At 36.6% G+C, this 71,402-nt stretch overlaps 6 protein-coding genes across 8 annotated transcripts; 3 read left to right on the plus strand and 3 right to left on the minus strand.

Moving 5' to 3' along the window:
* Window positions 1–20,681: 20,681 nt before the first annotated feature.
* On the minus strand, window positions 20,682–22,898 carry LOC107812790 (pentatricopeptide repeat-containing protein At1g20300, mitochondrial). The gene has a single exon (XM_016637960.2). The coding sequence runs from the start codon at window positions 22,760–22,762 to the stop codon at window positions 21,110–21,112; it is 1,653 nt and encodes a 550-aa protein (XP_016493446.2). The 5' UTR covers window positions 22,763–22,898; the 3' UTR covers window positions 20,682–21,109.
* Window positions 22,899–25,531: 2,633 nt separating this feature from the next.
* LOC107786637 (uncharacterized) lies at window positions 25,532–29,033 on the plus strand. 2 transcript variants are annotated; one of them, XR_001648180.2, is made up of 4 exons: window positions 25,532–25,672; window positions 26,946–27,446; window positions 28,217–28,356; window positions 28,874–29,033. XR_001648180.2 is itself a non-coding variant. In XM_016608153.2 (3 exons), the coding sequence occupies exon 2, from the start codon at window positions 26,966–26,968 to the stop codon at window positions 27,437–27,439; it is 474 nt and encodes a 157-aa protein (XP_016463639.1). In that variant the 5' UTR covers window positions 25,532–25,672; window positions 26,946–26,965; the 3' UTR covers window positions 27,440–27,446; window positions 28,874–29,033. The 2 variants fall into 2 exon arrangements, 1 of the variants encoding a protein (XP_016463639.1); XM_016608153.2 differs by lacking the exon at window positions 28,217–28,356.
* Window positions 29,034–29,782: 749 nt separating this feature from the next.
* Window positions 29,783–40,614, plus strand: LOC107786638 (putative prolyl 4-hydroxylase 3). Of its 2 annotated transcripts, none has more exons than XM_075226046.1 (8): window positions 29,783–30,159; window positions 30,742–30,832; window positions 32,225–32,322; window positions 32,611–32,708; window positions 33,499–33,628; window positions 33,756–33,943; window positions 34,547–34,635; window positions 40,274–40,614. In XM_075226046.1, the coding sequence occupies exons 1-7, from the start codon at window positions 29,963–29,965 to the stop codon at window positions 34,618–34,620; spliced, it is 876 nt and encodes a 291-aa protein (XP_075082147.1). In that variant the 5' UTR covers window positions 29,783–29,962; the 3' UTR covers window positions 34,621–34,635; window positions 40,274–40,614. The 2 variants fall into 2 exon arrangements, with proteins under 2 accessions (XP_075082147.1, XP_016463641.1); XM_016608155.2 differs by lacking the exon at window positions 40,274–40,614 and adding an exon at window positions 35,483–35,593.
* Window positions 40,615–40,757: 143 nt separating this feature from the next.
* Window positions 40,758–46,926, minus strand: LOC107811616 (RNA pseudouridine synthase 2, chloroplastic). The gene is made up of 8 exons (XM_016636585.2): window positions 46,411–46,926; window positions 46,175–46,318; window positions 45,095–45,355; window positions 44,767–44,969; window positions 42,056–42,134; window positions 41,337–41,512; window positions 41,147–41,249; window positions 40,758–41,061 (listed from the first exon to the last, which is right to left on the minus strand). The coding sequence occupies exons 1-8, from the start codon at window positions 46,729–46,731 to the stop codon at window positions 41,053–41,055; spliced, it is 1,296 nt and encodes a 431-aa protein (XP_016492071.1). The 5' UTR covers window positions 46,732–46,926; the 3' UTR covers window positions 40,758–41,052.
* A 681-nt stretch (window positions 46,927–47,607) lies between these two features.
* On the plus strand, window positions 47,608–55,822 carry LOC107811614 (calcium-dependent protein kinase 29). The gene is made up of 8 exons (XM_016636583.2): window positions 47,608–48,525; window positions 50,964–51,107; window positions 51,820–51,972; window positions 52,066–52,181; window positions 52,262–52,429; window positions 53,130–53,257; window positions 55,395–55,494; window positions 55,596–55,822. The coding sequence occupies exons 1-8, from the start codon at window positions 47,760–47,762 to the stop codon at window positions 55,680–55,682; spliced, it is 1,662 nt and encodes a 553-aa protein (XP_016492069.1). The 5' UTR covers window positions 47,608–47,759; the 3' UTR covers window positions 55,683–55,822.
* Window positions 55,823–62,041: 6,219 nt separating this feature from the next.
* On the minus strand, window positions 62,042–69,010 carry LOC107812784 (putative nucleoredoxin 2). The gene is made up of 4 exons (XM_075226047.1): window positions 68,266–69,010; window positions 63,445–63,942; window positions 62,621–62,951; window positions 62,042–62,529 (listed from the first exon to the last, which is right to left on the minus strand). The coding sequence occupies exons 1-4, from the start codon at window positions 68,473–68,475 to the stop codon at window positions 62,240–62,242; spliced, it is 1,329 nt and encodes a 442-aa protein (XP_075082148.1). The 5' UTR covers window positions 68,476–69,010; the 3' UTR covers window positions 62,042–62,239.
* Window positions 69,011–71,402: the final 2,392 nt, after the last annotated feature.

Genomic DNA, 71,402 nt, shown 5'->3' on the forward strand with positions numbered 1-71,402 from the left:
TGCCCGCGGATGAAGTTGTGAGTACTTCCTCCATCGACTAGAATCTGTACTTGGGAACCATTCAACTGACCAGTGAAGCGGAGAGTGGAAGGTGAGTCTCCTCCCATTAAGGCATGATAGGAGATGGCAGAGTGCTCTTATACCTCCAAGCATTGCATCTCCTCGGCCAAAATATCATCAGAAACAAAAGATTCTGGTAGGAGCGAGTCATTCTTAGGCTCGTTGGTGAGAAGTAAAAGCTGAGGGGGAGTCTTACATTTGTCCGGCGGTGTACTTCTCTTCACAATAATAACATAGGCCACGCTCTTGCTAGTTCTGAATCTCAGCATGGGTCAAGCGTTTGAGAGGTGGACGATTTGATTGTATAGTGGCGATGGGGCTATGAGAGGTAGAGGGATAATGATTTGGAGTTGTGGTAGAGCTGGGTAATAGGGGTGTACCTTTGTTAGCAAAAGCAGGCTGGACTGGTCCTTTCTCATCTTGGATCCGGCGTTCGTGTATGTGGGCCGGTGTAAGGGCCTCTTCAAAATTTTAGGCTCATGGCTTAGCACTGAAATTTTAATATCTTCTCTAAACCTGGAGATAAAACGCTTCACCATAAGCCTTTCAGAAACATCCTCTATTTTGTTAGCGATGGCCTCAAACCTGCCCTGTAGTTCCGACACAGTAGTAATCTGCTGGAGTTTCGCTAACCTTCCCTCTACCGACTCGAGTCCATTCTGTTTAAAGCGAATTTGCACCTTATCTGCAAAATGCGGCCAGTCGACTAATTGTTTATTTCTAAACAACCATCGATACCACTTAAGTGCTTCACCGTCGAGATAGAATGACGTCATGGTCAATCTTTGATCGTCCTCATTTCGATAAAAATCAAAACATCGCTCCGCCTGAAATATCCACGACTCTGGGTTTTCACCACGGAATCGCCCAAACTCTACCGAGGCTGGCTTGTGCCGGAGAATGGTTGCTGGTGCATTTTCTTGTCGAGCGATCTCCATTGGGGGATCTCGCCTGTTATTGCTTGTTAGTGCTTTGATTGACAATACCTCCATCAGTATGCCACGCATCTCATCCATTTCTTTAGAAAAGGATTCCATCACTTCTTGAATTGAATCACAAATAGACTCCTCGATGAAATCCTTAAGTACTTTTTGGTCCTCCATGAGAGACCTCTCAATGAAAGCACCAATACAATATAATCAATTCTCAACTCAAAGTTAATGAAACGGTAACCAAAAGATTCAGCTATATTAATAAGATGGATATGTGATTACAACTCAAATAGGAAAAGATCATAACTAGTTAACATAAGACATTAGGAATTGCAGAAAAATAAGAGCTAAAGATAGATAGAAGAAGGAGGTGAGGTGCTAGAAGAAAGAGGTGAGAAACCAGACGAAAGGAGATGGGAATTAGAATTCACTCATAACAGAATTGTCTGCCCTTAATGCCATATTGTTAGTGCTTATATAGTTCACTTCCCCTAACAAACTCTATCGTTTTATTCACGTGATCCCCCACCTTTTCAAAGGTAATCCTCAAGTCTAGCTGGTGCAATTATTTTTCTAGAACACCTACGTGGCAGACCCATGAGTTCTTCTCTCATGACATCCTTGTTGTCATCTCTATCAGCATTTACTGGATTTGTATTCTCAACAATACTCCCTCCCTAAAAAGTGACCTTGTTCTCAAGGTTTGGATCAGGTGTCGGGCTAAACTCTGCACCATCAGCTAGTTGCAAAGGCGCAACCTGTTGTTCTGGTTCCCCCACGCAATGCTTTAGTATAGAGACTTGGAAAACGGGGTGAATTTTAACAACCTCAGGTAGCTCAAGCTTGTAAGCTACTACACCAATTGATTTTAACACTTGAAATGGACCAAAATATCATCATCCTAGCTTCTGATCCTTTTGTAAACGAAGCGACACCTGCCTAAAAGGGTTTAATTTTATATAAACCCAGTCTCCAATTTCAAAGACCACTTCAGTTCTGGACTTGTCCGCAAAGGCTTTCATGCGAGCTTGTGCCTTTGCCTAGTTGGTTTTTAGCAATTGCAGTACTTTATCTCTTTACAGCATATAGGATTCAACCAGTTCACTAGTCGTGCCACCCAACTAACGAGCAATCGTTGGAGGTTCGCGCCCATACAAAGCTTGAAACGGAGTCATCCCTGCTAAAGTTTGAAAGGATGTGTTGTACCAATATTCGGCCCAAGGTAGCATAGCCACCCAGTGAGAAGGCACATCAACCACATAGCAGTGAAGATACTGCTCAACACATTTGTTAAGGGCCTTAGACTATCCATCGGATTGTGGGTGGTAGGCAGTGCTCATTGCCAAGGTTGACCCTTGTAAACGATTAATCTCTTGCAAAAAAGAGTGTAGAAACCTAGGGTCCCGGCCTATCACAATAGTACTTAGTAGTCCGTGAAGCCTAATTACTCCAAGTACAAAAGCTTCAGCCACTGAATGAGTAGAAAAAGTGGAGAGCAGAGGAATAAATTCCCGTACTTAGTCAAGTGATCAATTACTATCATAATGGTCATTTTTCTGCGAGAGCCTGGAAGGCAAGTGACAAAATCCATAGTTATGTCTTCAAACACCTGATCGGGGATCGGGAGAGGCTGTAATAGACCTGCTGGGTGCAGATGAGTATCTTTCATTTGCTGGCAAGTTTGACAAGTAGCTACAAAGGACTGGACATCTCTACGCATTTGTCTCCAAAAGAAATTGGAAGCTAGTCGGTGATAGGTGCGAGCTACCCCTTCATGTCCCTCAATTGTTGTGGAATGGAACTCAAACATAAGTTTATGGCGCAAGTGTGAATCTGAAGGAATAACCAGCCTTCCTATAAATAAAAGTAGCCCATCCTTGAACTAATAGTGCATGAAGCCATCCTCGTTAAGCTGCAACTGTTGTCATATGTCGACTAACTCTGGATGGTTCTGATTCAAATCCCTCAGCTCTTGTTCAATTGCAAGGGTCTTAACAGACAAAACCATGAATGACGCATTTGGTGTGCGGGAAAGAGCATTAGCTATTGTGTTTTGTTTTCCAAGCCTATACACTATGCGAAAGTCATAACCAACCAGCTTGGTGAGCCATTTTTGCTGCTCGAGCATTAGTATAGTTTAGTTGGTTATATATTTCAAGGATAGTTGATTAGTATAAATAGTGAATCTCCATCTCAAAAGATATTGTCTCTACTTGCTCACCGCTTGGGTAATGGAGAACATTTCTCTATAATAGGTCGACACCTTCTGCATGGGAGAGCTCAACTTCTGGCTAAAATAAGCTATGGGGTGCCCCTTTTGCGATAAAATGGCCCCAATCCCTTGGCCAGATGCATCTATTTCAACTTGAAATTCTTGACTAAAATATTATAAGGACAAGACAGGCGTGGATCTTAATTTGAGCTTCAATGTTTCAAAAGCATGGTGTGCAGCCTCACTCTATTTAAAAGTGTCCCTTTTCAATAGGTCTGATAATGGTACGGCTATTACAGCATAGTGGTGGATGAAACACCAATAATAGCCGGCTAGTCCTAACAAGCTACTTACCTCCTTTACTGTACGAGGGGAAGGCCACTACTGGATAGAAACAATCTCATAGGATCTACAGACAATCCCTTAGCAGAAATTATGTGTCCTAAATAATCCACCGATGACTGACCAAATAGACATTTTGATCGTTTGGCAACTAACTGATGTTGCCTAAGCCGAACAAATACAAGCTCCAGGTGCTCCAAATGAGCTTTCCAAGATGAGATATAGACCAATATATCATCGAAAAAAAAACAAGACGAAGCACCACAAATATGGCCTGAAAATGTCATTTATAGTTACTTGGAAAGTTGAAGGGGCGTTGGTAAGCCCGAACGGCATTATGACGAATTTGTAATGTCCATCATTAGTGAGAAATGTCGTCTTCGCGGCATCTTTAGGTCGGACTCGTATCTGATGGTAACCAGAGAGCAAGTCATATTTTGAAAAGAATTATGCCCCGTTCAGCTCATCAAAAAGTTCATCTATGGTAGGGATTGGGAAGAGGTCGCGTATAGTTAATGCATTCAGAGCCCGATAATCGACACAAAATCGCCATGTACCATCTTTCTTGCGTACCAAAAGCACAGGAGAAGAAAAAGGACTAGTGCTGGTTCTGATGACTCTCTCTCTGAGCATGTCAGCTACAAGCTGTTCCATAACTTGCTTCTGAAAATAGGGATACCGATATGGTTTGACATTTACCGGTTGTGCTCTTGGATTAATATGTATGGCATGATCATGTACATGCAAAGGGGTAGCCCTGCTGGCTTCTAAAACACATCCTTAAAGGAATCTAAAAGGGATGACAAATCAGCCATAGGTTCCTCCAGCAGCACCTTCTCCTCATTTACCATTTCCAGGCAGAAGAAGGAAGCAATAGCATCGGTGGCCGCCATCCTTCTCAAACTATGTAATTGTACGGTTGCACATATGTTGGTGAATTTCCTTGCCAAGATACCTTAGACCCATTCAAAGAGAACTCAAATATTCTTATAGCATAATCAGTCAGCACAGGTCCCAATTAAGCAAGATGTGCTACTCCAAATACAACATCTGAACCATGAAACGACAATACATAAAGGTATTCCACCAATGTACTTCCTTGGATCATAAGAGTCATTTGCCGAGTAACTCCATTACACTAAAAAAGCTGTCCACTGCCTACCATGACAGATATTGTTGGAATGGTCTCAATTGGAAGTTGTAAAAACTTTGCTGCCCGCAGCTGGATGAAGTTGTGAGTACTTTCTCCATCGACTAGAATCTGTACTTGGGAACCATTCAACTGACCAGTAAAGCGGAGAGTGGAAGGTGAGTGTACTCCCATTAAGGCATGATAAAAGATGGCAGAATGCTCTTATACCTCCAAGCATTGCATCTCCTCGGTTAAAATATCATCAGAAACAAAAGATTCTGGTAAGAGTGGGTCATTCTCAGGCTCGTTAGTGAGAAGTAAAAGCTGATAGGGAGTCTTACATTTGTGTCCAACGGTATACTTCTCTTCACAATAATAACATAGGCCATGCTCTCGCATGTTCTGAATCTCAGCATGGGTCAAGCGTTTGAGAGGTGGACGATCTGATGGTATAGTGGCGATGGGGCTGTGAGAGGTAGATGGTTAATGATTTGGAGTTGTGGTAGGGCTGAGTAACAGGGGCATACCGTTGTTAGCCAAAGCAGGCCGAACTGGTCCTTTCTCAGCTTGGATCCGGCGCTGAATTTTTAATATCTTCTCTAAGCCCGGAGATAAAATGCTTCACCATAAGCCTTTCAGAAACATCCTCTGTTTCGTTAGCGATGGCCTCAAACCTGCCCGATACAGTAGTGACCTGCCGGAGTTTCGCTAACCTTCTCTCTGCCGACTCGAGTCCCTTCTGTTTAAAGCAAATTCGCACCTTATCTGCAAAATACGGCCAGTCGACTAATTGTTTATTTCTAAACAGCCATCGATACCACTCAAGTGCTTCACTATCGAGATAGAACGACGCCATGGTCAACCTTTGATCATCCTCAATTCGATAAAAATCAAAATACCGCTCCGCCTGAAATATTCACGCCTCTAGGTTTTCACCACGAAACCGCCCAAACTCCATCGAGGTTGGCTTGTGCCGGAGAATGGTTGCCGGTGCATTTTCCTGTCGAGCGATCTCCATTGGGGGATCTTGTCGGTTATTAACTGTCAATGCTTTGATTGATGATACCTCCATCAGTATTCCACGCATCTCAGCCATTTCTTTAGAAAAAGATTCCTTCACTTCTTGAATTGAATCATGAATAGACTTTTCGATGAAAGCCTTTAGTACTTTTTGGTCCTTCATGAGATACCTCTCAATGAAAGCACCAATGCAATATTATCAATTCTCAACTCAAAGTTAATGAAACAATAACCAAATGATTCAACTATATTAATAAGATGGATATGTGATTGCAACTCAAATAGGAAAAGATCATAACTAGTTAACATAAGACCTTAGGAATTGCAGAAAAATAAGAGCTAAAGATAGATAGAAGAAGGAGGTGAAGTGCTAGAAGAAAGAGGTGAGAAACCAGAAGAAAGGAGATGGGAATTAGAATTCACTCATAATAGAATTGTCTGCCCTTAATGCCATACTGCTGGTGCTTATATAATTCACTTCCCATAACAAAATCTATCTTTTTATTCACGTGATCCCCACCTTTCCAAACGTAATCCTCAAGGCTAGCTGGTGCAATTATTTTTCTAGAACTCATACATGGCAGACCCATGGGTTCTTCTCTCATGGCATCCTTGTTGTCATCTATGTCAGCATTTACTGGATTTGTATTCATAACAATAATCCCTTCCTTAAAATCAACCTTGTCCTCAAGGTTTGGATCAAGTGTCGGGCTAAGCTCTACACCATCATCTAGTTGCAAAGGTGTAACCTGTTGTTCTGGTTACCCCACGCAATGCTTTAGTATAGAGACATGGAAAACAGGGTGAATTTTAGCAACCTTGGGAAACTCAAGCTTGTAAGCTACTGCACCAATTCGTTTTAACACTTGAAATGGACCAAAGTATCGTTTCCCAGCTTGTGATCCTTTTGTAAACGAAGCGACACCTGCCTATAAGGGTTTAATTTGACATAAACCCAGTCTCCAATTTCAAAGATCACTTCAGTTCTGGACTTGTCCGCAAAGGCTTTCATGCGAGCTTGTGCATTTACCAAGTTGGTTTTTAGAAACTGTAGTACTTCATCTCTTTGCAGCATATAGGATTCAACCAGTTCACTAGTCGTGCCGCACAATATGTAACGAGCAATCGTTGGAGGTTCGTGCCTATACAAAGCCTGAAATGGAGTCATCCCTGCTGAAGTTTGAAAGGATGTGTTGTACCAATATTCAGCCCAAGGTAGCATAACCACCCAGTGAGAAGGCACATCAGCCACTTAGCAGCGAAGATACTGCTCAACACATTTGTTAAGGGTCTCAGATTGTCCATCGGATTGTGGGTGGTAGGCAGTGCTCATTGCCAAGGTTGACCTTTGTAAACGATTAATCTCTTACCAAAAAGAGTGTAGAAACCTAGGGTCTCGGTCTGTCACAATAGTCCTTGGTGGTCCGTGAAGCCTAATTACTCCAAGTACAAAAGCTTTAGCCATTGAATGAGTAGAAAAAGTGGAGGGCAGGGGAATAAAATGCCCGTACTTAGTCAAGCGGTCTATTATTGTCATAATGGCGAGATCCTAGAAGGGAAGTGACAAATTCCATAGCTACATCTTCAAAAACCTGATCGGGGATCAGGAGAGGCTGTAATAGACCTGCTGGGTGCAGATGAGTATCTTTCATTTTCTGGCAAGTTTGACAAGTAGTTACAAAGGACTGGATATCTCTACGCACTTATCTCCAAAAGAAATTGGAAGCTAGTCGGTAATAGGTGCGAGCTACCCCTGCATGTCCCCCAATTGTTGTGGAATGGAACTATAACATAAGTTTATGAAGCAGGTGTGAATCTGAAGGAATAACCAGCCTTCCTTTAAAAAAAAGTAGCCCATCCTTGAACTGATAGTACATGAAGCCCTCCTCGTTAAGCTGCAACCGTTATTGTATGTCGACTAACTTTGGATGGTTCTGATTCAATTCCCTCAGCTCTTGTTCAATTGCAAGGGTCTTAACAGACAAAACCATGAATGACGCATCTGGTGTGCGGGAAAGAGCATCAGTTACTGTGTTTTGTTTTCCAGGCCTATACATTATGCGAAAGTCATAGCCAACTAGCTTGGTGAGCCATTTCTATTGCTCGGGTGTTTGTTTAGTTTGGTTGATCAGATTTTTCAAGGATTGTTGATCAGTATAAATAGTGAATCTGTGTCCCAAAAGATATTGCCTCCACTTGCTCACTGCTTGGGTAATGGAGAACATTTCTCTATAATAGGTCGACACCTTCTGTATGCGAGAGCTCAACTTCTGGCTAAAATAAGCTATGAGGTACCCCTTTTGCGATAAAATGGAGCCAATCACTTGGCCAGACGCATCTGTTTCAACTTGAAATTTTTGACTAAAATCTGGTAAGGACAAGACAGGCATGGATCCTAATTTGAGCTTCAATATTTCAAAAGCCTGTTGTGCAACCTCACTCCATTTAAAAGAGTCCCTTTTCAATAGGTCTGATAATGGTCCGGCTATTGCAGCATAGTGGTGGATGAAACGCTGATAATAGTCGGCTAGTCCTAAAAGCTACGTACCTCCTTTACTGTACGAGGGGAAGGCCATTGCTGGATAGCAACAATCTTCATAGGATCTACAGACAATCCCTTAGCAGAAATTATGTGTCCTAAATAATCCACCGATGACTGACCAAATAGACATTTTGATCATTTGGCAACTAACTGATGTTGCCTAAGCCGAACAAATACAAGCTCCAGGTGATCCAAATGAGCTTTCCAAGATGAGCTATAAACCAACATATCATCGAAAAAAACAAGACGAAGCGTCGCAAATATGTCCTGAAAATGTCATTCATAGTTGCTTGGAAAGTTGAAGGGGTGTTGGTAAGCCCGAACGACATTATGACGAATTCGTAATGTCCATCATGAGTGATAAATGCCATCTTCGCGACATCTTCAGGTCGGACTCGTATCTGATGGTAACTAGAGAGCAAGTCCAATTTTGAAAAGAATTGTGCCCCGTTCAGCTCATCAAAAAGTTCATCTATGGTAGGGATTGGGAAGCGGTCGCGTATAGTTAATGCATTTAGAGCCCAATAATTGACACAAAATCTCCATGTACCATCCTTCTTGCGTACCAAAAGCACATTAGAAGAAAAAGGACTAGTGTTGGTTCTGATGACTCCCTCTCTGAGCATGTCAGCTACAAGCTGTTCCATAACTTGCTTCTGAAAATAGGGATACCGATATGGTTTGACATTCACCGGTTGTGCTATTGGATTAAGATGTATGGCATGATCCTGTACACACGAAGGGGTAGCCATGCTGGCTTCTAAAACACATCCTTAAAGGAATCTAAAAGGGATGACAAATCAGCCATAGGTTCCTCCAGCAACGCCTTCTCCTAATATACCACTTCCAAGCAGAAGAAGGAAGCAATAGCATCAGTGGCTGTCATCCTTCTCAAACTATATAATTGTATCGGTTGCACATCTGTTGGTGAATTTCCTTGCCAAGATACCTTAGACCCATTCAAAGAAAACTCAAATATTCTTATAGCATAATCAGTCAGCACAGGTCCCAATTTAGCAAGCCATGCTACTCCAAATACAACATCTGAACCATGAAACGGCAATACATAAAGGTCTTCCACCAATGTACTTCCTTGGATCATAAGAGTCATTTGCCGAGTAACTCCATTACACTGCAAAAGCTGTCCACTACCTACCATGACAGATATTGTTGGAATGGTCTCAATTGGAAGTTGTAAAAACTTTGCTGCCCGCAGCTGGATGAAGTTGTGAGTACTTCCTCCATCGACTAGAATCTGTACTTGGGAACCATTCAACTGACCAGTAAAGCGGAGAGTGGAAGGTGAGTGTCCTCCCGTTAAGGCATGATAGGAGATGGCAGAGTGCTCTTGTACCTCCAAGCATTGCATCTCCTCGGCTAAAATATCATCAGAAACAAAAGATTCTGGTAAGATCGGGTCATTCTCAGGCTCGTTAGTGAGAAGTAAAAGCTGAGAGGTAGTCTTACATTTATGTCGGACGGTGTACTTCTCGTCACAATAATAACATAGGCCACGCTCTCGCCTGTTCTGAATCTCAGCATGGGTCAAGCGTTTGAGAGGTGGACGATCTGATGGTATAGTGGCGATGGGGCGGTGAGAGGTAGATGGTTAATGATTTGGAGTTGTGGTAGGTCTGGGTAACAGGGGCATACCTTTGTTAGCCAAAGTAGGCCGGACTGGTCCTTTCTCAACTTGGATCCGACGCTGAATTTTTAATATCTTCTCTAAGCCCGGAGATAAAATTCTTCACCATAAGCCTTTCAGAAACATCCTCTGTTTCATTAGTGATGGCCTCAAACCTTTCCGATACAGTAGTAACCTATCGGAGTTTCGCTAACCTTCTCTCTGCCAACTCGAGTCCCTTCTGTTTAAAGCGAATTCGCATCTTATCTACAAAATGCGGCCAGTCGACTAATTGTTTATTTCTAAACAGCCATCGATACCACTCAAGTGATTCACTATCGAGATAGAACGACGCCATGGTCAACCTTTGATCGTCCTCAATTCGATAAAAATCAAAATACCGCTCTGCCTGAAATATCCACGCCTCTGGGTTTTCAACACGAAATTGCCCAAACTCTACCGAGGCTGGCTTGTGCCGGAGAATGGTTGCCAGTGCATTTTCCTGTCGAGCGATCTCTATTGGGGGATCTTGCCGGTTATTACCCGTCGGTGCTTTGATTGACAATACTCCATCAGTATGCCATGCATCTCAGCCATTTCTTTAGAAAAGGATTCCTTCACTTCTTGAATTGAGTCACGAATAGACTTTTCGATGAAAGCCTTGAGTACTTTTTGGTCCTCCATGAGAGACCTCTCAATGAAAGCACCAATGTAATATTATCAATTCTCAACTCAAAGTTAATGAAACAGTAACCAAATGATTCAACTATATTAATAAGATGGATATGTGATTACAACTCAAATAGGAAAAGATCATAACTAGTTAACATAAGACATTAGGAATTGCAGAAAAATAAGAGCTAAAGATAGATAGAAGAAGGAGGTGAGGTGCTAGAAGAAAGAGGTGAGAAACCAGAAGAAAGGAGATGGGAATTAGAATTCACTCATAACAGAATTGCCTGCCCTTAATGCCATACTGCTAGTGCTTACATAATTCACTTCCCGTAACAAACTCTGCCCTTGTATTCACGTGATCCCCCACCTTTCCAAACGTAATCCTCAAGTCTAGCTGGTGCAGTTATTTTTCTAGAACTCCTACGTGGCAGACCCATGGGTTCTTCTCTCGTGGCATCCTTGTTGTCATCTCTGTCAGCATTTATTGGATTTGTATTCACAACATAGCTCTAGTTGCATCGACGTAATTGTCCAATTGATTTACTTATTGTAAAGTAGTTGTTAGAAAAAATGAGCAGATAATATATTTGGCAAGTAGTCGGAAGGAAATAATCAGAGAACGTATAAAATGGCCGTTAGTTTAACAACTTCAATTTTAAATAATCTTACCTTATTTTGGAAGTTGAAATTTGTCCTACGAGTATCAAAAAATATTTGAACTTCAATTCGAAATATTTCAAGTTATTTTAAACTTTAATTTCAAATAATTTTTCAATTTCAGTTGAAATTACTAGTACTGTGTCTCATATGACATATCATATTTGTACGAGGCATTCAATGTTTGTAGTTGTCGTCATCACTATTACACTAGAAACTGATTATTTAATTTAGAGCCCAAATAACAGTTCCATTTTATGTGGTGAAAATAGCACGGGGTAGCCATTTTTCGAACTAGTAATCAAAAAATAGCCAGCATTTGCAAAGTCATTGAAAAATATCCATTCTTTTATGCTGAAACACGAAAAATTCAAGCATAATATGCTGGATTATGGAGCTCATGCGTATAAACTTGCGGCATATTATGTTGGAATACCAGCGCACAGAAAGTTCCAACATAGTATACTGGATTATGGAGCTACTGCGTTTAAACTTTCAGCATATTATGTTGGAACTCCAGGATATTATTAAATTCCAGCACATTATGTTGGAATCTCATATGTAAAAAATTCAAACTCTAGCATATTACGCTGGAATATTTCCGGATTTTTAAGGGTGTTTTTGTTCAGATTTTATCTTTACGTGAAAAGGTAGCTAAATTCGATTACTTTTGAAATTGTAACTATTTTTCAATTATCCGTTGTAAATTTGGCTAGTTTTGACTTTTTCCCTTTTATCATGGTGTAATAGAATGATGGAAAAAAAATTAGTTCAGGGGATCCGTATTAAATTTACCTCAAAAGTTCTTTGTAAGGCTGTAATTAATTACTTTTACGTTCCATGATTTTAGTCCAGAATTTATTTCCTTTGGGTGTATCCAAGATTTATTACGATTTTCTCAATCTTCTTACTACCTTATTGGTTGTCAGTTACATATACATTTAATTTGGCTATTTATATGACATGAAACCTTAACATACAATCACACCAAAAAATGACAATGACAAGGGGAAACACAAAAAATAACGTTGTTATTCTAATTTGCTTCATTTCACTTGTTGTATTTTCATGCTTTGCTAATGTTGCTAATGCCAAATATATAAAATTTCCGCCACCTTTTAATGTTGGGACCGGACCAGCCATTCCGGCTAACCCTTATACCAGAGGTTGCAGTCCTTTAACTCGTTGCCGTGGTGGTGATTCGGGCTGCCGCCCGGGCAGTGGCCCTTAATTCTATGGTCTCAGGTTCTAGCCATGAGAATGAAGCGTTACAAGAATGGATTCTTAATGTTTTTTTATTTTTTGAGTTTATCATTTTCGTTTATCTGTGATAAATCACTTTATTGAAATGTAACAGTGATGTATCAACTATCAAGTATCGATTTATAGATAAGATTAAGACGAGATGTTGATTCTTGATTTAGCGTCTTTCGTTACAAGCTATCTTCCTTTCAAAATTATTTTTCCCTTTTTTTTTTTAATGTGAAAATTCACACGGATATGAATTCTTTAAAAATTAATTGTAATGAGATCAGCAAAAAAAACACACATATTTTTGTAGATCATTTCTTATTTAATTTGTAACTAGTATTAGTACCTGCGTGGATGCGCGGACACTAATCAATGCAAATATTTAAGTTATTTGAATTGTATGTATATAATCTTAAAGTTTACACTTTCTCAATAAATATAGATAATCATTGAATATTAACTACATGAAAAAAAATTAACCATTTCTTCTATTTATTTTTTTGATACCATTCTTGCCGGTGTTATTGAATCCTAAATATAGTCATGAAGCAAAATAATAACTTATATTTATGGCAAAACAATCAACTATTAAGACAATGAATGACTCTTTGGATAAGACTTAACTCTTTTACTACATTGAACTTTTATTTGGTGTGTTGATATCTTTTAAAAAATATTTCTTTCTTAAAATTTTAGTTTCTAAAACTTTATTTTTCAATAATAATTATTTTTATAATAATGTAATTGAAAATATTATTCTTATTCAAAACTCATTTTAGTTGGCTATCTAAAAATATAAAAAAAAATTTTAGCTAGTGAATTTTATTTTACTCCATTTTGATATTTGACATTAACAATGTTAAATATCTGAGTCATTTGAATTATATGTAAATAATCTTAACATTTAAACCTTATAAAAAATTATACATAATTTTCAGATATTAATTAAGAAATACTACATGAAAAAAGACAAACATTTTCTCAATTCTCGTAGTGATAATTATATTTTTGCACTATTCTCATAGGTGTCATTGGAACATAAAAATAGCCACAAGGTGAAATAATAACTCATATTTATGGCAAAACACAAAAGTTGACACGATATAAACGATTCTTTGATTACGACGTGACTCTTATACTACGACTTGAACTCTTATTTGATATGATATTATCTTTCAAAAAATATTTCTATTTTGAAATTTCAATTTCTAAAACTTTACGTATATTATAATAATGATTATCTTTATAATGATGCAAGTGAAGATATTATTCTTAATTTAAAATTCACTTTAATCGGCTATCTAATAATTTAAATGATTCTTTGGCCGGATTTATTTCAGTATGACCCCGTTTTAAGTTTATCGATATCTCTAGCCCCAGAATTTGAATTTTTAATATCATATATATACAAAAATTTTGTTCTTTGAATCATTAAATGTTAAATTAGTTGATTATTATTATATAACATTGCATATATTGTCTTAAAATTGTCAAGTACTTTATTTTTCAACACCATACTTGGCTTAACCTCAATGCAAACTACTCAAATTGCATTCCAATTCAAATTCAAATATCATATGAGTTTGTTGGTAATAGTGATTTTTTAAAAACGACACATAATGTAAATTAAAAAAATATTCTAAGATATCCTTATCTTATAATCTATGTATTTGAGTTGAAAAAAAATATATATAAAATCGATGAGATTAACTTTCAAATTTTTTATACTCAACAAAGATGAAACATAAGAAGAAATTTGTTGTCATCTTTTATTTCTAGTTTTTAGATCTTTCTAACATTTTTTTCAATATTATTTTTTTATCTTATTTTTATGTCATTATTTCTTTTGTTACAAAAAATTAATTTATTTCACTATAAAAAGATGATTTTTAATTAAAATTGTCTACATATGAACTTTAATTATATTTTTAGTCTTAGATTAAAATTATTTCATATTTTTCTTTTGGCTTTATCTAATCAACCTAAATAGGTTCTCACCCAACCACTTAAATTAAAAAATTGAATGACGTGTAATTTATATATAATTCATATATAATATGTGTATAATCGTGTGTTATTGGTATATCATCTATTTATATTAGCTATAAAAAGTAAATAATAAATATGGCCGGATATTATGTAAATATTCCATAAGATTTCGGTTTTTTGAGTTTATCCATGATATAATTTCTACTATAATAATTTTAAAACTCTCTACTAATATTCAAAAATATCGTATCTTTTTATTATCTTTGAAGTAAAAAAAGTAAAGAGTTTTTTCGAAATAATTTATTTACATTTTAAAGAAATACATTTCACGTCATACCAAAAAAAAATTATATACTCTTTGTTAAACTTAAAAAGTCGCTATAGAAACTATCAATTAGAAACCAATTTCTTTCGTGTTAAACAAAAAAAACCTTTCACATAATCTAATGATTCAAAACTAATATTCTTCAACGAATTGGCTTGACTACAGCTAAATGAAGGGGTTTCAACTTATACCCTTCAATTCCTTGAATGTGCTAAATTGAAATTAATGATAGCAATTGTATAGCCAAAGTTTTGTTATTTGTTTGATGTCCATTTATGAAAATTGACTCCTCAAATAAATATTCTTCAAGAAGAATTTTTTTTTTTTAATATTGACTGATTTTGTGATGTTTCTTTCTCCAACATGTATCTTTACTTTATTATATATGTAAGTAAACTTTTATTTGGTTTTGTAAACTCTTTTTTGTTATTTGGATAAATATAGTCGTGTACGCTATATATTACATTTATTTTAAAAGAAATTCATTTTATTCAAATCTAGTTATAGTGTTTCAAAGAACTATACTTATAGGGTTTTAAATGTCAAAGAGTTATAGTTATATGAAGTAGTTTTTTTTTTGCTAGAGGCGAAGTAGTATTTAAATAATTAGAAAAATAACAAAAGTTCCTAACATGATTGCATATATCATTAACCGAATTAAGTATGATAACATGATAAAAAAAGATAAATTTTATTTTTAATTTAAATTCTAATTTTAAAACTTTATCTATAAATTCACTCTCTCTCTCTCTCTCTCTCTCTCTCTCTCTCTCTCTCTCTCTCTCTCTCTCTCTATATATATATATATATATATATATATATATATATATATATATATATATATATATATATATATATATATATATATAAACTAAAAAAGTCAAAGAATAAAGTTACCATGTTAAAAAAAGAATTGTATTTAAGGTGAATGTCAATATTTAGAGAGATTCTAGGGATTATTACTTGGTGGCTAAGTCACTCTTTCCCTATAAATAGAGGGTTATATTCCATTATAATTATCTCAAAAGCAATAAGAATTCATTCTCCCTACTTTTCTCTGCAATATTATTCTTTTCCTTTTATTATTTCATAACACGTTATCAGCACGAGACTCTAATCAATTGAGTAGAAGTTTTGGGATTGAGAATAATGATTGTCAATTGTTCCATAAACTTCCTTCATGATTAAATTCTGGATTTAAGGTAAGTATTTTACTTTTCTCTTTCAAATTCTTGACATTCTATAATTTGATTTTAAATACAAGCAAAGACGATAAATTGTGATTGTAACTCTAATGGAGTTTGAAAGAAAGTATAACCACCCAAAGTAGTAAAATTTCTATGCCTTGCCATGATCAAATTCATGTATGATTGTGGGCAAAGAATTAAAAATCCGTCTCATCGAATTTGCTCCATTCTCATTCCCTTAAGAGAATGTGATAGCAGTATGTAATAAGTCTGAAAGAAAACAAAATTATTACTATGAATATATCAATGAATGTGGACGTGGCAATAGACGAAATTATAATCGTCATTATTGTGACAATGAGAACAATAAGGATTCTCAAAATAATCTTTCACTATGTGAAAGTAATATTTGTCATCGATTTGATATGAGATTTTGTAAAGCACATATAGATGATTATGGTCCATTCATGATGTGAATGTGACAATATGTGATTTATGAATACATATTCATTCTTGGAAGAATATGGGTGTGCTAGTGGTATATACCACACTCACCTCTAGAAGGAGGTTTGAGAGAAAATAAGAAAATAATATCATTATTATGGCATGAATGATCACTGGCCACATACCTGTTGTACGCCAAAAGATTTTTGCAATGTGATTATTAAAGGACAACAGTTATGCAAGAAACAAATCTTGCATATAATTTTGACAATTACCATAATGGTATAACTATCTCTTTAAAAGAGATATTCACCATATGGATGTTGATGAATATGTGGTACTACAAAATTAATTGGAAACTCTGCAAGAGCCAATTATACTATTTTGGAGAAACACAATTGATTACCAATAAGGTATTATGTTATAGTAAGTCTCAAAGAAACTTATTCAGTTTCCAAAGTATACACGAAAGCGGTTGATTATATTGAGACTATAAATAAAGGAAAGATTTAATATCTTCTATTACCTCAACTTGTAGCGGGGTAATATGTATGTGAAAAGTTTCCCGCTTTATTCTCCAGTTTGTACTACACAAATAAACGAATACCACAATAAAGTGGATGTTTATTGATATAAAAACACATATCATAATAAACTTGAGTTTCTTGATAATTGCACACGTCATGGTGTAAATCTGAAGTTTATCAATATTGATAATTTATTCAGTTGACATTTGGGTTAGCCATATCAATTTAAGTATGATGTGCAAAAATAATAGAGAATTCACATAGGTAAATATTAAAGAACTAGAAAGTTCTTTACAAATTCTCTTACATTGTCTGTTCTTATTAATTAATAGACCAACTAAAATTGGGATTGAATCCCATGAATGCTGGAAATATCAAAGGTGAATATAGGCTCATTCACCTGCCATGTATACCACATAAGATGCATCTATGAGAAGGTTACATGCGTAATTATTATTAACCCGCAACATGGTGTTTTGCGAGGTAACTTGCTCAATAATTTAATTTCGAGCATAATTTCCAGATTTTATATTCAAGAAGTTCATCTTGATAAGTTGGTTTACATCATAGTTGGTTTAGCAAAATAATTTATAGAATGCCTCCACTTAATAGCTAAATTATTGCTTATGACAACAAAGTTATCTATATCAGTCTGATATAGGTTATATACGAAAGTATATTACATTCTCCCATCACATGTGCTTCAGGGTCAGAAACCAAATAATTTCATCGTATTATTATTAATGTGTAGTGTGTATTTTTATTAGCACCATAACACACAAAGATAGATTTTCAAAGTTGAGGAAAACAAGTTAGTTTTTCCAACATGAGGGGGAGAGACGATAAACAGTTGAGAAAAAGTGATGTGGAATGAATTATTATTTGTACCTTTAGATCCTCGAATAAGATAATATGAACTTGAAGTTCATAAAAAGATAATTCATTTGCAATATATTACAAAGCATGCCAGACGCATTTGCTGACTCAAAGAAAGTAACTATATTCTCATTGAAAATGCTCATATTAAGTCCTAGAAGGACAAAGTCTATGGTACACTTAAACCATATAGACAAATCGGTTTCAAATAAACTTCTTGATAAAGAAGATTAGAAAATGATTAAAATGATCATAATAAAGGAGGCAAGTGACCTAGAAGATCACATGACATAACACTTCATGAAATCTCATGAGAGATTCAGGTACCTGAATGTATGAATGGATATATCTCTATGTTATACCTATATAAAAATAAGGAGGTTGGAACCGATATAAAATGCTCGTCGACGACATCTATCATAGCGCTAAGTATAGATGAGGATCTTAAGTCTGTCGAATACAGAGACAAAAATATTGGCTAAATGAAAGAGACACAATTCGAATATAATTGGTTTCATACGAAAGACATATAGTTTTGGACATGTAGTTCAAACACTTGAAATTATAAAGTCAATGGTATGTGCAATCAGTTTTCGATATCTTATATGTCTAGCATAACATGAAAACTTGATATGCATCTAAAGTCTGTTATATGGCTTATATGACTTAACTTATATGACAATCCATGAAGGATTTAAGTTGCTTGAAGCATATACAATTCTTGATCTTGAAGTACCACTTCCTTAGTGCAATTTGTGCACAAATGTATCTTGCTATAACTATAAGCATGATAATATGATAGTAAGAGTTTTCCACTCTATGTGAAGATATTGAACTGACGATTCCAACAAGATCATATGAAGACAATACATCTATTAGGGATGATGATTTCAAGGTGAAACAAATTCGTTCAAGTTAATATGGTTGATTTGTTTATCAAATCTCTACCAAAGATCTTTTGAAGATGGTGCACAAGATTGGAATGCAAATACTTAAAGATGTGAAATGATGCTCTCATCAGGGGGAGTTTAATACGCGTTGCACTCTTTTTTCCTTACAAGGTTTTGTCCCACTGGGTTTTTCCTTGCAAGGTTTTTAATGAGACAACCAAAAGGCGTATTGTTAGATATGTGTACTCTTTTTCCTTTTCTAGAATTTTTTCTCATTGAGTTTTATTTTAGTTAAGGTTTTAACGAGACACATTATCTGTTGAATAGACATTCAAGGGGGAGTGTTATAAAAAGAATTGTATTTAAGGTAAATGTCTATATTTAGAGAGATTCTAGGGATTATTACTTGGTGGCTAAGTCATTCTTTCCATATAAATAAAGGGTTATATTCCATTATAATTCATCTCAAAAGAAATAAGAATTCTCTCTCCCTACTTTTCTCTGCAATATTATTCTTCTCCTTTTATTATTTCATAACATACCATATATTATTGGCATTTATTAGCTTGCCACTTGGCATAACCATAATGTCAATTATATATGGCAACTTTCTTGCTTTAATATATATATACATATATATATATATTGGTCGTACAAGATCATTTCCTCCACCCAAAATTTTTATTTGGTGAATTTTCGAGCACTCATGACCTTAAAATTTTGGATCCATTAGTAATTTTGAGACCAGGAAACAAATAATCTCTAACCAAGATTTCTACGGATTTCCTCAAACTTCATGCTACCTTAGGCTATTTACATACTTTATATTTAATGGAATTGAAAGGTTAATATTCATTAGAGCTGTCTATATATTGTCCTAGTAACACAAATTAAAAATCACAAAGAAAATATGGCTAAGACAAGAGGAAACAAAAACAATGTTATTCTTGTTCTATTCTTCATTGCACTAGTTGCATTTTCAACCACAGCAGAGGTTTCAAACAACAAGAAATTTATAAAGTTTCCACCATCTATGGAACTTGGGACTGAAAAAACAAGAACTCCAGCTAACCCTTATCACAGAGGCTGTAGTCCTTTAACTCGTTGCCGTGGCAGTCGAGATCGATGACCAAGGCAAAAGCCCTTAAGAAGGTCGGATTTAAGTTATATACACTGAAAGTGTAAAGATTATTTACACTATCAGTATAATTAAATATGTTATAACATATTACTTACCATTTATTTTAATCAGCCAAGGGAAGGAAGTATGGTTTCTGAATGAGCCAAGAATCAATAGCAATTGTATATGAAATAAACATGAGTAACACATCATTTTATCTAGGTGTAATGATATGGCAGCAGTTGAATATGAAATAAACATGAGATATTGATTCTTGATTAATATATTGGCTTTTCTTTTACCATTATCTTAATTTATTTGCAAAATCCTAGTTAAGACATAACCTTATTCGTCATTCCAGATGCAACTATAAAAAAGGGTAGCCTGGTGTACTAAGCTCCCCATGCGCGGGAAGTGCCGGACCACAAGGGTCTATTGTACGCAACCTTACCCTGCATTTCTGCAAAAGGCTGTTTCCACAGCTCGAACTCGTGACCTCAGGGTTAAGGTACATAGCCCTGATGGTATATAACATGGTATACATGTTATATACATGGTATATATAGGTAAAATATTGGATTTTAATGGTATATAACATATATAACATATATTGATGGTATATAACATATATTGAACACCCTTTATCGAGGATTTTTTTTACTTATTTCAAGTTTGAACACCCTAAATGAAATTCCTAGCTTCACCCCTGCGTGACCCCCTGGTCACATGGTAGCAACCTTACCAGTTACGCCAAGGCTCCTTCACGATACAACTGTATTTGCAATAAATTGATTATGGATCTTCTTACCTTTTCTTTGGACAAAGCTCCTTATTCAAGCATGACAATATGACAAGACTTTCTATCGAGACATGGTAGCAAAACATCTTGTCACACTTGGACATGTTTATATAGAAAACAAATCAAAATTCTGTACAATGTACTCCAGATTGAAAGGAAAACTTTTCGATATGTGTTAATGCCTATACTACAAGATCAAATACTCTTTAATGCCTTTAGTCTGATTATCCGAGAGCAACAGCGGCATAACATTTCTCGTTAAATTATCATTCAGCAAAAGAAAAGGATCCTTACCTTTCACTTTCTTAAGGAAATGAATTTGCCAGTAAGCTCGAAATGTTCCATCACTAGTAAGTTTCAAATGCAAGATCAATATGGCTGCAACTCCAGCCTTTGTATGGCCAACAAGACCGAGTTTTTAACATCAGTGCTCGGAGCTCCTGAGATTCCACAGTCCAGCTGAAGACATAACTCCATAAGCTATCCAAACAAACTTGGCGACCCTTTACACAGAACGAGTAGCAAATCCCCTATCGATCATCTTTTCCACCAATTCTTCGTGCTTCCTTAGTTGCCCCGACTTCCTTAGTTGTTTTAGAACCATGTCATAAACCGACTCACTTGGTCTCAAGCACTTGTCCTCGATCATCTCTTTAAAATATTTGTAAGCATTATTCCAATGTCCCATCCCACAGTACATGGAAATCAAAATCTTGAAAGTGTTCACATTAGGCTCCACTTCATTCTCATCCATTTCTTTCCAAAGTTTGATTACCATGTCAGTAGATTTCGAATCCGCAAACATTTTCATCAATATATTGTACGTTACTGTATTAGGCTTACACTTCAACTCCTTCATCTTTGCATACAATCGATGAGCAGCATTCACATCACGAGCCTTAGCAATGCACCTAAAAATAGGGTTAAAGGTAGAAGCATTTGCTTCACATCCTTTCTTAACCATAATGTTAACCACCTTAAGAGCTTCATCGCGATTCTCATCCCTACAATGAGCATCAATCAAGAAATTATACGTGATAACATCAGGGGAACATGATAGCCTCTTCATCTGATTATAAACCTGGAGCACCTTCTCCGTCCTCCCTGCCTTCACATGGACGCGCATAAGGTTATTAAATGTAATCGCATTAGGTTGACAACCCGAATCAATCATCTCCGAGAAAACATCATACGCTCGAGTAATTTGCCCACCCCTACACAATGCATCAATCACAATACTATAAGTATACACATTAGGCTGCACCCCTGCCTCCTTCATTTCGTGAAAAACCCTCTCTGCCTCGGATATATTACCCGCCCGACACCAACCATGAACCAAGCTAGTGTACAATACCACATCAGCCTCAAATTTATCCTTCAAGCTATCAAAAAAAGATTGTGCTTCTAGTGCCCTTCTTTTCTTACACAGTATCCCTATAACTATAGAAAATGCATTCCTATCGGGCTTACAATCATAATCCTCCATTCTATTAAACGTATGAACAGCTTCAGAAGCAAGCCCGGCCCGAACATAACGACGAATCAAAATCGAAAAAGTTTCAATGGGAATTTTCACATTTTTCAGTTTCATTAAATCTATCAAATGCCAAGCAACATCAAATTGGCGCACTTTACCAGAAAGATCGATCATTTCGTTGTAAGGCTCAGGGTTTAGGAAATATCCACGCGCGTCACGCGCAGCAGCCCAGTTGAAGAAAGCTAAAGCCTGTGAAAATGGGATGCCGTGGCGAACTGACCCGCATTTTTCAATGACCCGGTTTACGACCCGCGGAGAAATGGGGCGGTTATCGAAGGTTGTAGAGAAGTCGAAGGAGAGAGTAGGGAAAGTGACGTTAGGGTTTAAGGTGGGGGTGGGTGCAGGGTTTTTGCGGTGATGGTCTTTGATTAAAGAATGAATCTTTTCAGCTATTTCAGCTTCTTCTGTTGATAATAGCTCAGTTGGGCAGGTGGGTTCGCCGTTTTCGACGGCGCCGTCGTCGACGTCGATGTCGACGGCGCCGTCGTCGATGTCAATGTCGGCGGCGGCGAGCTCTGAGGTGGAAGCAGAGGTGTAGGTTTTGAATTTGCTCTGAGAAGAGAATGGACTGAGAAAATTGCGAGAGATATTCAAACGTAACAGGGATTTCGTGACGGCCATAGCTTACACTTTGCTGATGGATTCAGCTGTTCTCAATAATTTGCTGCTTACTGTTATTAACCTTCTTTTATGTGTCGTTTTTTCTTTTTTTCTTTTTCTTTTTGGGATTTTGTTGCTTTTGTAGCCCTAATTTTATTTTAAATTTACCAAATGCAATATGTGTTCGATTTATTATACTATATATACTTTTTTTAAATAGCCTCATTTTATGTGACATTATCACTGGTAAGAAAGTCAAAGAGATATTTCTTCCATCACACTCTGTTCAAATAATTTTCTAATATTTTGATTATTAATTATTATAGCTTATATTTGGTATTCGTATTTTATAATTTTCAAAATATATAAAATTTATGTAAAAAAAAAAAACTTGGAGTATTTGTGTTCAAACTCAATATTAAGAAAGTAGATATTTGGATTTCATACATTGAAGTAATTTATTAGTGTTTATTTTTGTGTCTAGGTTTATTTGCATTGCAACTAAGTGCTTGTTTTTTTTAATTAATTTATTTAATCTCTTTTAACCAAAAAAAAAAAAGTTTCTTGAAAAGTGGATTGAGGTGCTTTTCCAAAAAAAAAACGAAAATTTTCACAAAGCCCTTTTAAGTTTTGTGAAAATTTTATTTAAAAAACTTCCCAATAATTGTCAAACTAGGAAATATTTTGACTGTACGTACAATGCCTTTCAAACTTTATCTTATCCCTACTAAAATAAAGTTAGAATACTTCAAGATCGTCCCAATCCATGTAGATGATTAAGTAGGCTTTGGGGGCATATCCAATAATGAGATCACTTAGGTTATAAAATAGTGTTATAAAATATGCATTTAAGTTGTAATCCACTTAAATTTACATTGCATCAATTGTTTGATAAAAGAATTTTGATTATCTTTTACGAAGAAGATGTCTAGCAATGAACCAGTGAAGCTAACATCATTGAAGGATTTGCAGCCACCTTTGTCAAGGTCTAAATTGTTAAAACAACGTTATGTGAAAATCAAAGAACCAAGGTTTAGTAATGGCGTTAGAGTATATTGGGAGTTGCAAAACCCTAAACATGAAGAAGAAGAAGACGACGATTCGAGGGAAAACGTTCCATGTGAAGGGTTCTTCGAGTTTGTTAACGAAAACATCGTTCAATGTCTAAAACGTTGGGTTGATGGTGTTTTTGGTCCCCTCCTTGGTTTGTCCAAACATGATGATTCTTATTGTTACGAATTTATTGATTGATCGTATTGAATTACATGTAAACATTTTAAAGCTCTAATGAAATTTCTCATGTAAATACTTAGTGAATAGATTGATTGGTCCGAATCGGCCTTACATCCAATGTCTTTAGCTTGATATATGCATCATATACTACAATATCGAACTAAATTTTATTATTAAGTGTGTCACAATTTAATTATCGAGCTAGGTTAAGAATTTTCTTATAAAATCTTTTATGTACGTAGCGAATTCAAGAAATTGGGAGAATGGTAAGTCAATGGAAATTAAACTAACATCTTACTATTCCAACCATACCTGAATGTACTTATGCGGTTGTGCCTTAAAAATTAAGGTGTTGTCATCTTTCAGAAAATACTTATTTACACCTTATGTTAAACTAAATTAAACAATTTAACTATATAATCACAAATTAGTGTAGTATTATCAAGGCGAAATACATAAACATCACCTTCAAGTTGTTCATAACGGTCAGTTGAACACCTCAACTGAGACCTTTTTCACTTAAATATATCAACTCAATAAACACCTGACCTCACCAGCCCCCGTCGCATGTATTACACCTCCGGTGTCTTTTATAAGAACGAATTAGAAGCTGACACGTGGACAAACAATAAGAAATAAAGAATTAAAAACATAAAACATAAAGGTAAATTTTCATCGTTTCTTCCATCTAATCTCTCTCTCTATCATTGAATAACCCATCTTCATCTCTTCGATTAAGCTTGGTTCAATCGACATTTTTGTTGCAAAATTAAACATTTCTTTCACTTACTAAGTATGATTAGTTGTTCTTTATTCGAATTGTAGCTTGGTTCAAGATTTATCACATGAAAGAAGGTCATCCTAGGGTTTTGACAAGGGATTTTTTGTGAAAAGGGGAGTCAGTTGTAAAGTGGCTTCGATTATTGCATAAAGGTATGTTTATATCATGCTTTTTTCTATTTTATCGCTATATGTCTGTTATGTGCTATTAGATTAGGGTTTTTTTTGTTCTGGAAAATTGAAAATGTCAGGAAATATTGACTGGTTTTGTTTTGTCATTTTCAGTACCGAGTCACATGGACGAATATATTGGTGTTGTTTTTCATCATGAAGGTCACTTTATTGATGGAAAGTATGTGGGGGAGGGTGAAAAAATAGGGCAAGTGTAACACAATCGACGGGGCCTGGTGAGGTCGAGTGTTTATTGAGTTGAGTTTTTAATCACGTGATATGTTTAAGTGAAAAAGGTCTCAGTTGAGGTGTTCAACTGATCTTGTGGACAACTTGGAGAGGCTGTTTATGCATTTCGCCTATTATCAACTATATTAATTAAATAATTAAAAGCTATATTGAACACACACACCCCTTTCAAATTTGATGGACACGTGGCTCCAATAAAAACCCACTCTTTTACCCGACCCATCAATGGCTTCCCCTTCTGATCTCGGATCTCTGTCTTACGAAATAAAAAACCCAATAAGCTCATTCTCAAAATCCCGAGCTACCACCTGTTTGACAAAAGGACTCCTCCATTTCAACCACTAGATTCACAAACACACCCATATCTATATACCTCAAACGGAGGTGATTGAGGATTGAAGAGCTTGAGATTTCCGTTCAATTTTTCCGTCGCCGTTCAGAGCTCCGGTGTCAATTAGAAACCCCCTTATTCAATACTGTAGCAGGTTCCTATTAAAGGTCGGTCTCAATTCTTACTTGTTCTTATTTCGATGTTGGGTTAAATTTTAATCCACGTGTCCAACACGAGGCATTCATTTGATCTGAACTAATTAGAATTAATCTCTAATGAATTACACCCTTAGTCAATAAGGGCAAGGGCAAATATTAAAAGTGCTAACTTTGAGTTGATTTTGCCTTGGAACCTAAATTGTTCATAATATGATTAAGTAGCCAGTAAGCTGTTGTTTTTGTTGCTCATTTTTCTCTTTTGGATATAACACGAAACTAGTATTGGCACACTATGAAATGTCGAGTTTTATATGTATAATTGTATACTTTGTTATGCTAATACATTGTTCAGTTCAACACAGATGTTGATTACATTTTTTCCTTATTCACTTATTTGTGCTCAGCTATACGCCAAACTGGCTTATACCAATTCAACTGTTTGAAAAGATGACAGGGTATAATAAATTGCTTTATTATGTGTTACTCTATTGTAATTTTCTTTTTCTTTTACAGTGTGACTAATTTTCTTTTTTGCCACCAATTTTCTTTGTTCTGTGGTGTTTGGTTATATATTTGCTTGGAAACCTATTGTTAGCTCTTTTGAATCTTGAACTTTGAACAAACTGAATGGAACAGGCAAAATGGATCTTATTTCACAGATTCTTCTGTAATTTTCCCATTCTCCCAGCTGGAGCTCTTTCCCTACATGGCCAAATGAAAAAAGAGAAATGATTTCTCTTGGTTTCGCTCTATCTTTAACCCTATTTCTCACGTTTCACTGGAAAATGCTAAGTTCTTTTTTATTCTATGGTTCTATGATTGGAGTTGATTTTGTAACATTCATGCCAGCATATCATTGTGGTTGCAGCTACTTAAGGTCATAGGTCTTGAGAGTCCATTGGAGCTTTTCCGTCATGTATTACCTCTCATAGCACGAGAGATGCACTACTTGTTTTACTTTATTTCTGTCCTTTTGGCTTTTGTTGTTTAGCAACGTAGCAAAAAAGAAAAAATGCTAATTATGCAGCTTTTCTCAGCAATACATCTGACCTATGTGGTTCTGTCTTTAATGGTCTTGTGGTTGTTGTGTTTCATCGCTTTCCTTAAGAAAAACAATATTGTTCCAACTGTATGGACGTCTGTAACGTTCTTAAGAAAAGTGAGATTCACTTGTTTGATTTCTTTCACTTCACTTTATTCTACTGGCTTTTATCTTGCGAAATGTATGACATTTTGATAAAATATGCTTGCTCTAAAACTCTTGTTTCTCTGACCCTACCAGCTAAGTCACCAAGGTGAAAGATGGCTGCTAATGTCCAAAAATTCCGAACACTAGCAATCTCTATGAATCACTGTCTCGAGTCAAGATTGCTCTTGCATCATTATCGCCTCTTGCACCATGGTCCAGACACTGTGGAGGAACTATTGGATAGACACGTGGTAAAAAAGGAGAAGAGCCTAGATGATGACGAGAATGAGCGCCTAACTAGACAGCGACTCACTAGTTCTCGTCGCGAGGCTCTAAGTCTCTACCGAGACATCCTCCGGGGCACCCGGTTCTTCATGTGGCCCAACTCTCAAGGCATCCTTTGGCGGGATGTTCTCAGAGAAAATGCCCGAAAGGAGTTTGAGGAGGCACGATTCGAAAGAGATCCAGAAGTCATCACCAGATTGCTTATTGGAGGTCATGATGCTGTGCAAGCTGCTTTGGATAAGGTTGTCGAGAAACAAAAGCAAGAAATTGAAAAGCAACGTCGTAATTCAAATACTCCTTGATATTCTGGTTAGTAAGATTTTTTTTTCTTTCTATAACACTCTCATAAAATAGCACATATTTTAACACATTATCTACATTACCACGTAGTGAATGACATTAGCTTCACTTCCTTTATGTGTGAGTATTGTTACATTGAATTTAAAGCAGCGTGGCAATTCATATACTCCTTGATATTGTTGTTAGTAAGATTTTGTTCTTTAACACCCTCATCACATAGCAATTTTTTCAACATATTATCTACATTACCACATAGTGGACGACATTAGCTTCTCTTTCCTTTTAGTGTTGAGTATTATTACATTGATTTTTTAGGTAAGTTTGTTATTAAAACTGATTGGGTGCTTGTGGGATCTGAGGGGGAGGGCAAGTTGTAGATTGGTTGACTCTTGTTCATGCTCACAATCTATAACACAAACCAAGATTGTTTATTAGGACTGCAATCACTAAAATAAAGCTGATATTGCAGGAAGTTACAGTTAGTAGAATGTCATTACATTGGAATATAAATGCATAACCAAAAGCACTAATAAATTTGAAGTAGAGAGATGGTGACGTTCTTGCTTATTTGTGCACCAGTATGATGGATTTGTCTGAGTGCTAGCAATTTGCAGCTGTCCATGATGGTTGGCATTTGCTGTATCATTATCATACTTTAAATCGTAAATTTGGAAGTTGGAACTGTTGTCATTATTGTAATACATGTTTTCTGTTGAATGTATGTCTTACTTGCAATCAAACTTAATAGCTGATATGCATTTGTACTTTTTGTTGCATAGTTAGCAGAGCTAAATTGAGAATGTAGGGTGATATTTGACACGGAGAAAGCTTTAGTTTTTTGTGTATGGAGTATATGGCTTTCCTCATGAGATGGAGAACTAGAATGGAAGTCAAGCTTGGATGTAAGGATAATATTGAGGTGCTAACTGATGCTCTCATCCAAGTTTCAAATTTATTTGATCCATTTGCGTCTCTTTTTTCTCTTTTGGTTTTAATAATGTGAGTAGTATGATTGCACTTCTGAACTTTGTTGCTAATTGTAGTTTCAAATCTTTCTCTTCCTGCGATAACTAAAAATCGTCTTGCTGCTTTATCATTCTCTTGAAGGAGCATACTTATCCTTGTTATATGGCTTGTTTAATAATTGAATTTTTCATTGTTAAGAATCAAGATTCCCTGCCATATGAATTGGTCCAAACAAGAAAAAATTTATTGCTGACAAATGAAAATTTAGCCCCCCTCGGTAAAAGTCGGGTGGGCACTGCAAAACTGTTACTATTTTGTAGTTTATTTACGTGAGTTTAACAATCAATATACTGGTGGGCTAGGTTACTTCACCATCTTGATTTTATTCAAGTTTGCTGTCAAATTTAATGCTTTCTCCCATTCGCCTTCTTTCTCCCCTGTTGAATGACACCTGGCTATGCTGATTGCAGATGTTATGCAATGTACAGTGAGAGTTCAAGAACATTAGCAAGTGTAGCTGGATGGAGATATACAATGTAATCTTTGTAATTTTATCAAGTTTGATTAATCTTTTCGCCTTCAATGTACTTGTGCATTCCTTGAATGAGAAACTCTTGAAGAATTCTGGAACTTGGTTGGATAGATGGATTTGACCTAGTGTGTTTAATATTCATAAGCTTAATGTTAAAGTTGCTGTCATGTGGCTAGGAGGTCACGGGTTTGAGTCGTGGAAATTAGCTTTCGCAGAAATGCAGGGTAAGGCTGCGTACAATAGACCTTTGTGGTCCGGTCCTTCCCCGAACCCTGTGCATAGCAGGACCTTAGTGCACTGAGCTACCTTAAAAGGCCATATAGCTGAGACCCTTAAACTACTAGAGAAGTTTCGTGTAGGCCCGTGTACCATTTTTCCGTCTTCACCAAGCGTCCAACGTCTTGCTTTAGAATTGGATCTCACAATTTTTACAATCCTAATAATAAATTCTACCCCTTAATCCAACATCTACTTTGGTAAATGGAATTTCTAGTACTTTATGTCTAAAGTCATCTATTTCATTGACAAATATTATAAGAACCAGTCTCGTTTTGTAAGAAGGAAAATAAAACAGACAAAATATAATGAAAGAAAGAATAAAGCAAACAAAAAGAAAGAGAACTAGATTCAGTGTGCTCCATTTCGAAAACCTGGGGCTATTTCTCCCTTTTGAATCAAAATGCCAATACTGGCCCCAAATCAGGTTATCTTAGAAAAACAACAATAAGGACTAATTTGTCATTTTATGTATACCGTTATTTTTAGTTTTTCTCCACTTCCCACCCACCTTCCTCCAGCATAATCTGAAATTACTATAAATATAAATTCCTCTTTCAAATTTCAATTCACCGTTTAATAAGACTTTTACACAATCTTCTCAGTTCTCAGGCACTCTACCTCAAGTTTCCGGGCGACGAAGTATTACCGGAAAATCAGCTTCCATTGCCGGAAATTATTTTTCAATTTTGTAAACGAGTGCTAAATTAACTGATCAATCTAGGGTTTTTGAAACGATATCGGTGAAGCAATGGCAAAGGGGAGGCTAAATCGGAATCAAGGAAAGAGATCATCAACGGTAGTTTTAGTACTTTCGATGCTCTTAATGCTAACAGTTGTACTTCTAATGCTTCTCGCTCTCGGCATTTTTAATCTGCCGGTCGGTTCCGATGATGAGCCGTCCTCTGCTCATGATCACATCAAGTTCAAGCGCCTCTCTTTAGATATGTACGTATCTGTTAACTGTTGCTGCCGATCAATTGAGATTTAGCCATGAAAAAAACAGAAGTATAAAGACAACATAAGGATTTAAATCATAAGCACTGTAAAGTGTTGTGTTTTTTTTTTTTTTTTTTTTTTTTTTGTCATGTCAATGAATTTTAACTTGTGACAGAGGATGAGTTACCATTTTTATCATATTACTAATTAATCTTTATCTAGAGATTTACTTGTAATTACCTAATAAGTTACCTGATTATGTGATTTTTTTAACACTGTAATTGCATAGAAATTAAACTCAAATAAGGATTTAAGTTGTATACACAGACTGTGCAAAGAATTCATTTTTTATAATGTGAAGGAAATTTAACATGTGATAGTGGGTTAGTTACAATTTTTTTCCACGTTACCAATTAATGCTATCAAGAGATTTACTTGTAATAACTAATAACACCTAGTAAGTTACCTGATTGTATAAATGTTTTTAATACCGTCAGTGCATAGAACTTAAATTCATGAAATATATGATGAACAAAATGGAGTATGTTTTAACTGTTGGAGTGTATTTCTGAAAAGAGATTTATTTTGCAGAGGGGAAGGCGATGGACTGGGGAAAAGAGGGGATCAATGGACGGAGATTCTATCTTGGGAGCCCCGTGCTTTTATTTACCACAATTTCTTGGTGAGGCTCTCAGTTTTAGCATTTTTTTTTAATTGACCATAATCTTAGCTAGTTTTGGCTAGATTTTTTTCATTTAATTGATTCTTGTCTACTGAATCATTAGCTACGAGCAGAACACAGTGGATGCAAAGATCAATATAGGTGAGGGTAAGGCTTAGTTTTGTTGTTACATTACATTAGTTCTGGTGTTTGACTGGAGACTTGTATGCTCATTTAAGGTGAGAGTAAAAAGCATTTAGTTTTCTAGAACCACTAATTTGCATTAAAGGTAAGTTATTTTGTTTTAGAATATAATGGACTTAAATAAAGCACAATGGTTCCAGAGTATTCATATAATCGACCCAACTAATTGGAGGCTGTGAGGAAGTTGATTACTTGATTGATTGATTTTTATCAGTAATTTGTGCTTTGTATGCACTTCTACATATGCCTAGGGGTGTGCATTCGAATCAGCTTATCGATAAATCGAATCGATTATTTGTTATCGGTTTATCGATATCGGATTATCAATTTATCGATTTCGATTTCGAAATTTTCCTTATCGAGTTATCGATTTCGATTTCGATTTTGTCCTCTCCGGTTATCGGATTATCGATAAACCGATAAGATAGGCTAAAAAGACAAATATACCCTTATTCTACAATACCCTTTCCTTTACCCTAAGTCCCTAACCCTATTATTTCCTCTACCCATTCTTCAGCGCCGCTTTTACCTTTCTCCCTCTCTCCCGCGAACTGCAAACCCAGCAGAGAAAGTGAACTCCGGCGGACTCCGGCGTACTCTGGCGTACTCCGGCGACTTCAATAGTACGTTTCTCCCTCTCTCTCTCCGTGCCTTTGTTACAATTTCAAGCATCCGCAGGTTTTAGTTGGCATACATTTGATCCTTACTTTAGTCTCGTTGCATGTGCTTGTTGACACAATTTTTGTGTTATAAACGGTGTTCGTCTTATTTTAGCTTCTTTTTGTCCATATTAGTTAGGCGTGTTTATAGCGATATACTTTCCGTGGAATCCCGCAAATTTTCTTATAACTGAATCGATAAGCCCCAAAAATCGATAAATCGAAATCGAAACCTTATTGAAACGATAAGGATTAGCATATGTACAAATCGATAATCGATAAGTAATTATCGATAAGAGTCAAAATCGAATTGATAAATCGAATGCACACCCCTACATATGCCTCTTTTCCTCTACATGTTTCCTATTTTCCTAAAAAAACGGAGGGGAGTGAAGGTGTTCGGCAGTGTTTCTGCCTATTTTCTCAATTTATATTTCACAAAGTTGCTCGTAGATTATTTGATTATAACGTGCATCATTCTTTTGCGATTCGCTAAGACATTGTTAAATGGACAAGTTTTATTTTGACCATGTGGTTTGCATTTCAACAGTCCAAGGAAGAATGTGAATACTTGATAAATCAAGCTAAACCTCACATGGTGAAGTCAACAGTTGTTGATAGCAAGACCGGTCAGAGTAAAGATAGCAGGTTTGTACTGCTAACTTCTGTACTTTTATTAACTGGCCAGTTAAGCCACAACGAGAAATTATGAGTTTTTTCTTCTTTTATTTATTTTTCTTTTGTAGCTTGGTCTAAGGACTATATTCTTCAGTTCTTAACAAATTAAAATTTCAACAGCTACTTACTTTTTTCCACTACTAAAAAATACACAAGTCAAAATTTTTGAATTTGTGTTAAATAGTGTCATTTAAAATAGGATGGATGAGGGAATATCCTTTTCTATTGAATCGATGTTGTAACAGTATTATGTAACAGGGTTCGTACAAGTTCAGGAATGTTTTTGAGGAGGGGACGAGATAAAGTTATCAGAAATATTGAGAAGAGGATAGCAGATTATACTTTCATTCCTGTAGGTAAGAGGACTGGACTAAATCCATGCAAAAATCATAGTGTATCAACTCTTTGTTGTCATTCTCATCCATAAGTTCTTGTTAGAAAATTATATATGGGAACATACTCTGATAAAGTACTTTTTTTTTTTCTTTTATAAGACGCAATGGTTGTATTCCTAAAACTTTTAAAAAGTAATTTCTAAACCTAAAATTATCTTAAGTAGTTATCCTTGCGGTTTAGTTTTTCAAGATTTTCAATTACTTTAATTTGAAGGTTTATTATGCATTTTTATGCATTTTTATGGTACTAATATATCGGCTCCTATTACCTTTTTGAGCTGAGGGTCTCCTGGAAACAGTCTCTCTACCCTTCGGGGTAGGGGTAAGGTCTGCATACATATTACCCTCCCCAGACCCCACTTGTGGGATAATACTGGGTCGTTGTTGTTGTTGTTGTTGTAATTTGAAGGTTTAAATAGTTAAGCTTACCTCAAGGGAGATTTAGGATATTAAGGTTCCATTTTATTCATATTAATTGCAGAACTTAGAAAGTACAGTGTCCTGCTAGAGAAGTTTTAGGTTGTTCTTTTGCTTGCTCTTCGAAATATGATCTTACTAGTTTGGTTTTCCTCTTCAAAGCACAAAATAACACGAGATCTGTGATTTTATTCTTATTTGTTAAGAGTCACTAATGTTTATTTATGGAAAAAGAAAATTGCTTCTACGCAAACGTGCATCCGTCCTTGGTTATGGTCGTGATAATAGTTTGCTTCCCTTGTGAATTCCCTGATTTAGATAATCTTGTTTACAGAACATGGAGAAGGGCTACAAGTTTTACACTATGAAGTTGGACAGAAGTATGAGCCTCATTTTGACTACTTTCTTGATGAATTCAACACCAAAAATGGGGGTCAACGTATAGCTACTCTTCTCATGTATCTGTAAGATTTATAATTCCTCAATAATTATGTAATAGATATGGTGGAAGTTCTGAATTTTTGCTAAGTTATATGCATATTGAATATGCAGTGATTGATTGTTTTATTTATTTCTTTGGGGCATATGCAGATCAGATGTAGAAGAAGGGGGTGAGACTGTTTTCCCAGCAGCAAAAGGAAACTTCAGCTCCAGTCCTGGGTGGAACGAGCTGTCAGAATGTGCCAAAAGGGGCCTCTCCGTCAAACCAAAGAGGGGTGATGCTTTGCTTTTCTGGAGCATGCGACCTGATGCTTCTTTAGATCCGTCAAGTTTGCATGGTACATTGTTTTCTCCTTAATATTCCATTACTAACACCTTTAAACTCTTTAATGTAATTGTTTCCCTTTCCTTCCTTCCCCATGAGAACTCTTATAAGAAAAAGATGCAAGTTTACGTGTAGCAAACAGGTTAATTGGGTCAGTTTCTGCTTGTCTTGGGCAGTGGTGTGGGACATTTCTCTAGTTATTTGCTAGAATATGTTAGTACTAATCATGAGAACAAAATAATTGTCAAGACTATTTTATCCAGCAGTGTAGTAGTTTGTGTAACAGAGCTGAACATATTGGAAATTGCATACTGAAGTGGTCGTGCTTCTTGTAGAATATCAAGATCCAACATCAATTTGTCATGTTGCTAAGGTTTTGGCCTTGAAGAATAAGTTATCATATACAGTTATTATTTTCCTTGTTCATGATTTATCATATTTTGTGATTTCTATAGAAACTTGTGTCAGTGTTTTGCGTTTTTTATTTGTTCCTTTAATTTCTCAAAGGAGTCTACTGGTTATGGAATGTATTATGGAAGTTAAGTATTCCTTGAGGGGTAATTTATTTTGGTTTTCTAACAGCTTTTATCTGCGCAACTTAACAACTTTATTCCAGGTGGTTGCCCTGTGATTAAAGGGAACAAATGGTCGTCTACCAAGTGGATGCATGTCGGTGAATACAAGCTATAATTCTCTTTCAAAAAGGTATCTTCATGTTTTTGGAAATTATTCTCATATATCAAGCTTAAGATTCCTGGCCACCAAATCTTTCTCTTGATATATGGTAAGTGTTGATTAGAACATGATCTCGAATATGTTGAAAAAATTGTTATCCATATGAGCAAGTTGTTAATGTTCAAGAGAGTCCTAATCGTCGACCTGTAGCACTTGTTACAAGTGACTCCTAGCACACACTCTAAGATTTCTGCCAATTCCTCCAAGGTAGCAAAGCAAAGAAATCGGCTTGTGAGACAGTTCAGCCCTCATGCTAGTGTCACAGTGTTTCAAATCTCAAGTTCTATGCATAAGGAATATCTGGAGAAAAACCATGGCTAAAGACCTTTAACTAGTTTCGGTGTAGTTAGATGACTACCATCTTTGTCTAGGCATTCAGCGAAGAAATATTTGGATTTTGTATGAATCATGGCTGTGTTAGGCCTTCCGGATTTGGATTGTAACATCCTAACCTAATTCTCCTTAACTTGGAAGCCTCGTTACATCACTTTCAACAAATGAAGGCAAGAGGTTCGAGTCTCAGAGGTTGGTTTATTCGAAGTTTTTTTCTAGAAAGAGTCAGCTCCTCATCTCGACTATTACCCAAATATATGACTTTCCTAGTGTTAGATAATGAATGTAGACATAATCTGAGTGTAGACATAATCTTATGTAATATACATAGCTAGCATAATTATAGGGATTCTCAGCAGATTTATAGGATTTCTTTTTTGATTCTTTCCATAGTTAAGGCTCTATGTACTTGTATATACTTGTTATTTCTTGAATACAACATAAGAGAGATTTCTCTATTGTCTCTATATTTTACATGGTATAGGAGTTGAGTCGAATCCGCTGCCGGAGCCGGAAGCTAATCTGAGGTCTTTTTGACATTTCCAGTTGACTTGTGGTGGTTCTCTGATCATAGAACCACATTTTGGCAAAGAACAACCTCAGACCAGATCTTATTCTCACTTTGTTTGGTCAGATTTGAGTTTGGTTTATTGGTTATTTGATTTCTTTAATTCTGTGGTATTTTTCTTGGAGGCTGCCTATGTGAGAAGCTTGCATCTTTAATTTTGACTCAGTGTGGTGATTGATTAGTGACTTGATATTGTCTGTTGGGTCTTTCCTTATCAGAAACTTTGTTGGTCTCTAATTTTGTTTGAGTTGGGGACAAATTCGTTTGGTTCTTTGATTTGGTTGAGTGGATTATTAAAGTTGAATCTTGTTCAATAGATTGTTGATTTCGTATCTACCAGGATCTGTTTGAGTATCTTTTAGCTTCAGGGACCTCTGTTAGTTTAATCAGTTTGTTATTGAAAGAAAAAAAAATGATGGTAAAGAATAATAATGCAACAACTCCTAGTCCAACAATCTTGGTTTCGGATGAGTTTCTAAAATTCCTTCAATATCATAAATCAGTTAAGGAATCTTCTTCAGTTACTGCCTTTGCTGGGTCAGATAAAACATGTCTTATCACCTCTTCCAATAAATGGGTGATCGATTCTGGTGCTACAAATCACATGACAGGTAATCCAAATATTTTTTCTAGCTTTCGCTCACATAAAGCACCCTTTCCGGTTACTATAGCGGATGGATCAACTTGTAGCAGTGTTGGATCTGGGACTGTTAAACCAACTTCCTCTATTACCCTGCCATCCGTATTAAGTCTACCAAACTTGGCCTTTAACTTGATTTCTGTTAGTAAAATTACCAAAGACCTTAATTGTTGTGTTGCATTCTTTCCCAATCATTGTTTGTTTTTAGATCTTAAGACGATGCAGGTTATTGGTAAAGGATATATATTTGGTGATCTGTACATTCTTGATGAATGGGAGCCACGGTCTGTTGCATGCTCTAGTATCGTATCTCCTTTTGAAGCACATTGTCGACTTGGACATCCCTCTTTGCCTTTGTTAAAGAAGTTCTGTTCTCAATTTCAGAATATTTCATCATTGGATTGTGAGTCAGGTCGATTTGCAAAACACCATCGCATCTCGTTAAGTCCAAGAGTTAATACGCGAGCTGAGTCAGCTTTTGAGTCGGTCCATTCTAATGTTTGGGGACCATGTCCGGTTGTTTCTAAAACTGGGCATAAGTATTTTGTCACTTTTATAGATGATTTTTCTCGAATGACTTGGATTTACTTTATGAAGAGCCGCTCTGAAGTGTTTACTCATTTTTCTGCCTTTTGTGCTGAAGTCAAAACTCAATTCAATGCTTCAGTACATACTTTGAGGAGTGATAACGCTAAAGAATACATGTCAGAGTTATTTCAGTCCTACATGAGACAATATGGTATATTACATCAGTCTTCATGTGTTGATACACCCTCTCAAAATGGAGTTGCTGAGAGGAAGAATCGGCATCTACTTGAGACAGCTCGAGCACTTTTGTTCCAAATGAAGGTTCCTAAACAGTTATGGGCTGATGCGGTTTCTACGGCTTGTTTTTTGATTAATCGCATGCCATCTAGTGTACTCGATGGTAATGTGCCTTATAGTGTTCTTTTTCCGAGTAAGTCATTATTTCCGGTGGAACCTAAGGTGTTTGGAAGCACATGTTATGTTCGAGATGTTTGATCATCTCTTACCAAGTTGGATCCCAAGGCTGTGAAGTGTGTTTTCCTGGGCTATTCTCGCCTTCAGAAGGGGTATCGATGTTATTCTACTGAGCTTGGCAAATATTTAGTGTCAACTGATGTGGTATTTTCAGAGACTACACCATTCTTCTATGCACCTCCCATTTATACAAGCCGGGGGGAGGAAGATGAGTGGCTAGTATATCAGGTTACCTGTACTTTGACAGAACAATTAGATGATACTCTTCGATCTCCTAGTTCTTCTATTGAGCACCAATCGACTGTTATGCCTTCAGTACCTGCTCCAGCAAGACCTCCAATTGCTCAAGTTTATTCGTGGAGGCGATAGACAAATGATACACGTCCCGCACTAGTTCTTGCATCATCTGATTCTTCTTTGCTTGATCCTCCAGATAACCTTGATCTTCCTATTGCTTTTCGCAAAGGTACACGTAGTTGCAAATCGACATATTCTGTTGCTAACTTTGTTTCCTATGACCACTTATCCTATACGTCTAGATCTATGATTGCTTCTCTAGACTCCATCTCCGTACCCAAAACAGTGAAGGAGGCTTTGAATCATCCCGGATGGTCTGATGCAATGCTTGAGGAAATACATGCTTTAGAGGACAACCACACATGGGATTTGGTAGATTTACCAAAGGGAAAGAACCAGTGGGATGCAAGTGGGTCTTTACCGTTAAAGTTAATCCAGATGGTTCTGTGGCAAGACTTAAGGCCAGACTTGTGGCGAAAGGGTATGCTCAGACTTATGGGGTGGATTATTCTGACACCTTCTCCCCGGTTGCCAAACTCACTTCTGTCCGCTTATTTATTTCTCTAGCTGCGTCCGAGAATTGGCCTTTACATCAGTTGGATATATCAAGAATGCGTTCCTTCATGGTGATCTTCAGGAGGAAGTGTATATGAAGAAACCACCCGGTTTTGTTGCTCAGGGGGAGTATGGGAAAGTCTGTCATTTGAAGAAGTCTTTGTATGGCTTGAAGCAGAGTCCACGAGCTCGGTTTGGCAAGTTCAGGAGTTTGGGTTGAAAATGAGTAAGTGCGATCACTTAGTCTTCTATCGGAAATCAGTAGCTGACACTATTCTCCTCGTTGTATATGTTGATGATATTGTTATCATAGGAAGTGACTATGCTGGGATTTCTTCCCTCAAGTCTTTTCTGCATACTAGGTTTCATACAAAGGACTTGGGCCAGTTGAAATACTTTTTGGGAGTAGAAGTAAATAGAAGCAAGAAGGGAATTCTTTTGTCTCAGAGAAAGTACATTCTTGACTTGCTTGCAGAAACTGGAAAGTTGACAGCTAAACCTTGCAGTACTCCAATGGTTCCTAATGTGTATCTTATGAAAGATGGTGGTGATCCTTTTGACGATCCAGAGAGATACAGGAGGTTAGTTGGGAAATTAAACTACCTTATTGTGACTCGTCCAGATATTACTTTTGCGGTAAGTGTTGTTAGCCAGTTCATGTCTGCACCAACGGTCAAACATTGGGCAGCTTTGGAACAGATTTTGTGTTACTTGAAAGGAGCTCCTGGACTTGGCATATTATATAGCAATCACAATCATACTCGTATTGAGTGTTTTGCAGATGCTGACTGGGCTGGATCGAAAATTGATAGAAGATCTACTACAGGTTATTGTGTCTTTGTTGGAGGAAACTTGGTATCATGGAGGAGTAAGAAGCAAAGTGTTGTATCTTGATCTAGTGCAGAATCCGAGTATAGAGCTATGTCACAGTCTACATGTGAGATTATGTGGATACATCATCTGTTGACTGAAATTGGGTTAGAGCATCCAATACAGCAAAACTTTGGTGTGACAATCAAGTTGCCCTCCATATTGCGTCAAATCCGGTGTATCATGAAAGAACTAAGCATATTGAGGTTGACTGCCATTTTATTCGTGAGAAGATTCAGGAGAACTTGATCTCCACTGGCTACGTGAAGACAGGAGAGCAACCGGCTGATTTGTTCACAAAGGCGTTGAATGGAATTCGAGTTGATTACCTTTGTAACAAGCTGGGCATGATCAATATCTATGCTCCAGCTTGAGGGGGAGTGTTAGATAATGAATATACACATAATCTGAATGTAGACATAATCTTATGTAATATACATAGTTAGCATAATTATAGGGATTCACAGCAGATTTATAGGATTTTCTTTTTGATTCTTTCCATAGTTAAGGCTCTATGTACTTGTATATATACTTGTTATTTCTTGAATACAACATAAGAGAGATTTCTCTCGTCTCTGTACTTTACACCTAGGATGAATATAATTTATTCTATGTCCAAATGGAAGCAAAATGTAGCTGCCAAAGTTATCAATCCTTTCAGATTGAGCAGCTAGTTAACATTCGAGTAGCGAATGAAGTGAAAGAATCTGTACTTGTTATCGAACTCACCGTTTGGTAAGAATCAAAAGATTTTGAGCTGGTTACCATTTTCAAAGAATAATCATCTCATTCTTTGTTTGACAAATCCCATCAACGGCTACTTCTAGAAAGATTTGGTTAATGAAACCTGGAGGTGGAATTCCGATGTGCAATAAGTGGCTTCTTCAATTATATGGCCAGATGAAAATGTTGCCCCTTCTATTGCTCAGATGGTTGTTTAGCAAAAGCCTCTTATCATAATTAGTTAATCCTATGTATACCCTCTTTAGGTTTTAGCTTATTACTCCTTTTCCAAAAGCATAAACTCGTTGCCCGTCACACTACTTTTTGTGGAACCTGGTGGACACATCTATTGGGATAATTCTTAGTGATGTCTCTTTATGCATGCTGATTATTATACATTTGATAATTTTAAGCTGTGGTGATCCGTCACTTTGAACGGATCTGATTGCTAATACTCAGAATGGACATTGTATTCATGGTTGATGAAGTAATCAATGTTCTTCCAACTTAAATTTAGTCACGTCTGCTAGACCTCGCAAAGAGTGTTATAATAGAAAGGAACTTTTCTTCGTGGAATATCCGTTGTCTCTGTGGTTATGACATGTTTTCTTGCATTTCAGATTGCTTCTTCTAGGTGAGGTACAAGCAGCAATGGATTACAACCCTATAAAAGTTGAAGAATGGTGGCTGGCTTGGTCGTTCGCCTCTGATGAGATGTTTATAATGCCAGGCTTATACTGCATATACGCGAGTCATTGGCTTGACAGTTTTGAAGAATTATCCCTATTTATGGTTTCATGTAAACGGGTAGTTGGGTGAGAATAGTTGGCGGCTAACTGTGTTAGAAAGGGAGATTCAGAGCTGGAATTATGTGATATATTGTATGGTGCTAGTTTTCTAGATTGTTTGATTTATTAGTGTCAATATTTTTTAAAATATACACATAACCTCTTTGTCTTTTCATAATTCTTTAAATCACTGGGGTTTAAGAGTCCAACTTTGTTAAACGAAGTACTGTAATCAAAAAGTATAAAGACGTGCAGAGAAAACAATTTGCTCTTGGAATAACCTAAGCAATTTGGAAATAATAAAGCAAGACAGTAATTTCGGGAAAAGTGTAATCAACATTAGTGTGACGAGACATGAACATAATTTAATTACAGAACAGCACGTGAAATGACCTTAAGCAAGGGATCCTTTGGTGATGGTTCAAAATCCTCTCTTCACATCATAGGAGAGGAATCCAGCTATAGCCAGAAAAAAGAATAACTCTTGATAGCTGAGTATATATTACATTATCAAAACTGTGGTTGAGCGATCAGGACATTTGGTTGATTAACACCAAAGACAACTTGCTCCTTCATATGGTCATGCTATCAAATTTATAAACCGGACAAAGTCATAAGACCTGAAAAGTAGTGTAGTCATATCACCACATATTAGTTATGAAGATCAGAATAAGAGTGAGGATTTAAGTAATTTAGATGAGTTACCTTTTCAGTGCTAATGGCACGAAGCTCGCTTAAAACCTCAGCAAAATCAGCAGGAGGCAACCGAGTGAAGTGTATGTTCTCGCCAGTGTATGGATGCCTAAATCTGCAAATCAGACTCACGTGTAAGTAACGGTAACATATTACTATAGTTAGCGATGCTGAATAGAGACAACATAATAATTCAGCTTACCCAAGGGTTAAAGCATGGAGGCAAGGTCTTTCAATTCCAGAAATCAACTGCGAAAGTTTCCCATGAGACCTTGGATGTGTTTTAGGCTGAAGAAGCGAAAGGGCCATGTTCTTAGTACCTCCATACACCTCATCACCCAAAAGAGGTATACCTAGGTACTTCGCATGAGCACGTATCTGTTTCATAAAATCAAGCTTGAGATTTACTGAGGGAATCTCGAAATAGAGAAATACTACTAGAAAATAATGCTGAAAGCAGAACATCTACACATTGTTTTCTGACTTTTTACAAGGAGCAGCATCTACAAGTTCTATTCTCATAACTAAATTATTTTATTAACAATGCAAAGAATATGCATATCAAGCACAAAGCTCAAACCACAAAGCTCCCATCTTTTCGAGGATACAACATAGAGCTACTTTGGACTAGAATCAGGTGAGACTAATATCATCACTAGACATAGTGACATTGTAGATTCAAAAGTTGGCCGCTTTAATAAAGCTCAATTTCCCTTAGTTTGCTTTAATAAACTATACCTACAGATATGCCCCTTCAAAAAAAATACAAGGCAATAACACCTCTTACCTGCCAATTATATGTATCTTAAAGTGTGCAGGTAGAAAGGACTTGAATAGATACCAATATAACAAGAAGTATCGATGTTTTGGTCAAAGAAAGACACTTGTCATGAGTAACTAAGAGTCCATATAATATTGTACCTGATGAGTGCGCCCAGTTTCTAACCTCCATTCAACCAATGCGGAGCCACCTCCAGCAAGTTTTTCAATTACTTTATACCTGAAAATAACTTGATTTACTTATAGCTGAAAGACCTCAAATCAGCATGTATTTCAAAGAGAAGCAGCTAGACCTTTTGCACAAAGAGTTCAAATGTGTTTGGGGGTAATTGTGAGTGTGTGGTTGGTTTTTTTTTTTCCTGGGGTTGTGGGGGGCGGGGGGGGGGGGGGGTAAAAGAGCAGGGACATAGCTGTGCAACTTGGCTTCAATTACTTATTGAGAAAAAGTAAATATATCACTGATGGGCACAGCAGCATACTCTCTATCAGCTGTTAATAGGGAAATTATGAAGAAGGGGCCTGTCTTAAATCATCAGCAACAAATTGAATTATGTGCACAGGTCACCCCACGGGAAATCTATGAAGGACTTTGTTCTATTGCTGATGATAAGGCACAGGAGTGGATGGATATAATGCTTATTTTTATAAGCAAGCATGGCCAGTGATTAAACAAGATGTAACTGAAGCTGTCCTACACTTCTTCAAATATGGTAAACTTTTCAGGCCTATCAACTGTACTTCAGTTACCTTAATCCCCAAGACTCCTAATCCTGCTACTATAAAAGATTTTAGGCCTATAGCATGTTGCACTGTTCTTTACAAGATTATATCTAAAGTCTTAACTGCAAGACTACAGAAAGTTATTGCAACTGTTATTAGTGAGGCACAAGCAGGTTTTATCCCAGGTAGGAGAATTGCAGATAATATCATCCTTGCACACGAGTTTATTAAAGCTTACAATAGGAAGAATATATCACCAAGGTGCATGATCAAAGTCGATCTTCAGAAGGCATATTACTCAGTCGAATGGATCTACATTGAACATGTACTGGAGGGTTTACAGTTCCCAAGAAAATTCATAAAATGGATCATGGAGTGTGTACAGACAGTGCATTACTCAATAGTCATAAATGGAGAACCAACAGAACCTTTCAATGTTGCCAGAGGTCTGAAACAAAGGGATCCCATCTCTTCTTTTTTTGTTTGCTGTGGTAATGGAATATCTAAGTAGAAATCTGAATGAGTTGGGAGAAGATAAGCTTCATGCATATCATCCAAAATGTGCAAGACTGAAGATCACACATCTAAGTTTTGCAGATGACTAACTGTTATTTGTCAGAGGTGACAAAAGATCTATTCATAAGCTACATGAAAGATTCTTAATATTCTCTAAAGCTTCTGGCTTGCAAGCAAATCTAGCCAAAAGTAATGTCTATTTTGGAGGAGTCAACAACTCAATAAGATCACAAATATTGCAAGAGCTGGGATATGTACAGGGAGAACTTCCTTTTAAATATTTAGGGGTTCCACTGTCATCCAAGAAACTCACCCTAATTCAATGGCAACCACTGATAGATAAAATTGTTGCAAGGATCTCTTCTTGGACTGCTAAGAAACTTTCATATGTAGGGCGGATCCAATTGGTGAAATCAGTTCTTTTTGACATACAAGCCTATTGGTCTCAATCATTTCTATTACTTGTTAAGGTCACTAAAGTAATTGAGGCACATTGCAGAAGTTACGTGTGGTCTGGAACAAATAGTATCACCAAGAGGGCTTTGGTATCATGGGACAAAATGTGCCTACCAAAAGCAGCAGGTGGGTTGAATATAACAAATCTGAGATTGTGGAACAAATGTGCACTGATAAAGACCTTTTGGGAACTCTCTCAGAAACAAGACAAATTGTGGATTAGATGGATTCATAGTTATTATATAAAGCAGAGACAAGTAAGCACTATTCCAATCCCACAACAAGCTAGTTGGATGGTGAGGAAATTGCTGGAAGCAAGAGGAGACTTTAGTCATATACTGGGCACCCCACAAAAACAACATTCCATGATCAGACACTGTTACAAGCAACTCTTGGGAACTCATTCTAAGGTAACAATGGAAGCACTTCATGTACAATAATGCAGCTAGACCCAAGGCTGTATTTACCCTATGGGTATCACTACATGGGAACCTTAATACAATAGATAAACTTGCAAAATGGGGACTTAATATTGATCAGACTAGTGTTCTATGTCATACCACAACAGAAACAAGTGAGCATCTCTTCCATGAGTGCACTTTCTCTCAACAGTTATGGGGAAGATTGATCTTATGGCTACAAGGACCAATACCTCTGAGAGCTAATGTCAATCAACAGCAACTGTGGCTTCACAACAATGTCAAAGGGAAATCTACCAAAGCTCACCTAGTGAAGCAGGTGCACATAGAAACTATATATGTAATATGGACTGAAAGGAACTCTAGGATATTTGAAAAAGTGGGAAAAAAGGTGGATAGTTTAGCTAGAGAAATTGCTTGTGTATGTAATGTGAGAGCTTCTGTAAAGATTGGTTGCATACTTACCCATCTGCCTTTCTAGCAAACTGTGATAGATAGGAGCAAGTCTAGACTTGGGTGTAATAGCCAAGGAGTATGATAAGAGTAGTTACATAACAATAGGATCTTTGTTTATAGTTTTAGATTCAGCAAGCAGAGTTGTAGCTTGCTGTACTTTGTAAAGTTTCCCAATTGGTGATTAATGAAAATAGTTAGTTACCAAAAAAAAAAGTAAATATATTTAGCTTCAAATACTAATTGATACTTGACGAAGAAAACAAAGTATGAAAGAGTTTTCAGCACCTACTGGCAGCATTACGGGCTCTTCCACCTTTATGTGATCCAGGAATAGCAATCATACGGATGCGGTTATTTGAATCACGGCCAATTGGGATATCAATGCGTCCTGAAACTGATGTAGGTACTCCACAAGTAATGCTGACATAGACTCTTTTTATGGTATGTTTCTTAAACTGCTCGGCTAGATTGGCAAGAGACTGCTCAGTCTGCAGAACAGGAACGACATTTAAAATAAGCAAATTAGACTAGTAACATAAGCACAAACTTCTCAAAATATAAGCGAGATATCTACACGAATTACCCATCTTCAGAACCTGGAAGTAGGAATCACCTTCGCTACAACAAGCAATCCACTTGTTCCTTTGTCTAACCTATGCACAATTCCAGGTCGAACAGATGGCTCACATACAACAGAAGAATCGACACCATAAGGACTTTGATCGGTGGAAAACAAGTTCAACTCATCATGAGAATCATCCTCCACATCAGAAAGAACTTCCTCACCCGGGAATGAAACAGTGGGAAGACTGCAGTGATGAAGGATTCCGCTTACAAGCGTTCCAGTAGCATTTCCTGGCGCCGGATGGACTACCTATATTGAAACAAAATTTCTCTTAAGCTTTCTTAAGCTGTCACCAAACAGTTCCAACATGCATAATACTTCTAGCAATCTATCTGAATCACCACTGGAGCTAAGGGAAAAAGGAAAGAACGAATAAGTTTATGTGTACTAACATTCTTAATAGTTATTACATCAAATTATAAGTATCAAGTTTCTTTCTTTTCCAGGCTAACAATATAGTATCTAAACAATCAATGAACTGCAGCTGTAGAAATGGATAGAAAAATAAAATAGCCTCAAATGAAAAATCACCCAAATCGAACAGCACACCAGTAGAGCAGAATCGGCATTATCAAACTAGACACCATAAAACAAGTGATTCCGCTCTTGTCCAGTCTTTGAATGTGCATGCTTAATTATATACTCCCTCTGTTTCAATTTATGTGAACCTGTTTGACTTGACAGAGTTTAAGAAAAATAAGAAACTTTTGAACTTGTGGTGTAAAATGAGGCACGTATATTTTGTGTGACTATAAAATATTGCATAAAGGTAAATTGTTTCCAAATATGGAAAGAGATCATTCTTTTTGGCACGGACTAAAAAGGAAATAAGTTCACAAAAATTGAAACGGAGGGGGCAATATTAATCCCAGATGAGCTAAACTGGAGCAATATGAAAATGATCCTTAGCTCAATGGAGCAATACGGTCAATGAGCATTCGTATTGCCGATTCCAACTTGCTTGGAGATTGAGGAGTTGTTTTTGTCTGTGCATACTAAATGGGCAAGTGAGTGTTCTATCAAAGAAAAATGCATAGCCAAAAACAACTAGATGATACTAGAACTCACCATGTGAGCAGGCTTGTTAACAACAAGCACATGGTCATCTTCATACACTATATCCAATGGTATATCCTCTGGTTCAGCTCTTAAAGGCTTCAAATCAGCTATTGTACAATTAACCTTATCCCCACCTTTTACCGTATGTGAAACCTACAAAAGATCCAATCTTTACCCAAAATAAAACAAGAAATAGAGCACAAAAACTGAACCCCCTATTCTTATAAACAAAAATATACTGGTACCTTATCAGTGACGCGACCATTGACAGAAACAAGGCCAGAGCGAATGCTGGACTGAACACGAGCTCTGCTAATACCGTTGATACGGGAGCTGACCCAAGAATCTAGTCTCAGCTTTCCAGTTTTAACATCTACTGTTTCTTCGAGCTTAACGCCGGAGTAATTGGACCTCCGGCCGGTAATTTCACCCGGTGAGTCGTCGGAATCTGAGTCTCCGGGGAACTTGGAAAATGCTCTGAAAATGAAGCTTGAAACCCTACTAAAAGAAAAGGGTTTTGGGTTTTGTGGGGGCACAAAGATTGATGTTGAGTTCAGTGCTAGCATCGCCGATGTTCACGATTTTTGCTTCTTGGTAGATTAATGGGATATGACGACGAAGATATTGATTTATTTAAAGTCTTAATGATAATGAAATATATTAAAGTAGTAATTATTGTTACATTTAAATTTTAAATCAAAAAGTTAAATAAGTTTGACTTCTTGAAGTATATTGCTATACTAGTATGTGCTATATTAGCTAAGCAACAGGGATGAACATGTCTTATATATAAGACCTTCAATATTGCAAAACATTGGAGTATTATTATAAGTTGTTCGTAAAATTTTATTAGTTTAATTGGTTGGTTATATGACGGCGAGTTGCGCAATCTATAAGTTACAGGTTCGAGTTATGGAATCGGCCACTGATACTTGCATCAACATAGATTGTCTTTATCATACTCACTTAGGTGCGATCATTCGTTGGATCCTGCATGAACCGAGATACTTTGTGCATCGAACTGCCTTTTTTAGTTAATTACATCACTTTTCACCTTGTCGGTGAGGGTTTGATTTTTCATCTTGTAATCACTTCCTCATTTACTAGAATAATTACAAATTTCAAGCTCGACCCATCTGGAGCAACGATAAAATTATCTCTGTATTGTGGGTTCGAACCGTGCAACCAACTATTGATGTTTGCATTAGGGTAGACTGTCTACGTCACACACCTAAAGGTATATTTCTTCTTCAAATCATGCGTGAATACGGATACTTCCTACACGAGTCTTTAAGCTCGACCCATCCCAAAATAAACCATCATATGGGTTGGTCCACGTCATGTTCACATTTTAGAAGTGGAAATCGTAAGCCAGCAAAAAGTGAGCATATTCCAAAGCCAGATCAACAATATATCCGAAGAGACAACTTCAAAGGCAAAGCAAAGCATCACTAAAAGTAAAGACCTTAGTATGCTGCAAAATCCAAAAAACCAACTAAACATTCTCTCTGAATCAAACACTCCTTAAAACATCCAACAAAACACATAAAACTCTCAGAAAAAACTCCAGTTTTTTCTCTCAATATATCATAATATGGGACTTTGTTTCACTAAAGACTCTTGCTTTACAAAGTCTAGAGATGTTCCAATATCATCATCTCCTCCTTATCAATCTCCTGAATATCATCCAATACCTGTATTATCTCAAAAACATCGCGACGAATCACCATCACCTCCAACTCCAGCTCCAGCACCAACACCAGCACCAGCACCAGCACCAGCACCAAAGCCGATTACAGCTTTCAATCCTAAGCCAAGAACTAGTATTTCCCTACCATCATCTTCTCAAATAGGTCCAATTTTAGGCAAGCCATATATTGACATTACTACAATATATGATCTTGACAAAGAATTGGGCAGGGGTCAATTTGGTATTACATATCTCTGTACTGATAAAATAACTGGATTGAAATATGCATGTAAGTCCATTTCAAGAAGGAAGTTGGTAAGTTCAAAGGATATAGAAGATGTTAGGAGGGAAATTACTATACTTCAATATTTAAGTGGACAACCAAATATTGTAGAGTTTAAAGGTGCATATGAGGATAGACATAATCTGCATTTGGTTATGGAATTATGCTCAGGTGGTGAACTTTTTGATCGTATTACTGCTAAAGGAAATTATTCAGAGAAAGAAGCTGCTAGAATTGGAAGGCAAATTGTGAATGTGGTTCATGTTTGTCATTTTATGGGAGTTATGCATAGAGACCTTAAACCTGAAAACTTTTTGATGGTTAGTAAAGATGATGATTCTCCATTAAAGGCCACTGATTTTGGTCTATCTGTCTTCATTGAGGAAGGTTAGTTGCAAATTCTCCGTAGTATTAGTATGTATATATTCTCGTATTTTCTTATTCTTAGGTTCTTATTACTAGCTATTGGTTCTTTCGTTTCCGTCATCTTACTATCTTGTTGTTGTTTTTGCGTACAATAGACCCTTATGGTCGAGCCCTTCTCCGGACCACGTACAATAGACCCTTGTGGTCGGGCTCTTCTCCGAACCTCGTGCATAACGGGAGTTTAGTGCACCGAACTGCCCTTTTTCGTTGTTACGGCTTCTTTTTCATGGTTTCTATACTACCGTTTTTCTTTTCCATTACTATTGTGCTCATTCTTTTCATGAACCGAGAATATATTGAAAACAACCTCTCTACCTCCACAAAGTAGAGGTAATGTCTGTGTACACACTATCCTCCTTAAACCGCACTGTGTAGGATAATAGTGGGTGTGCTATTATTGTTGTTGTACATTTGAATAGTAAGATTACCTCCTCTACACTTTCATTTACATAAAAAAAAAAATTTATAATGGTAGCGGTGAAACTGAAACCTAAAACTTTTGTCTTCTCTAATAATATGTTCGGCGTTTGTGTAACAATTTTGTTTAAAAGCTTAAACTGTTAGAAAGATTGAACTTTTATTTCCTTATTAACTATCCTTATCAATGTTGCTTCTCCATTGGGGTTGGGCCTTTATCTTTTGCTGAAGTTATTCTCTTCTGCTACAGTTTATTTGCTCACATCTACAATCATATTATTCTGTGTTGATGTCATGTGATAACTACTTGGAACAAGCTTTGATTAATGAGTTGGATAAAATTTATTATTGGAGTATTATTTTTTCTATCAATTGATGGTAATGTGAACTAGACTAGTAGTGACAAAATAAGTTAAAGTAGATAAGGTGATTTCTAACTCATCATACTCTTTAATTGTTTTCAACTTTTAAATGTATGGTTGGAAGTTCTTAAAGATATATATATTTGTATGAAGTTCACACTCATAGTTAATAACAATAATAGTGAGTCTCATTGTACTTTATACATTTATATTTAAAATTCTGAATTCTCCTCGGGGCAGCGATAAAGTTGTTTTCGTGTGACCTATAGGTCACGAGTTCGAGCCATAAAAACAGTCGTTAATATTAGAGTAGATTCTCTACATCACATCTTTGAAGTGTGACATTTCCACGGACCCCACGGGATACTTTGTACATCGAAACGGCACTTTGAATTCGTACTGCTTCATTTTTGACTCATGACTTACTGCTTCTTACGCGGTTTAGAGGCTTAGGTAGAGAATTGTTGTTATAGTTGGGATTTGGGACTGAAAGGAACAAACTTTTCAACTGATGGGACAGTTGAAAAGAAACTTAGTACACTTTGGTCCTTAAGTTTGTGAGCAATGAAAGACTTACCTATGTGGATGTCACTTTCAGTCAACCAGGTTGACTCAGTCAAGTGAGAAAGTGACAGGTCAATGTATATTTTCCTTTGTATCCGTGTAAAACCAGGAACATAAGGGTATCCAATGATAGAGGTAAATAAATAAAGAGGAAAGGGTCAATAATTCCGTGTTATTTATAAAATGACATTTTTAGATCTCTTACGTGTAAAAGACAGATTTATTACGTGTAAGTAAATCTTTCATGTGTGAAAAAAGATGTAGAGTCATAAAACTAAAAATAAGTTTGTAAAGAGCCAAAAAAATAAATGGACTATCTTGTCTCGTATTAAATTATCGTGCATGCTTTGGATCTCAATAAAGTTACAACTTGAAATATAACTAAACCGTAATCAAAAGTAGATGGATAAATTTGGACCTTCTACTCAGAAATATTTCGATTAGATCATGAAATTTGGACCTTCTTCTCGAAATATTTAGACACATCAATGTTGGAGTTCATTAAAGGCAAATACGAGATGTAAAAGCTATGATGTGTGACAACCAGAGGCGGATCCAGAATTTTAAGTTTATGGGTTTCTATAACAATCTCAAGTTAATTTACATGAAGACTGGACCAACGTACTGGGTTCCAAACTAAATATTCTTATACTTTTAGTGAATTTTTTAGTATAAATACAGAATTTATGTAAAAATTACTGGGTTCAGGGGAACCCGTACCCTTTGCTCTACATCCGCCCCTGGTGACAACTTATGATGGTCGGTGGATTTCATTACGTTCATATATTAGAATTAAAATGTGTTAGTTGGGGTTTGAACCTTTGACCTCTTAGAGCAAAATCAAGCACATAACTTATATACCACAACACAATTTTTGTCAAGTGGCGTCATTTTTTTCTACTTATTTATTTCTAGACAGTATTAATACATATATTTGTAAAATTTTCTGACGATGCGGTGTCGCGTGACACCATTTCGGTAAGCGTGGATCCGCCCCTGCCAACACTATCTACTTGCAATAAGCTAACAAATTTAAGTGAATTATATATTGTACAGGAAAAATTTACAAGGATATAGTTGGAAGTGCATATTATGTGGCACCTGAGGTATTGAAGCGCAAATATGGGAAAGAAATAGATGTGTGGAGTGCTGGAGTTATTTTATACATTCTATTAAGTGGATTTCCTCCTTTCTGGGCTGGTAAGTACACTTTTTTTCCAGGCATAATGTGTTCTTATAGTAGTGTATGGTACAGCTTTTAGCTTATCAGTATTCTTTTAAGAAAATCTACGTACCGAGTTTAATTTCTATGCACTGATAGTGTAAAAAAAAAATTCCATTATCAGATTGTCTAAAAAATACTTATAGGTAACTGCCTATTATAAGTGTGATCAGAGGCGACGCTAGAATTAAAAGCTTGTGGAAATTCTTGTCTTTAAAAGTTGTTGTGTTCTAAATTAATAATTTGTACATATTCAATGGATATCTTAAGACGTATAATGTTTGGACTAAAGCTATTGGATTTGGCTGAACCACAACCGTAAGGCTAGCCTCACCCCTGAGTGAGATTAGTAACCTGGAAAATAAGGCGTCCTATCTCGGACACATTCGGACGAAGCCGTGGGAGGTGGGGGCTCTACCAAAAAGCATGCAACGACACAATCAACAGGTGAGCCCTTATCCACAAATATGGTTCCGGATCTCTAACATCATATTTTCTACGGCCTCAAGGTCGAGAGAGGCAAATGCGGGATATCAAAACAAACCATAAGGATAGTTTTCAGCCATGAGTTCTCCTATGACATAAGCGTTCGACGAACTTATTTTTGTTGCCTGTGCTGGAATTCCCTTCTGGTATTTTCTAACAACTCAGTTGATTTTACTATTTTATGTGTTTGTGTTTGTACATCAGAGACTGAAAAAGGCATATTTGAAGAGATTCTTAAAGGCCAACTTGATTTTGAATCCTCTCCTTGGCCTTCTATCTCTTCCTCTGCAAAGGATCTTGTTAGAAAAATGTTGACAATAAATCCTACAAAAAGGATCACTGCAGATGCAGCCCTCGGTAAGTACATATATTTATGTTACACATTATAACAGTAAAGTCGCAAAACTATTTTGTGTCAACAATAAATTTGGATGATAATATATGATACAGAACATCCATGGCTCAAGAAAGACGGCGAAGCATCGGACAAGCCTATTGATAGTGCTGTTTTGATTAGGCTAAAGCAATTCAGAGCAAGTAACAAGATGAAGAAGCTTGCTCTTAAGGTACCAAAATTAACATTTTCTCAGTAGTAAAGTGTAGTAACATTTTCTGATGCTGAAATATATATGCATATTGTTTGAAGGTTATTGCAGAAAATTTATCAGAAGAAGAAATCAAGGGATTGAAGCAGATGTTCAATAACATGGATACTGATGGAAGTGGTACAATCACATATGAAGAACTTAAAACAGGATTGTCTAGGCTAGGTTCCAAGCTCACTGAAACTGAAATAAAACAGCTAATGGATGCAGTAAGAATGTTACAATGTTTGATTTATTTGTTTTAGTTTATTTCTGTGTATGTGACCGGGAGATTATGGGTTCGAGCCGTGGAAACAGCCTCTTATAGAAATGCTAAGGTTGCGTACAATAGACCCTTGTGGTCCGGCCCTTACGTGGACCTCGCGCATAGCGGGAGCTTAGTGTACTGGACTGCCCTTTTAGTTTATTTCTCCGTGTGACTTATAGGTCACGGGTTCGAGTAGTGGCGGAGGCAGAATCTCCCCGAGGGGGTTCAAAAAATCTTTTTTATAGCTAGTGGGAATTGAACCAATGACCTTATGTAGTTGAACCCCTTGACCACTAAACTACACTTTTGGATTGTGTTAAGGGGGTTCAAAACTTAATATATAGAGGTAAAAAACAGATTTTGTCTTATATATACACTGTAATTTTTCGGCGAAGGGGGTTCGGCCCCTTGCGCCCCCCTAAATCCGCCCGTGGGTTCGAGCCTTGAAAATAGCTACTAATGCTTGCAATAGGGTAGGTTGTCTATATCATACCCCTAGGGGTGCGGTCCTTTCCTGGATCCTGTGTCAATGCCGGATGCCTTATGTATCGGGATGCCTTTTTTAGTTTATTACAATCAAAATCAAGAACCTTATATTGACTAACTTGGCTTGAACTGCACTAAAATGTTAACTTTTTGGTATTGGTGTTTTCTTATCACAGGCAGATGTTGATAATAGTGGGACTATAGACTACATTGAGTTCATTACTGCTACTATGCATCGACACAAACTTGAAAGAGAAGAAAACTTGTATAAGGCTTTCCAGTTTTTTGACAAGGATAATAGTGGGTATGTATTTCTCCATTTTCCTAATTAATTTGGAACTTAACATGTTCCCAATGTACATATAACAACATCAAAGATGCATTCCGGGCAGTGGCGGAGCCTCCTTATGCTAAGATGTGTCAGTTGACACCAGTGGCGAAGCCAGGAAATTCAATAAGGGTGTTCAAATTTTAAACACCCTTTGCCAGTGAGCTATGCAAGGGGATTCAAAGTCTATTTTTGAATCAATAACAAGTACTAATATTTTATCTTATACGTAGTATAATTTTTCCCCGAAGGGTGTTTAGTTGACCACCCTTGAGCCAACATAGCTTCGCCCCTGGTTGACAACCTTTCGCCGGAAAATTACACTGTTTTGACTCCCGTTATTTTCTTCATGTGTTTACTTTTTTATATTTTGGCACCCCTTATTCATGGCTCCGCCACTGATATCGAATACTAGTTACCTAAAAAATAATGCTAACAACTTACTACAACAGGTTAGATTACACTAATAGTGTGAAAATCAAATGATTTGTCGACGTGAATAAGTTAAATCTTATTGCAAATAACTTTCTTTCGAGCCGTGGAAACAGCCTCTTGCAGAAATATAGGGTAAGACTGCGTACAATAGACCTTTATAGTCCAGCCCTTTTCTAAACCATGTGCATAGCGGGAGCTTAGTGCACTGGGCTGTCCTTTTTTTCCTTAAGAGTTTCATAAAGCACTATCTTTTGGTAGTAATTAGCCATCTATAGATACCATTTGCTATATTACGGATTATAGATACCTTTTATGTGGTTATAAGATGTATTTGATGTATTTAAGCTATTGTATTCATGAATACAATAGCAAAAATAGGCGTGAATCTGGAAAGTCCAGCTAATCAGTTGTTGTATTCGAGTGTATTCGACTATATTCATGGAGTGAAACATGGGATTACAGCTGGACAGATTATTGTATTCAACTGTATTCGACTGTATTCACGGCGTGAAATAGGGGATTACACTGTTTTTAAAACGGAAAATAATCAATTAACATAATAGGCTCCTAATATAACTCAACAAACTCAATTATAACACACAAATTTTGTATTTTCAGTTATAAAGAAGATTCTCAACCAAAAAATACCCCAAAAACATAACAATCTTCAGAGAAATTATATAATACTGAATACGTAAATTATATTAATTAAAAAACATATGAATACATTCGTGACATATAGCGAAACAGTGAATATAATGAAATACATATAATACATCGGGATACATTGAAATACAATGAAAAAACAGACAGTGAATACAATGAAATACATGGAATACAACGAGATACATTGAATTACAATGAAAAAAAGACAATGAATACAATGAAATACATGAAAATACATTTAAATATATTAATAGAAAATCAAGTTGCCCAGCCCCAAACTCCGTCGTCTTTGTTCAAGAACAATCCCTAATTTCCGGTGAATCTGTCGTCGAGCAACGAAATAATCCACCTAGTATCCGGTCTACTATATCGCCTTCCACTTCGATTGAGGCCTTGTCATCGATTACTATTGAGAAATCCGTGCTTATTGTTTTCTTGATCTCACGTCAAGCAAAGGGATATTCAATCGCTTGAATTGTATGGTATCGTCCACTGAACTAACGAGTTCATAAGGAATTGATGCAACTGAGAATTGCTTGTTTTCAAGGCCGTGTTCTTCTTCGTGCTCAATAGTTAGATCAGTCAAATTGGAATGTGAAAGATCTGAAACTATATGCCCACCGTAGCTGCATAAAAGGCGGACCTTGGTGGTGGAAGTGGGAAAAAGTGGCAGGTCCAAGAGGGAATTCGTGGTGGTAGACGGCGGAGGTGGGTCAAGTTAGGGAACAAAGCGTGAGAGAGGAAGTATGAGATTTTATTTACACTGAGAAATTTTAATGGGATGGGGGAAGAGAATGTGATGTATCAAAGTAGAGAGAGAAAGAAAATAATGTAACTGATTAGCGTATTTAGTGGCTTAGGGCTAGGAGGTAACCAAAATTAAATATTTTGCTATAAACCTTAAAAGGTATCTATAGAATATAATTTTTTTAAATAATATTTATTTAAAATAAATAAGGTGTTAACCTTTGCTAACTTAACTGGTCCAATACTGCTTGTTTTATTTTGGCAGATTTATTACAAGAGATGAACTAAGACATGCTATGTCAGAATATGGAATGGGGGATGAAGCTACAATAGATGAAATCCTAGATGATGTTGATACAAATAAAGTTAGCCATTTTTCTCTTATAATAAGCTATATTTCATTCTCTGATATCTCTTTTTCAATACAACAAGGTTTTTCATATATGTTATGTTTTCATATATGTAGGATGGCCTAATTAACTACGAGGAATTTGTAGCGATGATGAGAAGAGGAATTGTTGATGATCATGGAGGGAAACTAAGAGAAAATTGACCATTTTTGCAAATGTGGATTTTCTTTAGTGTGAAATGTGAATTCTCTCCAACTTTATGCTAGAACTGCAATCAGTTTCTATGAATAAGATTTTCCCACCATGTAAAGTTTGTAAGTGGAATAACAGCAGTTTCAAAGAAGGGGAATCTCCAGTTCTTGTTGCATTTCAATGGAATGCTTGTTAAGATACCAATTACCTCACGAGTTTAAGTTCTATGTATTGACGGCTTAAAAAATATATACACAAAGTAGTTACAAGTAAATTTGTTAACCTAATAAAAATGGTTACTCATCTGCAATTGTTAAGCTACGCTGACAAAGTAAAATCTTCACACCATCAGTGTATAACAACAGCCCAGTAAAATCCCACAAGTGGAATCTGGGAGGTAGTGTGTACGCATACCTTACTCCTACCCCGAGGGAGTAGAGAGGTTGTTTCCGAAAGACCCTCGGCTCAAAAAGACGAAAAGAAACAATAGATCAGTACCAGCAACAGAAACCAGAAAAATAATAACAATATCATAAGAGCTAGAAAATAGATGAAAAAACAATAACAATCACCAATAAATATGGTCCGGTACTATGAAAAAACGGAAGACAAAATACTATCAGACTAGCCTTAGCCTCGGTGTATATAACTTAAATCTGAATACTATTTCCTAGCATTTCTTCACTCCTCCGTCTGTGTATATAACTTAAATCTGAATATTATTTCCTAGCATTTGAAAGTCCTACGCCGGAAAATGATGAGATATGAGTCATTTTTCTCTCTGTCCAAGAACCAATTACTCAACAACTCATTAAAACAAGATTCTGTTACGAAATAAATGTTGAAGTTTGGCAAAATGCCAAAGTCCCACATTGGTTGGGAGTTAAGTTTGGGGGGGATTTTTCCCCTATAAAAGAAGGCCTAATGTTTAGGATTGAAACACACCTCTCATTTGCCTTCTCATCTGTTTAAGGCATTTGTATCTTCTCTCTTTAGTATTATTTCACTTGTATTTTTGGAGTGGAATAAAATATTGGTTGTGTCCGAGGAGTAGGCAAAATTAGCCGAACCTCGTAAATTCTGGTGTTTCCTTTATTGTTGTTTTATTGTCTTATTTATTATTTGGTGGCTGTCATAATTTTTGGTATAGTAGTTGTGACTTATTCACACTATATACATTTGGCTTCCGCAACAATTGGTATCAGAGCCAAGGTACTGTCTAAGTATGCTCTGTGGTTGCAGCATAGTCTGATCTTCCACATCAGAAAAGATTTATCTTGGTAACTGAGTCAAGGTTCTGTCTGAGTATGCTCTGTAGTTGCAGCTTAGTCTGATCTTCTACATCATAAAGGAAATAATCTTGATTTGTGTCGTCAGCTATTAAATAATATTTGTGTCAAATATGGGGGACAATAAACAAGAAGAATCTACATCAAGTGTCAACAATACGTCATCATTGGCATCTTCGCTTATGACAAGAATTGTGTCAAATGCGAAATTTGCGGTAGAAATTTTTGACGGGTCCGGACATTTTGGGATGTGGCAAGGCGAGGTTCTAGATGTCCTTTTTCAACAAGGGCTAGATCTGGCCATTGAAGAAAAGAAACCAGATGTTATTGGAGAAGAAGATTGGAGAATTATCAACCGTGTTGCTTGCGGTACCATTCGATCCTACCTTGCTAGAGAGCAGAAATATCCATACACAAAAGAAACTTCTGCAAGTAAATTATGGAAAGCACTGGAGGATAAATTTTTGAAGAAAAACAGTCAAAATAAATTGTACATGAAGAAGAGACTGTTTCACTTCACCTATGTTCCTGGTACCACGATGAATGAACATATCACCAGTTTCAATAAGTTGGTCACAGATTTGCAAAATATGGATACAACTTATGATGATGGTGACTTGGCCTTAATGTTGTTGGCGTCACTTCCTGATGAGTACGAGCACCTTGAAACTACTCTACTCCATGGAAATGACGAAATTTCTCTCAGAGAAGTTTGTTCAGCTTTGTACAGCTATGAACAAAGAAAGCGAGAAAAACAGAAGGGCGGAGAAGGAGAAGCACTGTTTGTGAGGGGTCGTCCTCAAAATCAAACGAGGACAAAGAAGGGAAGATCCAAGTCAAGATCCAGACCCAGTAAAGATGAATGTGCCTTTTGTCGAGAAAAAGGGCACTGGAAGAAAGACTGTCCGAAGTTGAAGAATAAGGCCAAACATAACAATGGAAAGGCTATTATGGATTCAAATGTAGCTGATTGTGATGATTCAGACTTCTCATTAGTTACAACAGTGTCATCAACATCATCAGACATATGGTTGATGGACTCGGCTTGTAGCTATCATATGTGTCCCAACAGGGACTGGTTCATGGAATTTCAAGAAGGAGAATATGGAGTCATCCACACAGCGGATAACAACCCTCTTACCTCATATGGCATTGGTTCAATACGATTAAGGAACCATGATGGAATGATCAGAACATTGATAGATGTTCGATATGTACCGGATTTGAAGAAGAATCTCATCTCTGTGGGAGCCCTAGAATCAAAAGGGTTCAAAATCATTGCAGAAAATGGAGTGATGAGAGTATGCTCCGGTGCACTAGTGGTAATGAAGGCTAATCGGAAGAATAATAATATGTACCGCTATCGTGGCAGTACAGTTATTGGGACAGCGACAGTAACATCCAGTGACGACAAAGAGGCAGAAGCAACCAAGCTATGGCACATGCGCTTGGGACATGCTGGAGGAAAATCCTTGAAAACTCTATCAGATCAAGGATTGTTAAAAGGAGTAAAGGCTTGCAACTTGGAGTTTTGTGAGCATTGTGTTAAAGGGAAACAGACAAGGGTTAAATTTGGTACAGCGATCCATAATACTAAAGGCATTTTGGATTATGTACACTCTGATGTTTGGGGTCCTTCCAAATCACCTTCATTGGGTGGGAAGCACTATTTTGTAACATTTGTTGATGATTTTTCCCGAAGAGTATGGGTGTATACAATGAAGAGCAAAGATGAAGTGTTGGGAATTTTTCTCAAATGGAAGACGATGGTGGAGAATCAGACAGACAGGAGAATCAAGTGTATTCGCACAGACAATGGAGGTGAATACAAAAATGATCATTTCAATAAGGTCTGTGAAAATGATGGCATCATCCGACACTTCATTGTTAGACATACACCACAACAGAATGGAGTGGCAGAACGTATGAACCAGACCTTGCTGGAGAAGGTACGGTGTATGTTGTCCAATGCTGGCTTGGGCAAAGAATTTTGGGCTGAGGCAATTACATATGCATGCCACCTCATTAATCGTCTACCATCTGCTGCTATTGATGGCAAAACACCATTTGAAAAATGGTACGGAAAACCAGCTGTAGATTATAACTCTTTGCACGTGTTTGGCTCAACTGCATATTATCATGTGACGGAGTCAAAATTGGATCCAAGGGCAAAGAAGGCTATTTTTATGGGAATTACTTCTGGAGTCAAAGGATATCGCTTATGGTGTCCTATGACAAAGAAAGTAATATTCAGCAGAGATGTTACCTTTGATGAATTTGCTATGGTAAATAAGGTAATAGAAGATACCAAACAAAATGAAGGTGCTTCTAAGCAGGTGGAGTTTGAGGGAAAATTTATTTTTCCTACACAAGAAGCAGAGGAGGAAACAAATGAAGATTACCCTCTGGAAGGAGAGCCAGTAGAGGAGATTCCAACTCAGGAATCTCAACAACAACTTGAATCAATAGCAACCAGCAGGCCAAAAAGAACAATAACGAAACCTGTTCGTCTCATAGAGACGGTTGCTTGTGCAACCTCAATTGTAGCTGATGATGTTCCTACTACTTATAAAGACGCTGTCCAAAGTTCAGAAGAAGATAAGTGGAGGATTGCCATGAATGATGAAATACAGTCCCTTCATCAGAATCATACATGGAGATTGGCCAATCTCCCGAAGGGAAAGAAAGCAATTGGGTGCAAATGGGTATTTGCAAAGAAAGAAGGATTTCCTAACCAATTAGATGTTCGCTACAAAGCAAGATTGGTGGCCAAAGGATATGCTCAAAAGGAGGGAATTGATTACAATGAAGTGTTTTCTCCAGTTGTAAAACATTCCTCCATTAGAATTATGTTGGCTTTGGTAGCACAATTGGATTTGGAACTAGTTCAGATGGATGTAAAAACTGCGTTTTTACATGGAAACTTGGAGGAGGAAATCTACATGACTCAGCCAGAAGGATTCAAAGTTGCTGGAAAAGAAAATATGGTGTGCAAACTTGAAAAATCGTTGTACGGATTGAAACAATCTTCTAGACAATGGTACAAGCGATTTGACGAGTTTATGTTGCGGCAAGGGTACAAGAGAAGCAAATACGATCATTGTGTGTATTTGCACAAGCTTAAAGATGGTTCCTTTGTATATCTTCTCCTATATGTTGATGATATGTTGATAGCTTCCAAGAATTTGGAAGAAATTGATAAGTTGAAGATTCAACTGAAGAAGGAGTTCGAGATGAAGGATTTGGGTGAGGCAAAGAAAATTCTTGGCATGGAGATAATTAGAGATAGACGTTCAAAGAAACTCTATTTATCTCAAAAGGAATATTTGAAGAGAGTACTTCAACGTTTTGGCATAGATGACAAGACTAAGCCAGTTAGTACTCCACTTGCTTCCCATTTTAAGCTAAGTACTACTATGTCGCCAATGGATGAAGCTGAACGAGAGTATATGTCAAAGGTACCATACGCAAATGTTGTTGGTAGCTTGATGTATGCAATGGTTTGCACAAGGCCTGACATTTCACAAGCTGTTGGAGTTATTAGCAGATATATGCACAATCCAGGGAAGGAGCATTGGCAAGCTGTGAAGTGGATTCTACGGTATATTCATAATACTGTAGATGTCGGGTTAGTTTTTGAGCAGGAAGACAATCAGTCTGTAGTTGGATATTGTGACTCAGATTTTGCGGGTGATATGGACAAACGAAGATCAACTACTGGTTATGTGTTTACTTTTGCAAAGGCACCAGTTAGTTGGAAGTCTACTTTGCAGTCAACAGTTGCTTTGTCTACAACAGAGGCAGAATACATGGCTATTACAGATGCTGTGAAAGAGGCAATTTGGCTTCAAGGATTGCTAAAGGAGCTTGGTGTTGAACAAAAAGGTATCACAATTTTTTGTGATAGTCAAAGTGCTATTCAATTAGCGAAGAACCAAGTTTATCATGCAAGGACGAAGCACATTGATGTTCGGTATCATTTCGTACGCGAAATCATAGAAGAAGGTGGAGTCACGGTGAAGAAAATTCATACTACAGAGAATCCTGCTGATATGCTGACAAAGGTGGTGACTGCGGTCAAGTTTCAACATTGTTTGGATTTGATCAACATTGTTGAACACTGAAGATTGAAGATGAAGACACAACCAAAATTTGTTATTGAGAGAGAATTGAAAATGTGGAATTTTGCCAAGGTGGAGATTTGTTGAAGTTTGGCAAAATGCCAAAGTCCCACATTGGTTGAGAGTTAAGTTTGGGGGGGATTTTTCCCCTATAAAAGAAGGTCTAATGTTTAGGATTGAAACACACCTCTCATTTGCCTTCTCATCTGTTTAAGGCATTTGTATCTTCTCTCTTTAGTATTATTTCACTTGTATTTTTGGAGTGGAATAAAATATTGGTTGTGTCCGAGGAGTAGGCAAAATTAGCCGAACCTCGTAAATTCTGGTGTTTCCTTTATTGTTGTTTTATTGTCTTATTTATTATTTGGTGGCTGTCATAATTTTTGGTATAGTAGTTGTGACTTATTCACACTATATACATTTGGCTTCCGCAACAATAAAGACTATAAAGTAAAGACAAATAGAGAGAGAAATTGATATATTATTCGAATTCAAACTGATGTACATAATGAACTGAAATCTCTTCTATTTATAAAAGAAAAGAAGCTGCTGTGTAAGCTGCTACACAAGCTGCTGTATAAGCTGCTACTGCAAGCTGCTGTGTACCAGATATGGATAATCTTCTACCTAGGGTAATGTTTATCCATAACCGGGTACCGAAGTGGAAGCTTATTTCCAATAGAGTACTAAATAGATAAACATATTTACGGTGGAGTCCCATATGGATAAACTTCTTCAGGAAGATTATTTACAACGGAGTACTAAATGAACATCCATAATATAATATATTTATAACAGATTCAATTTTCTTTTCCTCCTTTTAACTAATAAAAGAGTTTAAAATTCTTTTCAACATTTTAAACTAGTAATAAATGACAGCCTCAGATAAATATACCATTTACTCGCAAGGATTCATCTGTAAGTATTTAAGAGCTTGTCTAACAAAATGTACATTTCTCATTCTTCAAAGGCTCATATTTGATTTCTGCTAAAACCAAGAATTACAAGTTGAAAAGAGCATAAATAGAAACCATTAAAGATTCACCATAACCTATCAGTAAGACAAACTTTATACCAATTATAACATATTGTATTCTTTGCCTATTTATCTGGTACCTACATAACATGTAAGAATGCTAAGATCAGCCCAATAACTAATTAGCTGCCCGGGCTACGCGCCACGGGCTTGATACACTTGGGGTGTACCTCATAGCCACACTCAAGGCATTGGTAAGCCCATCCATAGCCCTGCTCATCACAATCACAACAGATAAAAGCTCCACCCCCATGGCCTTCGGGTACTAACGTAAGTTCATGTCGATGCCCCGAATGGTGTTCTGTCTTAGGAAGGCCTTTTGCTACTTCATCCATTTGCTTCTCTAGTATTCCTACTCTTGTCTTTGTGAATGGGTAAGCATTCCCTTTATACAAGTTGATAAGACTCCTACCTGTCGAAACATAATTAAGCAACGAAACGTGTGCTCAGGCTAAAAGCTTAAGCTTTGTAAATGAGATGGTTACACACGACAACAACATTACCTTGTTTGGTCACTGTTTTTCCGTCAGGGCCCAAAACCACTAGGCTTGGAATCCCTCGGATATCAAAATACTTAGCTAAGTTCTTGATTGTTGGATCATCATATGGGACTGCTAGCCATGGCATAGTCTCAAAATATGTCACGAACTGTACCTGGTCACGGTCACTTGATACAAACACTATTTCGAAATCTTCATCCTCCTTTCCTTCTAGTTGCTGCTTAATCTTTTGGTAGACTGACATTAACCTCGGAGTAAATTTGAATGCCGGAATGCACCATTGTGCTGAGAAGTAAAGTCCAATAGTTTTCCCCATTAAAGAAGTAACAGGCACCTACAAGATTAAATTGCAGAGACATGCACAAAAAAAAACCCGGTGAATGCTTAATGCTAACATATGTAATTCTAGTAGGAGAACTTATGAAATATAATTGCACACACCAAGTTCAATAAGAATCAGTTAATCCATAGTGCAAATTAAGAAATTGGCGAAACTGACGGGCTCTTTTGGGCAGTGATATCGAGCTAATTCGGACTACTATTTTAGAAAGGGTTAAATTGGGCTATGCTCAAAGTAGTCCATTACTAATATATATCATGCCCAACCTGCTAAACTCTGAGTGGATTGGGCGGGTTATGTGTTCTTTGGTCAAATTTGATCCCCCTAATTATAACACACTTGTAATTATTGATCAGTACTCCTGGTAGATATCTTCATTATTTCCAGCTTTTACATATCTTGGATAAGCATTTAATTAACATGTGACAAATAATCAAAAGGGCACTATATTCGACTATCTATTTATATATGCAAAACACAGACTTGCCTGTTTAGGTCCAGGATGCGCCAAAAGATAATCTCTGCCATCGTTTGTTAGCAAATTGCTCAGTGTCTGATTGTCATGTTTCTCCTTCTCCTTCTCCTTTAACTCCTCCAATCTTTCTTTGGTAAATGGAAAAGCTTGCACTCCATATCGGTACACAAGTTCAACACCATCGCTAATGACTGCAGCATCTTTGTTGCTGTTAGGTTGTAGAATTATTAAGGTAGGGATACCTTCGACATCAAATTTTTGGGTCAGGGCTCTTCTCGCGTCCAAATCAGAGAATGGAATTGCAAGCCAAGGCATTGATGACTTATATGTGTTAAATGCATCCAAGTCTTCATCAGAAGAAACAAACACGACTTCGAAACCAGGATCGCTGTGATCTTTAAGTTGCTGGTATACATTGATCAACAGGTCTGTAAACTTTGTACATGGTGGATACCAGTTAGCTGAAAAGTATAGGCCGACAATTTTGCTTTCAAGGTCGGAAACTTTCACCTGCGTCAAGATAACAACTATCTACTTGAAGTCCCACGTTTAATCAGAGGTCAAAACCATGTGAAGTACACAGAAGAAAATTCCAATGCAGCAACATAAATCATTTAATTTTCTTTAGTCTTTTTCTCATTAAATATTATGTAAACCTTTTCCACTTCCTTTCTTGGTTCGCACAATATTGAATTTTCTTTTTTCAATCTTTCTCGGTTCTCACCAAACGTTGCTACTATTATATTTTTTCTTCGTGCCTCCAAGAGATCATATTGTTCAGTATTTTTCGTCAATCAAGCTAAGCCTACCAGAAATATATTGAAAGCAACAAATATTTATTTTCACATCAAATTAATGATCAAGTTCTTCTATTCTAACTTTTTAGTACTAGTTTTCATCTACGTTTGTTTTATACGTACGCATATATTATCCTTTTAGTATTTATTAAAATTTAAATATGCCAAATATAAAGTATGAATACGATTATTCAAAACTTCCCTGATCTACAGTTGGAACTCATTTCTTCCTGAACTGCCTGAAGCTCTTCCCTGATCCCTTTTATTCTCTCATCTACTCCTTTGTAATGTTTTGTGTTGATCTCTTTCATAGCCTCCTTTACCTTCTTTAGCTTATTCCATACTACTTGCATCATGCCACCAGTACTCCCTCCTTCCCAGGCTTGTTCCACTTTCTGTATGAATTGGTGGTGATCAGCTATACAATTGAAGAATCTGAATGGTGTATTCTTCTTCCCCTACACTTGTGTTATCATTAGCCTTAATGGTGAATGATCAGACACTAATGGCTCTAAGATCTGCACTTTCATATTAGGCATTATCATCATCCGATCTGCATTTACTATACCCTTGTCTATTCTACTATAAGTGTGATTATTAGTCCATGTATAACTCCTTCCCACATATTGTAATTCATGCATCCCTGTATCAATCATAAATTCCTTAAAGTCTCTTGTTTCTATATCTTGTACCTCAGTACCATGTTGTCTATCCTGTGCCCGTAGAATAGCATTATAATCCCCCATTGCTAGCCATGGCCCCTGTTGTATACTATGTATCTGTCTTAACTTCCTCCACAAGCTTAGTCTATCTTTGATAGTATGCAATCCATATATTGCTGAAAAGCCAAATGAGACTGCCTTTTATATGATTCTATTCTGCCCATGTACCAACAGTTCATCAACATCTTCTGGATCAAATTTATAAATTCTAGGATCCCATATTACCCATATTCTACTTTTATTACTTTGACTAGCATTAGATATCAACTGCCATCCGGGTGCTATCTTTTTGATTATATCATTGGTTTTGTGCTCCTTCACTCTATGTTCAACCAAAGCAATTAGAGCTTTATTATTACTTCTTATAAACTCCCTCACCTCCTTTTGCTTATATGTTTTATTCAACCCCCTAATATTCCAGGTTATCACACTCATATTGGTATAAAAAGAGGTTTATAATACAGCTCCTGCTCCCCTTGACTACTCATTTGTCTTTTGCTTGTACCTGGTTCATCATAATTGGTGCTGTTTTCCAAGCTTTGGGCCTCTTTCTTTCCTACATCTTCCTGCTCTTCATTTTGTCTGGCCTTAGCTGCCCTTGCTGCTGATTTTCCAAGAACTGTTATCCACCCTTCATCCCTCCTTTGCACTTCTTTCTCTGTTGGTTCTGACTCTCCCAGCTGGACAGTGTCTATCATTTTCTTTTGTTCTGCTTCCTTCTTTTCCTTAGCTTCATTTCTGTCAGTTCTCAACCAAACCTGTTTACCTGTGGCTACTTTCCTTTGTTGGACCATTTTCTGTGGTGGTTCCCTTTTGATCACAGCACAATCATGCCCTATTTTCAAACATTTAGAGCAGTATGTTGGTTCCCAATCATAGACAACCTCCTGTTGAATTAGCCTTCCTTTAGGATCTTGCACTTTCACACTTCTAGGCAGTGGCCTAGTTATGTCCATTTCAATTAACATTCGTGCATATGAGATCCTCATTGTTTCGATAGTACATTCATCGGCATACACTGGGTTCCCTAAAGTGCTTCCTATCTTACTTAAAGCTTTCATGCTCCAGCAATTAAGTGGCAAATTGGGAAACCTCACCCATAATGAGATAGTCTTCAATACCTCATCATGTACATTGAAATCTTCAGTACATGCTTTCATAATTATAGGTTTATTATTCACTGTATGAGGGCCAGAGAATAGCACTTGGTCCCTTTCCTCCAAATTACTAAACCTAATCACAAAATAGTCCTCATTATGATAGTAGGTCTGTGGCTTCCTCGAGAATTTACCTACTGAGCTTAGAAATCTCTCCATAGCTCCAATGGTAGGTGAATCCCCTACCACATACAGAATAATCGCATATCTCCATTTTTCATTTTCCTGCTCAACATCTTCAACCTCTAATTTTGCAATTTTCTCACCATTTTAAACGATTGGAGCCATAAACTGCAAATTCATACCCTTCCCAGCTAGTTTATTCCCCGTTACCACATTTGCCCATGATTGATCCAGTTTGACAGTCTTTGGTTCCTCAATTTTGCCGCTCTCAACAGTACCATACTTGCATGGTACTGTTCCATTACTGGTGTTATTCCTGACTTGCTCTTGAGTTTTTCCATTCCCAGATCCACTTCCAGAAGCTTGAGTAACTGTAGGTGTAGCTACAATTGTTTTCAATTTGTCCTTACTTCGCGATGGATCTGCTTCCTCTTTGCTTATCTCACTCTGCATGTTCCTCGGAGTGAGATTTCCAGCTTGGTCTTCAATTCGAACACCTTTAGGTGACACAAATAGCTCTAGTACTGCTTTCCTCGTCTCTGATGATCGTTGTTCATCAGCCGCATTCCTCTGCTGATTTTTCTTAGGTCTGCCTCTCCCTCCCATGGCTTCCAAGCGCACGTTAGCTGGTCCACGTTAACATGCGCCAAGAGCCTCACTTTTTTATGTCAGTGTTATAAAATTTGTATTTTAAAAAGAAGATATGATGGTACTCTAATTGATATACTCAATCCAATAAAAAGACTTGATTCCTTTTCAAATGCTTATATTGTATATAGAATAATGGTAACAGTTCCTGTAATAATTATCTCGGGTCGTCCTTGATCACAAACTAGAAATTTTGAAAGAAGTTTTTTAAATTAAAATTGATAATATTTTACTTAAAATCAACCATGGCGCAAGAGATTGAATGAATTAACTATATTATCAATTAAAAAATAACTATTAGAAGAAGTTGATTATAAAATAAATATTCATAATTTTGCATCTGAAAAAAGTAAAATATTAGATTTCAAATAAATAATAAATATGAAAGTTTTTTTTATTATAAAAAAATAATTAAAGGCCTCTTATGGAAGTTTGACTTTAGGCCCCAATAGTATTGACTATTGAGCCGCCCTTGCCCGGAGGCCGGAGAGAAATGGGCCTTTGACAACGATACAAAATGGGCAAATACAACACATAAATTGTAGTAATTCAAGACTTATGTTTGTGTGTGCTTTCTCAAGTGCTACTTCTAAAGGTGTTCGTTTATAACTTGGGAATATGCTGAGTAGTATTCCATCCAGCGGCGGACCCAAGTAGTGGCTAGCGGGTTCAACTGAACCCGCTTCACAAAAAAATAATACTATGTATATGTATAAATTAGGATTAAAGTTGTGTAAATTTTGTATAAATATTTTTGAACCCACTTGACAATTACTATTTTACGACTAAAATTATATACTTCTAAGATTGAACCCGCTTGCACAAAATCCTGGGTCCGCCTCTGATTCCATCTGTTCATTTTATGTGACACCATAACTATTCGGAAAGTCACTATATATTCCTTCTACCACAATTCTTTCATGTGGAGTACTTTTCAAACATTTTGAATTATTAAATATTGTGCTAGCTAGTATATATGTAATTCTCAAATATGCAGATTTATTTCATAAAACTTGAAGAATATATATTCAGATTTCGGTCGAAAATTAAATAGTTTACTTCAAACCCCGCTACTTAAGCTGGAAAGGAGAGTGTATAACAGTATGAAATAATAATATCCTAATTCATTCTTCGTCTAATAATCTGCTCACTATGCAATAACTCGCAATCTACTATACAAGTCCAGTGCAACGAGTTCTGACTGAGAAGGTTGCTGGTGAGTAGAATCTATCTCAAATCTCCTATGTGATAAAATCACTCACCCAACCAACACTATGTAAAAATCAAAAGTTGAAAAAAATTATGTTCATATTAAATCCGAAATTAACTTGTAATTCGAAACTTGCCATATAAAATGAAACGGAGGGAATATATAATAATATGTACCTGAGCTCCGGTTGAAGAGAGAAGAAAATCACCATCTTTGGAAGCTAAAATGGAGCGATAATCCTGAGCAGAAACAACCTGAGAATCTTCATCTTTTACAGGAAAAGAGTGATAAACAGGGATGAAGCTGTTATCAATTTCTGCTTCTTCATCTTCCTCTGTATTTTTAATTATCTTGTCCTTATTTTCTTCTATAATTATCTGATCCATATTCTTCTACTTCATTCTCTTTCTCTCTTGCCCCTTTTAAGCTATAGTTGAGTGTGATATTTCACCAATATGAAAACCATCAATTCAAACTAGTGCTTTAATTTGTATTCTTTGGGAAAGTTATTATTGTACCTAGCGTGAAAGCCATGTGTTTTTATTTACTATCTATATCGTTCTACGTACGATTCATGCATACCGATGTTTATTTTGTAACACGTAGCGTTTTCTTCTCTCTCCTCTTTAACTTTCCGTCATACTTTTCTCGCCTTCGTCTCCGAAGAATGTGGTGTCGTGGATGTGACTGTTTTTCTCTTAATTAGAGGTCTCGAATTCGAGCCTTATGTATGAAAAAATTCTTAATAGGGAGCGTTTCCTCCCGAATGGGATCCTATGCAATGCAAATCCGAATATAATCGGGCTCCAATATAAGTACCGGACATCGGAAAAACCAAAAAAAATGTTGTGTCTGTTATAAAATAAAGACTGTAAAGTAAAGACAAGTATTGAGAGAAACTGATATATTATTCGAATTTAAACTGATATACATAATGAACTGAAATCTCTTCTATTTATAGAAGAAAGGAAGCTGTTGTGTAAGCTGCTACGCAAGCTGTTGTGTAAGCTGCTACTGCAAGCTGCTGTGTAAGCTGCTACGCAAGCTGCTACTGCAAGCTGCTGTGTAAGCTGCTACGCAAGCTGCTACTATACCAGATAGGGATAATCTTCTACTGAGAGCAATGTTTATCCATAACGGAGTACTGAATGGATAAGCTCATTATACCCGGTATGGATAATCTTCTACTTAGGGTAATATTTATCCATAACCGGGTACCGAAGTGATAAGCTTCTTCAGGAAGCTTATTTCCAATAGAGTACTAAATAGATAAACATATTTACGGTGGAGTCCCATATGGATAAGCTTCTTCAGGAAGATTATTTACAACGGAGTACTAAATGAACATCCATAATATAATATATTTATAACACTCCCCTTGGATGTTCATTAAAAGATAATGTGTCTCATTAAAACCTTACTAGGAAAAATCACGTGGGAAAAATCCTAGTGAAGGAAAAAGAGTACACATATTTAGTAATATTTATTGCTAGGTGCCTCATTAAAAACCTTATAAGGAAAACCCCATGGGAAAAAACCTTAGTAAGGGAAAAAGAGTGCATCGCGTATTTTACTCCCCCTGATGAAAACCTTGTTTCAAATATTTGAGTCTCCGCATTCCAATCTTGTATTTCATCTTCTCAAAAGTTGAAGTTGGCAAAGATTTAGTGAATAAATTTGCTGGATTATCACTTGAACGGATTTGTTGCACATCAATGTCACCACTTTTCTGAAGATCGTGTGTGTAGAATAATTTTGGTAAAATGTGCTTCGTTCTATCTCCTTTTATAAATCCTCCCTTCAATTGGGCTATGCATGCAGCATTGTCTTCGTATAAAATTGTGGGTCTTTTCTCACATTTCAAACCACATTTTTCTCGAATAAAATGAATTATTGATCTCAACCATACGCATTCCCTACTTGCTTCATGAATAGCTATTATCTCAGCGTGATTTGAAGAAGTAGCAACAATAGATTGCTTTGTGGAGCGCCATGATATGATAGTACCTCCATATGTAAATACGTAGCCGGTTTGAGATTGAGCTTTATGGGGATCAGATAAATAACCTGCATCTGCATAACCAACAAGGTATGCACTATCTTTGTTAGCATAAAACAAACCCATATCAAGAGTTCCCTTTAAATATCGCAATATATGCTTAATCCCGTTCCAATGTCTCCGTGTAGGAGAAGAACTATATCTTGCTAGTAAATTAACAGAAAATGTTATGTCAGGCCTTGTAGCATTAGCAAGATACATTAGTGCACCAATTGCACTGAGATAGGTTACTTCGGGACCAAGGAGTTCCTCGTCCTCTTCTAGAGGTCAGAACAAATCCTTATTCACTTCAAGTGATCGAACAACCATTGGTGTACTCAATGGGTGCGCTTTGTCCTTGTAAAAGCGTTTTAAGACCCTTTCTGTATAGGCAGATTGATGGATAAAGATCTCGTCTGCTAAATGTTCAATTTGCAGACCAAGACAAATCTTTCCAAGATCTTTCATCTCAAATTCTTTCTTAAGATATTCAATTGCCTTTTGGAGCTCTTCTGGAGTTCCAACAAGATTTATGTCATCAACATAAACAGCAAGTATAACAAATTCTGATGCCATTTTCTTTATAAAAATACATGGACAAATAACATCATTTATGTAACCTTCTTTCAGCAAATATTCACTAAGGCGATTATACCACATGCGCCCAGATTGCTTTAAACCGTACAAAGATCTTTGTAATCTGATTGAATACATTTCCTGAGATTTTGCTTCAGGCATTTTAAATCCTTCAGGGATTTTCATATAAATTTCATTATCAAGTGAACCGTACAGATAAGTTGTAACTACATCCATTAGATGTATTTCAAGCTTTTCATGTAGTGCTAAACTGATGAGATATCGAAATGTTATGGCATCTATAACAGGTGAATATGTTTCATCAAAATCGACTCCAGGTCGTTATGAGAATCCTTGTGCAACAAGGCGAGCTTTGTATCTTTCAACTTTATTTTTATCATTCCTTTTTCGCACAAAAACCCATTTATGACCAACTGTTTTTATACCAGCAGGTGTTTGGACTACTGTTCCAAAGACCTCTCTTTTAGCAAGTGACTTCAATTCCAATTGAATTGCCTCTTGCCATTTTGGCCAATCAGATCTTTGTCGACATTCTTCGACAGATCGAGGTTCAAGATCCTCACTATCTTGCATAATATTAAGTGCAACATTATATGCAAAAATATTATCCATCACTATTTCAGATCGATTTAAATTAATCCCATAACCGATCGAACTTATTAAAAGTTCCTCACTCAC

Source organism: Nicotiana tabacum, chromosome 12, assembly GCF_000715075.1.
Source record: "Nicotiana tabacum cultivar K326 chromosome 12, ASM71507v2, whole genome shotgun sequence".
Lineage (NCBI taxonomy): Eukaryota > Viridiplantae > Streptophyta > Magnoliopsida > Solanales > Solanaceae > Nicotiana > Nicotiana tabacum.

What these genes read in the sequence shown, in the direction of transcription:
- LOC107812790 (XM_016637960.2), bottom strand. Translation starts at nt 22,762, where the DNA reads ATGGCCGTCACGAAATCCCTGTTACGTTTGAATATCTCTCGCAATTTT.
- LOC107786637 (XM_016608153.2), top strand. Translation starts at nt 26,966, where the DNA reads ATGGCTGCTAATGTCCAAAAATTCCGAACACTAGCAATCTCTATGAAT.
- LOC107786638 (XM_075226046.1), top strand. Translation starts at nt 29,963, where the DNA reads ATGGCAAAGGGGAGGCTAAATCGGAATCAAGGAAAGAGATCATCAACG. An exon ending in TTATTTACCACAATTTCTTG is followed by an intron (nt 30,833 to 32,224) that starts GTGAGGCTCTCA and finishes GCATTTCAACAG; the next exon opens with TCCAAGGAAGAATGTGAATA. An exon ending in GGTCAGAGTAAAGATAGCAG is followed by an intron (nt 32,323 to 32,610) that starts GTTTGTACTGCT and finishes ATTATGTAACAG; the next exon opens with GGTTCGTACAAGTTCAGGAA.
- LOC107811616 (XM_016636585.2), bottom strand. Translation starts at nt 46,731, where the DNA reads ATGCTAGCACTGAACTCAACATCAATCTTTGTGCCCCCACAAAACCCA. An exon ending in TTAACAAGCCTGCTCACATG is followed by an intron (nt 45,356 to 46,174) that starts GTGAGTTCTAGT and finishes GTTTCAATATAG; the next exon opens with GTAGTCCATCCGGCGCCAGG. An exon ending in GCCCGTAATGCTGCCAGTAG is followed by an intron (nt 42,135 to 44,766) that starts GTGCTGAAAACT and finishes AGTTATTTTCAG; the next exon opens with GTATAAAGTAATTGAAAAAC.
- LOC107811614 (XM_016636583.2), top strand. Translation starts at nt 47,760, where the DNA reads ATGGGACTTTGTTTCACTAAAGACTCTTGCTTTACAAAGTCTAGAGAT. An exon ending in ATTTCCTCCTTTCTGGGCTG is followed by an intron (nt 51,108 to 51,819) that starts GTAAGTACACTT and finishes TTTGTACATCAG; the next exon opens with AGACTGAAAAAGGCATATTT. An exon ending in ATGATGTTGATACAAATAAA is followed by an intron (nt 55,495 to 55,595) that starts GTTAGCCATTTT and finishes TCATATATGTAG; the next exon opens with GATGGCCTAATTAACTACGA.
- LOC107812784 (XM_075226047.1), bottom strand. Translation starts at nt 68,475, where the DNA reads ATGGATCAGATAATTATAGAAGAAAATAAGGACAAGATAATTAAAAAT. An exon ending in TCTCTTCAACCGGAGCTCAG is followed by an intron (nt 63,943 to 68,265) that starts GTACATATTATT and finishes ATCTTGACGCAG; the next exon opens with GTGAAAGTTTCCGACCTTGA. An exon ending in AAAAACAGTGACCAAACAAG is followed by an intron (nt 62,530 to 62,620) that starts GTAATGTTGTTG and finishes ATGTTTCGACAG; the next exon opens with GTAGGAGTCTTATCAACTTG.